Genomic DNA, 60336 nt, shown 5'->3' with positions numbered 1-60336 from the left:
ATAAGTATACTATTTACTACACTATTTCACTGTTTATTTAACCATTTAATTGTGCAATAATTTATACCTGTAGGACAATTCAACAGTGCAACACCCCTGTGTATGGTGTATATAGGTAGACTTTTTTCTACATATGCTCAATTTCTTATTTCTGTATTTATTGTTGGAATATTTTGTAGGATTAATGCACATATTTAGACATAATACACATACTTTTTTGAAGCACATATTTGCATATTTCTTATTTCTCTCTATTTGTTATAATTTAATTCCTCTCTTTGGAATTTGAGCAACTGCAAGTGACCCATTTTCAGTTAAGGGAAATAGTTCTTGGCAAGGATTTGTGATAAAACATATTTGTATGAACAAGATATAAGTATGTTGATATTAAACATGGACAGTGTATTGAGTCGTGAGCTTACAGCCCTCCTATAAACTTAGAAACTTTTATTTTACATACTGGCCACCAGAAGACCAGAGGAGGCCTGAGAGAAGGGCGGCAGCAATCTTGTAGTTCACCCTCCAGACCAGCGGGGGTCGCTAGCGGTGCAGTTAACTAAACACATTTTAACCCGGAACAGGAGGGGGCGAGCAAAACGACGACACACGGTGCAGCGGATAGTCGGACTATTCTTTGCGGTTTACTTTGTTATTGTGATAAAAATAGTCATCTGCATACCGACTGCCAACAAGGGCGCATTAGCAGGAGCATTGAAAGCGCTCGCGCAGACGTTAGCGATGTCGGTCGTGCCTCCCAGTCGCTCCTCCACCGGCTGGCCGCGCGGTGGCTCCGTGCAGTTTGGGAACAAATATATCAGCGGCCCCGCCAAGCCTCTCACCCTGGAGAGGACCATCAACCTGTGAGTGCTCAGTCTCTGTCAGAGTCCCCCCCCCTCTGTTTATCTTTAAACCAGCTCGCATCTTCGGCTCTATATGTGTTGTTGCTCCTCGCCGCGCGACTGTGGACAGAAAAGATGCACCAAATGCAAGATATATCACTAGCGAGCCCGGCCGTGCCACGGGCCTGCACGGGGTTTGCAGTTTCTTCCCAATTTCTTGCAGTAACTTTCACTGAAACAGAAAACATGACTCCCAGAGCTTTGATGTACAAGGGGAAGGGATGTGGGGGTGTATAGTCAACAAGACACATTAATTATCTGAGATATACTGTTGTAATAATTTTGGAGGTTTGAAGTACAAGGTGAAATTGTACCCAAGTGATTAAAAATGTTAGTAAATTTGAAGCAACAGGAGCATTAGTGTGTGTGTATGCGTTCCAGATACCCTCTCACCAACTACACATTTGGCACCAAGGAGCCTCTGTATGAGAAGGACAGCTCAGTGGCAGCCAGGTTCCAGCGGATGAGGGAGGAGTTTGACAAGATGGGTATGAGGAGGACGGTGGAGGGTGTCCTCATCGTCCACGAACACAGACTGCCTCATGTCTTACTGCTGCAGCTGGGCACCACATTCTTCAAACTGTGAGTGAACACACACGTGTGTGTGTTTTTGATCCAGACGTCAGTATAATCTAAGGTCCCAAGTCCTGTGTCTGTTTGTTGTACGTAAAGCAAGAAAAAAAAGGCATTCTGGGTTGTTGCCTCTGCTGCTTGGAATGACTTGCAAATAGAGTTAAAATTGAAGGACATGATATCTGTAGGGGGATTCATACTGATATTAAGGTCTAATGGCTGCTGTTGTTTTACTTCATTACTATCATTGCTGTAGTTTATTTTTGTCATGTTGTATTGCACTGCATCTTGCTGTTCTGCTGTTTTCTTAATGAGGTCACGCTTGAAAATGAGATGTCGAACCTTGGTGTGTTTTTTTTTTTTTTTTTTTTTTTACCTGGTTAAATAAAAATGATAAAGTGTAACGGTTGCTTTTCCCTGCAGGCCTGGTGGAGAGTTGAGTCCGGGAGAAGATGAGGTGGAGGGTCTGAAACGTTTGATGACAGAGGTAGGTGCATCTCGTCCGTTTTAATCTCCTTGTCGCTGTGGTGAAAGTATCGTTTATTATTCCTTTGTGTTTGCGCGGCAGATCCTTGGACGACAGGACGGTGTGAAGCAGGACTGGGTCATTGACGATTGCATTGGCAACTGGTGGCGTCCAAATTTCGAGCCTCCACAGGTGAGCACACTGTTGATCAAATATAGATTATGATTTCCCACTATGAAGTTGCCTCCTAACCCAGCTGAACACATAAAGCTGTCTTCGTGTAACTAACCCTACTACAGATATTCTCATGGTTTCAATAAAAACATGGAGAGAACAAGTAGATCAGATAAGTGAAATAAGCCTGACATTGGATTATGGGGACTTCCCCTGTGGAGGTTTTCTTCTTGCTTATTGTATTTACTTGTTTAACTGACATCGATATCAAACAGGAACGTCAGGAATTATGCTGGCTGATATTAGTGTTATGTATTCCCACATGACAGCGGTGGTTCAGGAAGTTTAGCGTATCGATCACCATCAGATATTCAGATTTTTTTCACATTGGCAATATTTATTGTTGTGAAATTTGTAATAGTCTCTTGTCTGCATTTGCTGTAAACGGGGTTTGACATGTGTCCCCGAGTCCACACGCAGTGTGTTATTTAGATTTGTGTGTCATTTGGAGAAACATTCTCTGTCCCGTTGACTTGCACTAGCATTGCTAACAAATGCAAATCGGTGGTTAATGTGAAATTCTCAAAACACTGAAGACTCTGAATGTCCAAAAGGGTGATGCAACAACTGAGAAAATAAGTGAAATCCAGAACTAATAGTCACTCCTAGTAATTGTGACTTTTTTCACCAGTAGCAGGTACTTGTATGTAAGTCATTTCAGCACACTGCTTACAAGCAACCAGGCACTGTGGTTGCTGTCGTATGAAAATCTGTAGTTTAGTTGATGTTCAGGTTTTTTTTTTTTCTTAAGTTGAAGAATTCCTTGATCTTCTCTGAGCTGAGAAATTTCTGTGAGCACCAAGCTTATGAAAATCTTTGAGAACAAATAGTGCAAAGTGAAAACACATGGCTGTCGAATTAAAAACAAAGCACTTCTAATTACTGAAAAGGTTGGAATTTTCCTATTCATAAATCAAGGCTGAAATTTTCAGTTATTTATGTAATTTACAGTGAATATCTATAGACGCTGAATGCAAGTTGGTTAATTAGAACATAAAGCATTTTGATGTCTTTATGTTCTCTGGTACATCTGTTTAAATGCTGGCATGGCCCACGTTATTCAGCCACAAGATATACAGATATGGGTAATTACACAGTCCATATAATTGTATAATGCTAATCAGAATTGATTTGAACTTGTCTGTCTTTTCAGTACCCTTACATTCCAGCCCACATCACCAAACCTAAGGAGCATAAGAAACTGTTCCTGGTTCAGCTGCAGGAAAAAGGTCAGTAATATCACAGTGTGAGTTTTGAAGTTTCAGTAGATGGAAAAATGTAGCCTTGAGCTGGAATCTGGGGTGGAGGGATGTCCTGCTGCATGGCATATCTTCTGTTCTTAAAATCTGCCATTTGTGCCACAGCTCTGTTCGCCGTCCCCAAGAACTACAAACTGGTGGCAGCACCGCTCTTTGAACTATATGACAATGCCCCCGGATATGGACCAATCATATCGAGTCTACCGCAGCTACTGAGCAGGTATTGTTTGTAGAGAAGTCAGTGTAAAAGTGTAAATTGAACAGACTATAACCGACTATAACTTGGGGAATTGTATTGGAAGTTCAATTTTGACTAATGTGAGAAAAGAAGAGTAAACAACATTACCTGCAAGTCGTATAAAAAAGAATATTAAAGAAACTGGCATGGAATCATAAAACTAAAGTGGTGTTAGTCATGTGTTACAACACAATAGTTGTGTTCATTTATTGAAAGTTTCTTCCCAGTAGATTGAAAATTGTTTCTCTCCACAGGTTCAACTTCATCTACAACTGAAGTGTGAGAAGGAGTGCGGCGCCCTGGCTGTCTCTGTGAGTGCAGCCACTTGGGGGTGACGGTCAGAGAGGAGACGACCATATGAATTATACTCCACTGTCACATGAAAGCTCATCGTGTCAACACCATGGACAGTGTACCGGGTAGTTTACTGTTAATAGAGGGATATGTCTTGTACATTTTTTTTTTTTAATCTGAAAAGAAAAAAAAGGTAGAATTTTGCAGAATACAAGTCCTGATACCAGTGTGGTGAAAATCTTCTTTATGCCCCCTCAGAAGAGGGCAGTGTTTAATTAAAAAAAATAATAAAATACACCATTCAGTTGTTTTGTTGTTTTAACCTGTATTGATATTGTATTTGTTTTTTGTTGATGTTTTTTAAAATAAAGCAGTACTTTGCATACAAGTCCAGCAAGTAAGTGAGCAAATGAATGACTGATATTTATTATCAAAAAGATCTTTGAAGGCTTTGAAAGTTTTTTTTTTCTTAAAGGGATTGAGTTTTGCTTACTGATACCCTACCCCTCTCTCTCTCAAAAAAAAAAAAAAAAAAAAAAAAAAAGTTATAATATCGCTGGTCCTTCTGTCTGCCTCTGCTGGAGAAAAGTGCCCTTACTGAAAGAGAAGCCTGTCGTAGTCTATCGCGCATAAGTATGGAGTTCCTACAAAAAAAAAAAAATGCATATGAATTTCACGAATCCTTCCGCCAAGCCCAAAATCTTATTCCTTCCCTTTTTTTTTTTAATAGTTTCATTTTTATTATTTATTTATTTATTTATTTTAAATTATTTATTAAATTTGAATACAGACATTTGTATACAATACAATAACAAGATAAAAAAAGTTCACAAGGTAAACGGCATCAGTTCCTGTTAGCATATGTATATATATATATATATATATATATATATATATATATATATATATATATATATATATATATATATATATATATATATATATATAAACAGAAATGGGAAAGAAAAAGAACTATCACAATAAAACAGAGACCGAATCATGGGATATCCATAATCTTTAGACTGAGGCTTCATAGAAAAAATCATCGTACACTCTCACTAATTTATTGCTTTTCTTGTTATTAATTATTCTCATAGTTCTGAGCACAGAGTTAAGTTCTAATTGAAAAGACAAGAATTTGGGGATAGATTTGGAAAACTTCTGTTTGTGAATGAAAAACTTAGCATATAGGGTAACAAAAAATCTTATTCCTTCCTGTCGCTGTGGTGGCGCATCGATAGCGTCATTTACCCGCGACAGACGCACGCCTCACTTGAATATAGTCAGATGTGTACGCACGTAATGTCTCCCCTGTGGTAGAGCCGCAGACACTTTTGCGATGAGCTCCAAGCGACAGCCAGGGCAAGGTGGCGACTCAGACACGGGGAAAAAGAGAAAGAAACGCGAGGAAGTGGCGGAACTGTCTGCGGTTGTAGATGACGAGGAGGTGAAGAGGGCGGTGAGGGAGGCATGGTCCCGGCGGGAGCACTACTCACATGGTCAGCTAAGTTCACAACCAAAGCAAAAGCTCCAGCACGGCTCGCTTTCATAAGCAGCTATGTAGGTCAGGAGGGGAGTGGGGAGGCCGGCGCAGGCTTCTTGTGCCGCTGGCATTTCTGCTAAGGTTACTGGCAAGCTGCTTGTGAAGTCTGGCCCTGTTTGTGCCCTTTTCACTGACGTAGTTGGAAAATTTTGCACAGTACTTGTTTCTCTGGTGGTAGGAAGCCATGGCACTGACTGATTATTTCGCCATTTCACCAAGCCTTCCTATATCTGTGTGCGATAGGTGTCACTAGGTCCAGATAACATGGTGTTGGAGTTGTTGGTTTTCTTAATGTGATTTTTTTTTTTTAAGTGTATATCTGACATGACACTGCTGACATGCACCGGAGTAATTTGACAACAGCACAGTAACACACACTTTATCCTTGGACTGGATTATTGTCCTGCAGGGAATCTGGAGCTGGACTGCCACCCGTTCCCACACTGTATCATCCAAAACTTCATCAGCAGCGAGGCCTTTGTAGAGAACTTGCAAAGAGAACTGCTAGACCTCAGCTTCCACGAAAAGTCCAACGATCTGTACAAATTCAGACAGGTAGCCGGCATGCAGATTGTTTGACTGCTCTCCTCCAGTGTGTGTTGTTCTCTGAGGTCACCCACCTTTACTTTGTTCCCGTTGCAGTCAGATGACTTGAAGAAGCGAACAGAGGCACACATCTCAGGCTTGAGGTAAAGAGCAGTTTAGTGTGTGCTTGTGTGTGCATCTGGGAGGAGAGGGTGTGTGTGTGCATAAAGGCCAGTCTCAGGTGATGTGTGCTGGTTTTGACAGACTGTCACAGAAGAGAGTCATTATGCTCTGTTGAATATTGCAGCCTCCTTATTCATCACAGGTCTTTGAGTTCCCAAGTTTAATTGCTGCACTGCTGTTACAATAATAAGTTCAAATTCAAGTTCATGTCTATTTACAGCCCGTACTCACAGTTATAGTCTCAAAGCGCATTACTAGCCCACAGGTTACAGACAACATAACCCTCTCAGCAGGGCCAAGAAAAAAACATGCACAAAGGCCAATAGGGGACAAAATGGAAGAAATCTTGGGAAGGACCACAGAGAGGGAGAGAAGGCCCTTACAGGCCGGCCAGGAGTGTAACATGTGCCGAGTGGGCAATCATTACCTCTAATCTAATACAGTCAGACAGTTAAGTTAAAACAAGTAACAAATCAAATCAAAACCAGAAGAAGACCGATATGGCAAAGCAATGACAGTTGTAATGTGGTCATAATTTTGATTTTACTACCAATAATATGTTCAGCATCTCACTATTTGATGCCACTGTGATACCGCAGCAAACAAGAAAAAATTAAGTGTTATTAACTGTTGCCGGTTTTGAAGCAGCCTTTGTGCGGGGGTTTTGATTTGATGTTGGTTGAGAAAAAAAAGTTTCATATTTTGATCATGGCACCAGTTTTGTGGGCCAGTTTAGGTGAACATTCTGGGACTCGGTCAGATCACCAGGCTCTTTTGGAAATTACTTTTTACACTTTGGAACTGAGTTAAACTGATTATACTGTGCTCTCTTCAGGAACACTCAGTTTCCACTTCATCAGGTCCATCTGTACGGTCTAATGCAGTTCAGTGCAACAGCTCTGACATAATTTCTACCTTTTATGAAAGTTTATAATGTTAATTTTTGGTTGACATTGTGGAGAATGTGTAGATTTAATTCTATGTTTATTACTGTGGTTGTAGTTTGCAGAAGGCTTGTACTGGACTACATTATATTGAGAGGTGTTTCTCATTTTTTGTCCTCCCTATTTATATACATGAAGGAGACAGAATAGTGGAAACAGCTGTCAGTAAAATGCAGTCCAGTCCAACAGCAGCACTAACTATTAGCTCAATGCCAAACATAGAAGTGAATGAACACCTCTATTACTGTGACTAAAAGAAAACCTGAGCATTATAGGCCTCAGGAAAGGAAACATGACAGCAGAACAGTTGGATTGGATTGGATTAGATTGTGCAGGTGGACCTGATAAAGTGTCCACTCGGTGTCCACTCTCTTATTTGCTTATTTTTCAATATTATACAAGTTTCACACTGACCAATCAGTCATGTTTGAAATATAATATTTAGCATATTTGGGAATAGTGTGGCCCTATCCTCAATTTGATATATATAAATTTTGAGATATTGAACTTTTATTTTAAAAATATTTTATATACTAATGGTGGAGTGTCAGATCTGATGAATCCATTTAGCTCTACATTTCACTGTAAATGGCCACCACGAGTGTCATCAGCGCTACTGTTAGTACTACTACTGAAAACATAAACAGGCACAACATCAATTAACATAATTAACATACATTAGCATGCACGTGCACCCACGTACACTCAAATATGCTCTAACACAAACACACATGTATATAGAAACATACAATACACACATTAATATGGACTCTCCTGTGATTGAAACAATTTGGCAACCACCTGATAATTTCCTAGCAACACCGTAGCCACCCACTGCTACAACAGAGCAACTACTTAGTGATCTCTGAAACACCCTCACACCTGCATAGTGCCCTCTGGCAACCACCTATTACACCCCAACTGCCTAGACCCGGACTAACCATCACCTAGTACATCAAAGCAACCATCCAGGAACACCTAGAGTTCTCATCGGGCCTGAAAATTAAGACCCGACCCGAACCGGGCCCGACTGGGCCAGCCCGAGGCCCTACCCGACCTGACTAATTAGCCGAACTTTAGGCCCGAAAGCCCGATAAACCCGGAAAAAAAAAAAAAAAAAAACGCCAAATTCGCCATTATTTAGCAGCGCCGGTCGGGCGCAGCACCGGGGCACCATCAGTCGGTATCAGGCGAGCCGGCCGCGGCACCGGCCGGCATCAGGCAGCTCACCTGTCAGATCCAGCAGACCTGACGGGTGGGCGCGGTATCGGACGGTGCCACGGCCGGCCCGCCTGATGCCGACTGATGGTGGCATGTGCGGGTCAATACGGTAGTCTAGAAAACTGGCGATTTTTTTTTTTTCTCGTGCGCCCCCAAGTAGATTGCGCCCTGGGCAGTTGCACTGCCCATAGCAGAAACCGTCCCTGCTGCTGAGTCTGCCAGCACAGCGGGATACTGCTGCAAATCTCTCTCACTTGTTTGCGCTGCGCTCGCTCAGCTGGTTGTCTGTCTGTCACTGAAAGTTTAGCCTCCAAATCCATTCCAAAAAAAAAAAATCGCCCACAGAACCCGAAGCCCGACCCGACCCGCCCAATTCCCGTAAATTTTAGGCCCGACCCGACCCGAACGGGCAGAATATGAGAACTCTAGTAACACCCTAGCAATTAGCACACAAAACCACACAGTAACCACATAGCAACTAGGAGAACACACCCTCACAAACACCAAGAAAGACCACATAGTGACTACATAGTAACCACTTATATCCACATGGGCTCTCTTTTGAGTGCAACAAGTTGGCAACCACCTTGAAACAATAGCCACCCTCTGTAATAATAGGTGACTGACCGTGGCAACCATCTCTTACCACCCTAGCAACCACCAAGAACCAGACTAACCACCACCTAATACAGCAAAGCAACCATCCAATAACACCCTAGCAACTAGTACAGTATACCCTCGCAAACACCATGAAAAATCACATAGTAACCACTTAACAACACCTTGTTAAGAACACCTTAACAATCAGCACATACTAGCAACCGCTTAGTCCACCTTAGTTACCGCATTACCAATATTGTTACTAATACTTTCACTACCTCTGCTGTCTATGCTGCTGCTGCTGCTGTTGTATGTATGTGTAAACTACTACAGATTTGACTGTAACTATTAGTGGAAAAATAATAGACCTTTTTCACAGGAGGCATTTTGACATGAAATAGCAGTGACACTGGCCTTACTAATGACACTAATGAAGGCTCTGTGCCTGCACAACACCAGGCCCTGGCTCTGTTACACTTAATGCAACAGAACTTTAATTAGGGCTATTAGTAACTCCTGTGTTCACTGCTGTTCATGTCAAAATGACTGCTGTTGTCCTGCAGTGACTAACACACCTGCTGTTACTACTGCTATAACTACTCGTTATTGATGTTACCACTGCTAATAGTGAAAGCACTAGGCATGCTTCCACTACCCTTACTACAGCTACTACTGCTACAAGTCTTAGTATACCTTCTACTATTAAAACTACTGCAGATACTACTACTATCAAATGGCTCAAGCTCTAAATAGTCAAATTCAAGACATTTAAATCCCCTCTAATTAATTCATCTTTTTAGGTTTTCAAACGAGAGCAAGTACACACATTACCTCCAGAAATTGTAACCTTTTATAGTAAAACTAATTAAATCTGTAGGCTAAACTCATCAGGCATTTTAATTTTTGAGCACAGGTATTCAAAAGGCTGAGTAGGTGAGGTTACTGCTGTGGCAGTGCAGCTGTGCATTTCTGAGCTCCACCAGGTGGAGCCAGAGATGGCATCTGGCAGAGCTGAGGAATTTCATAAGCTGCCAAGTGGATTTACTTCATTTGGTGCTGATTCTTCAGAAACCTTGCATTAAACATTGAGCATGGAAAGATTGCTTGGTGAAATTACATGTGGCTGAGGCAATCACCTGCATGTATGGTGTGGTGAATATAATCCTGGTTGAGGGACTTAACTCACAGTGGAAACTGGAGAGTCTGTTTATTCTACACAGTGGTTATAGTGCTGAACTTTGCAGTGGGTGGCTTTTATTAAAAGGCTTGTGTTAGCAAGGAAATGTATTGGTAGGGAATGTAAAAAAGGTACTGGCCACTAGGGCTTGAACAATTAATTGAAATATCAAAATCACAGTATGTCCAAATTACAGGAACTGCAATTTTTTGATAAGGGTAAAAAGTGTGAGGAAACATTGTTGTAAATAAGTATTCAGTATTAAGTATTATGGTGGTACAGAGATGACTTGGCCTACAAACTGTATTTTCCAAATGTAACAAAACATGTTTTATGGTCCAGACCACAGCAAAAATCACACCATCATCATTTTAATAGCTTCTTCAGTGACAGTGACAACTGAAAGGCAAAAATTAGCATTCCTGTTAAAATCGCACTACCAGCAACACAACAGATATTACAGGTTAATTGAACTAGGAAGAGCTGCCAAGAGCTGCAGTCCTCAACTTTCAGCACTGAATTTCAGTGCTGGAGCCAAGAAAAATGTAACAAAGTCCAAGACAAATAAATCATTCTGAGTCTGAATGACGTCCAACATCAATTGGGTGTCAAGTCTGACTCCAAGCCAGCACTGAGTCCCGAAGAAAGAGGCTCTTAAATATTCATAAATAGCTCAGATAGCATAATAATGTACAAATCCTAAAGGGGAATGGATATATTGAAACATAAATTTTCCCAAGCAGTACTATGTAATTATTTGTGGTTGCTCCAGCTCAAGCACCACAGCCAGGGTGTGTAAAAACATAATGAAGTGCACAGCAATGGCTCTCTCCTGTGACAGTCTGTATTTATGTCAACAGCCTGTCACAGTAGGTTGGGACAATACCCAACAGAGGATGCCAGCATTTCTCATGGCACAGATTTTCCCATATCATCAAATCTAGGGCAGCAGTGTTTGGAAGGTTTCGTTCCTGGATAGGAGAGGTACTGGGGGTTGAACTGGAGCCCACAGTGGACATTTCTTGTGCCAAATACCATCACACCGGTGAGTTTTGTCCTAACACTCAGTAACAGGACGAACCATTATTATTATTTTGGCTCTTATGATAACTGCTATCATCTTGGGCAAAATTATTTTCATGTTGTGCACTCTTCTTTCACTCTAGATGTTCTTTTATGTCATGATGATGAATTGGAGGGAAGGCGTGTTGCTTTTATTTTGTACCTCGTCCCTCCGTGGCAGAGCAGTGATGGAGGAACCCTGGATCTGTACTCCACAGACAGTGAGTGTCCCACTATGTGTGTGTGTGTGTGTTTGTGTGTTAGATATTGTTGTTTGATATGTTTCCACTCTGTCACCAGGCCATTTCCAGCCACAAAGTATCGTGAAGTCGCTCGTGCCTTCCTGGAACACACTTGTCCTCTTTGAAGTTTCTCCGGTCTCCTTCCACCAGGTAACCTTCTGCACTCCACAGAACTGCCCTTCCCTTTTCCATTTGTCTGTTTGAAGCACTTGTGACTGCAGATTGAGGTCACGCTTTCTGTCTTTCCAGGTGTCGGAGGTTTTGTCTGAGGACAAGTGTCGTCTGTCTCTAAGTGGTTGGTTTCATGGGCCGTCCTTAGAGCGTCCTCCTCGCCATGTCGAGCCCCCTATTCCAAGGAGCCCACACTTGCCAAGAGATGTGAGTTTGGGTAAAAGTCCACGGATGCCCACGTGTACATTTATTACTTTATCATTTTTAAAGGATTAATCCAAAATTTTGGGCAAAGTACTCTTTCTGACATTTTCACCTCTGTATGTCCAATGGTTGGGTTCCTGTGTTGGGTCCCACTGACTTCAAGTCTTTATGCTAAGCCACATGAAATGCTATCCAAAGGAGGTGAAGCACTGCACATACAGAGGTGAGAATGGCATCCAATATCTTGTCTCAGTCTGGGTAAATTGGGAAAAAGGTACTTTTCCCAAAATGTCAGAGTGTTCCTTTAAATGGTAAGGGGCAGCCCACTTTCTTGAAAATTGCTGACTGTGTTTGTGCATCGACACAGGAGACACTGTTGCTGGAGTGGGTGAATCCCATGTACCTGGACATTTCTTACCAGGAACAAATTCAGGAGGAATTTGAAGAGAGCTCTGAAATTCAGCTCAAAGATTTTCTCAAGGTAACTTCTGTGGTTGTTTTTTTTTTGTCTGTCTTTCCCCCCCCCCCCCTTTTCATCTGTGTCCATTCGTCTCTCCTCACTAACAGTGTTTTTTTTAACCAGGAGGAGAAGTTCAGGGAGGTGAATGAATCACTACGGCTCAGTCAAGTCCAGTGGACAAGGAGAGGTCCGCCCAATAAGAGGTGGGACGTGTTTCAGTTATCTTGTGCACTGCTAATGCGGTGTTTCATGTGTTCCTGTGTGTGAGGCTGTATTGAAGTATTTGAAGTAGATGTATTTGTGTGCATTTAGGTGCTATGAAGTGGCCTCACTGGAGACCGTGCCTCCATGTGTGAGCGCATGTTGGGAGCTGCTTCGTTCAGAAGCTTTCTTCCTGCTTCTCTCCAACTTCACCGGTCTCAGATTGCACTACCTTTGTCCCAATGATGAAGACGATGAAAATGAAGATGCAGAGAAAGAGAGGAAAGAGCACGACACCGCAAAGGATGGAGAAGCCACGGGGTCTTTAACAGAGACACCATCAGCAAATAAAAGCAGAGAGAAAGGTGTGTGTGTGTGTGTAAGCACAAGTCTTTTGCATCTGTTTATGCATGTGTTGACCTTTGTGCACATCCTCAGAGCTAAGCACACCGGAGTGTTTTGGGGAGCTGCGGCGCTGGTCTCATGGGGACTACACTCTGTTGCATGATGGAGATGCAGCAAGAGCAGAGTATGCGCTGGACCTTGTTCTGCCTTTTGGCTGCTCTGGTGAGTCTGCACATGCATACAAACGCACACTGATGCAAAACCATATAAAGTGTAGGGACATTTTGACATGACTCTTATTCTTACTCCCTCAGACTGGCAGCCGGAATTTGGGGGCTTCACTTCTTACATCGCTAATGAAGAGGATGAGGAGGTAAGCGCTGATGACAGCAGTGCACGTTCCAGCTGTAAATGAGTAAATATGTGATTGTGACCATTGTCATGGTTTTCTCCTCTTTGTAGCTCCTGACGGTGTATCCAGAGGAAAATTCTCTCGCCCTTGTCTACAGAGACAAGGAAACACTCAAATTTGTCAAACATATCAATCACAAAAGCTCCTCTCAACCAGCTGGTGCTTCTGCCTGTAGAACATTTTATGACTTCTCTTTTGTATACTATGAATAAATGTATTTGCCTGTCTTGAGGTTTTGTTGACTTCTCTTTTCGGTCAAAATTTTTAGCAGTGGATGCAAATGCATCTGTGGTTAATAAGGCAGTATTGACTGCAATTTCTGTAACAAAGCAGCTTTTATTCTTAGAAATGTTAAACTAAAAAGAGTTTATTTTTCAGTTTAAGACAAAGGTTTCCAAATTTTGCCTATTTGCAAAATTAAAGAGTCCACTGAAAGTCCACTCAGATTTTGTCTTTAGCTTGCTGCTTGTAATCCCATGGTCATGCCATACATTAGAAATGGGAATTTAGGTCAGATGTATGCCACAGTACACGATTTGAACGGTAGCTCTCAGGAACAGAAGGAAGAGTAGGTGGACTGAGTTGCCTCTGTATTCCACTTTTTACCTGGGCATTAACTTTATTCAAACAAAAAATAAATAAAAATAGGCTTGTGATATTTGTCTTAAACTAATCTTCTAAACATCCGCTGTTAAAGGGGCTGAAGAAAGGTGGATGTGCACTCAGAAATACATATTAATCTTTTTGAAAGACACTGGTATTGACCAGTGTCTTTCTGTGAATGCTGAGAGACAGGGGTTTATTTCTCTTGGCACTGGTCTTGGTCCATTTAGTTTGGCAGTGAGTTTGATACACTTACAAAGGACAGATGTTTCCACATCCTTAAGTGTGTCCTGGAAAAGTCCTGCTGCATCCTGCCCGATCAAAATGACCAACTTTGAGCTGGAAAACAGTGTTTACTGAAGCTACAGGGCTGATACCACTGGACTGTTCTCATGAGCCTGAGGCGTTTTATCCTTCTTCAGTCTCATCCCTCACAGTCGTAAACAAAGCGCTGTGCCCTCCCATTCTAAAGTGCATAGTCTGCCTTTAATCATGTGACATACAACCCATTAGCTCTGATCTGGCAAGGAACACTGATGAACATGTCTAGCGCCACCTGGTGGACTTGACAAATTAACAAATACTTCCCGCAGATGGGTCTTAATCAAGGTCACAGTGCAGATACTTGGGTTTTCTAAACAGCTCAAGTGCATATACACAACTATGCATATGCACCGATATAAATATGTATATGATGCAATACAATATGTAACATTCAGATTAAGCTTTTTTTTTTTTTTTTTTTTTTTTTTTTTACTTGGCCTACTATCGCAGGTTTGGAGTTTTGGCCACGGATTAGGCTTTTTTTGTTTTATTATTTATATTATTATTGTAGTCTATGTGTAGATGACCGGTTTGTTGAAATAATGACTTTACTATATATTATGTAGTTAGTCATTTCAGCAAAAGAAACTCCCAATAGTAACTCTGACTATCACCAAGGGAAAAACCAAACGATCTGACCTGCTGATTTTGTTTTGTAACTCTTATCGGTAATCTCTGCATGGGTGCGAACCGTAGCTAGAGTGCGTCTTCATATTACTTCCCGGTCAATGAAATCTGCTGCCTTTACTCTCTGAAAAATTGATTTGCTTTGTAAAAAAAAAAAAAAAAAAAAAATAGAAACAAAAAAACAACTTCCTTCCATGTTGATTTCCACCAATCACAGCGGTCCCTGGTGTCCCGTCAGCCAATGGGACGCCAGGAATTGATTTCTGTTGCGGTTGGTGTGATCCTCAGGAGGAAGTATCGCCGAACAATATAACAAAGTTTTTTGGTAAGTTTATGGCTGGCGCAAATGTTACCAAATAACTTTTCCTCCGCACAGACAGCAGGTTGGCGGTGTGAAGCGGGTGCCTCCGTGTCCTTTTGTCTAACTTAGCAACATTTAAAGGCTTGTGTGTTGAGTCGCGCCCCGGCCAAACTTTGTGGCAGACCGTGTGCATATGGTGAACATCCAGCAGCCTGCGTCCGACACCACTATACTGTGTTTTAGTCGACCTGAGCCGCACTGTTTGTCAAGCCGAATGCTTCCGGTATCAGGTTGTGATGGGTCAAATCACGTTATGACTGTGGAGATATCCGGTAACACTGTGGTTGAAGCTTTGAGTCTGTGAAACCGAGAGGTCGCGGCTGCGCTGCCGTGTCGCTCAGCTGCCACTCTGCTCACTTTCACTTCGACATGCCTGCCTGCTGCTGCTAGCTGCTTTTACAGGCTGGCAGGAATATAATGTTAGCATTCAGCACAGTTTCTGTCCTAAACTAAGGCCTAAAGAACCCGTTGTTTGAAATGTTTTTCTCTCCTTACAGTGGTATGCCTCCACAGCTGCTTTGTGTCTTGTCTAGGTACGACTCTGAATCTGAGCTGCTCTGAAAATGACTGGAGAGCATGGCGGCTTTTTGCTTTTTGCTTAACCCTCCCGTAACCTTCAAATTTACTAACATTTTTTTTTTTTTTTTTTTTTTTTTTAAATCAATTTTGGTCAATTTGATCCCAACAATTTAAACCCCCGGGATATGATTATCATATTAAAATTGTTACCCCAGTTTATGTGTATATGTATAGGTTTATATGGGTACTGACACCCCACCACCACCACCACCACCACACACACACACACACACACACACAAACATCAAAGTTGTTGTGGGAATCATGTTTTTCCCTCCCCGGTGTCACATTAACTATCAGTGGTTTTCACACTGCTACAGGTGTGGCTATGTTTTGTATATTATGTATGGTTAAGTTTTTTGAAGATTCTAAATATTATAAATGGCATTTTACAGTTTGTTCAGTGTCATCCAAAACAACTTAAACAAAGTTGTGTAAAATGTTGATATTTCGTATATGTTTTATAGAGCTAAAACAGCCTGGGGTCAAATAGACCCCCCCAAAACACTGATGCGTTCAAAATAGATAGATAGATAGATAGATATACTTTATTGATCCCAACCAGGGAAATTCTGGAAAAATGTGTCCAGGGCATTGAAGACACATGATCATGTTAATTTCATGCTTACCCACTTGTCCCCATTAAATTAGGAAAAAAGGGGAAAAAAATGTTAATCATGTATTTAGAGGCGTTTAACACTGTGGTCAAATTGACCCTGAAGATAATAGGAGGGTTAAATGGCTAATTTTTGAATCAATATTTCATTCAAATGACTGTCGAGCTGTCCAGGGAATACTAGAGGTTGCCTTTTGGCAGCTGAAGCTAAATTATATTTTAAGCTCCTGATGATCGCATAATCCTTACACAGCTGGTGAACTAATCTCGCCAGTCTACTTCTAGACTACCGCTAGATAGGATGGCATATGATTACATTCAGGCTAAGTTGTGGAGATTCCTGCGGGCGTAGTGGCCAAACACACTGTATTAGTGTGATATGAGGAGATGCATGTAATCCTGCGGAGATGATGCTCTTTTCATGCAGAGGCCCTGTGCATCCAGAGCACAGCGGCACAGAAGACAGAGGCCAAACTAGACAAAGTGTGAGCCAGTGGAGACGGCAGGAGTTGGTGGGTGGAGGGGGTTTAGGGGGATGAGATTAAACATGTATTTATGTAATGAGGGTTTCAAAGGGAGGTTGGGGTAAAAAGGTTAAGGTAGAGTAAGGCAACAACAATCAGGGACTACAAGGTGATGAGTGGTTTTAACTCTAGAAGACAAACTGTTGGATTTGTGTTCCCTACTAGGGAGCACAAATAGAAACTAGTGGTTTCGTGCTCTGCGTTTTTCAAGCTGCCTTTGTGCACCAGTAGTCAATACAGTACATCAGGATTTTATTCCTTTATCGTTGTGGGCAAATAATCGGAAATTATATGCTGTGCCCCAAACAATTGTAACAAATAAATACAGTCTACTCATCAAATTACATGGTATCATTTAGATCATGTTTATACCTGGAAGAAATCTAACTTAAGAAAACCATAAATAGCACAGTTGTCTTTTTACAGATACATACGTTTGTGTGTGTGTGTGTGTCTATTTATTCATTCATTTGGTGTCACACACATTCAGGTGTACATCCATGTTATATTGTTTTTGATGAGTTATTAAAATTGAATCACAATATTGCATCATTGTCAATTCTCCCAATAACTCTCCTTCATTCACATATGGTTGTTTACCAATATTGAACAAGAGCACTAAAGAGGGTGCCTACTTCCTACACATCACTGTGTCGGTCCAGAGGGGCAGATCTAGACCTGGTGTGAGGCAGGGATGGGCTACACTGGGAAATTTGTGGAGGACTATTCTGGATGTTAAGGAGTGGAGAAAGGTTTCTATGTTTCCGAAAAAAGAATAGGAGGGGCAACTCTGCCATCTGTGAGAGGAGACTGGAGGAAAATCTCAGCATTTATTAGTGTAAAGTGGAAAGCATCATGAAGATAATGAAAAGCAAAGAGGACTGCATGCTTTAAAGTCCTGAAGAGGAGGATCTGTTCTTATTAGAAATTTCTGCGGTGAATCCTTTTGCTTCTTGAGCAACTCTTAATGTTAAGTTGTTAACTTCCCTTTGAAGTTCTGAGTCTGGGGTCTTGACCTTTAAACTCCTCCTTGGTGAGGAGCAGTCTCCCCCCTTGGATGCACTTCATTGTTCATATAAATATTGCAGATATTATAATGAAGTGCTGCTGAATCATTAGTGAGAAGTCACCATCTTTTGCACAAATTTAAGTGTTACCTGTGATGTGATGAAGCGTAACAGCCAAATCCAGAAGCACATTGGATCTGGTGAATATGTCCTCCTGGATAGTTTTCAGCTGCTGTAAGCCTGGCTGCCAGAACTGTTGAGGACCACAAGTGCTTTCTTAGGCCTTAAGTCATTAGGTCTTGTATGTTTAGCTTTTTTGTGGACTGCCTGTTTTGTGTTGCCTCTGCATGCTCACCATTGAAATCATGTGCAAACCCGTGTCAAATTGTGTATTATATCAGAGAATGGCAGACAGGGCTGTGAAACATGGACCCTGGACAGGATGTGCGGTTCTGTTTCTGCAGTCCCTGTGTCCCCATGTGAACCTGCTCTCACTCTACAAAGACCAGAGCAGAAAGTTCATTGTCTTCAAAGTCATCAAGCTGACACTTATAGGTGAGTAAGCATTCCAGCTACGATCTGTTATGAAGGAATAGTGTACTGATTTGTTTTTTTTTTGTCTTTTTTGTGGATTCATTATTGATAAACCAGGGCATCTGTCCTATAAGACTGAGATAGAAAGAGGAAACATGTACTGTTTGTATTTCCTTGATCATCAGATTCACTAAACCATGTTTCCAATGGCCAGACTCTGCAGGAGGTCTTGGTGGTTATGAGATACTAAAACTACATGATGCTGATCCTCTGTTGGGTGTGGAGGTGAAGTTTGTGGACGTAGCAGCGTGTCAGCAGTTCCTCGAGAGCTACAGCTCTGGGGCGGTTCGGCAGTCGCTCTCCCAACACGCCTGCCGGCTTCTCACTGTTCCACAGGAGTTCAGCGTGGAAACCCAGCTCAAGGCCAGCACACAAACTTTGGATCTCTGTCTGGACAACCTGCAGCTTTGCTTACAGCACATTCAGCTTTCACAGGTAGGGGGATGATCTCAGAAAAATCCTCAGTATTCACATTTTCAAGCAGTTGGTACTCTCCTGATGTTGATAAATAAGATGTTAAGTTCCAAATTTACAGGTGCATGGACACAACCTTTGCACTGTCGTTGCTAATTCTGAAATCTTTAAGGACCATGACAGTGATTCTGCATGTTCAGTGTAATATCTACAAAATGTACATGCTTCATGTTTCTCCTTATCTTTTCCCCTAGCAAACAACTAGATTTTAGATATTATTTTGCTCCCTTTTATCCAGCCGTTGGTTTCCATTCATTGGGATTTTGATTATATGTTGTCAAATCGTTAGTGTAAATGGTTTGTTATAATGTGAAATGTGCCTACATTGTAGTAAATTGACCAAACATTCATATCACTGGTATTGACCTTTAATTACCTGTATCAACCACAGCAAATACTCACAGATTAATTATTGCAGCATAACCCATTCCACTTTACCATTTATACCATCTCAGTCTATGTGACCTTTTCAAAAACAGGCTACATGACATTATGTTTGGAATTGGATTCAGTATGTAGTGTAGCCCTGTAGATTTATAAAATCGAAGTACCCAGTACACTGTTAATTATCGAACCTTTGAAGATACATATGTGTGCTTGATTAGTTGCTGATGTATGGATTTAATGTTTTTTTTCTTATGCTACCATCACAGTTATATGACAAGTAAAGATATCAACTACATGATGTTCTGAAAAACTGGGAATGCATATTTCATCTTCATGACCTAAAAATTACTTGAGGGAATAATTTCTATAAAAATGCAATTAAATATTACTGGCTATATTAAACATTTTAACATAAGCCCATTGCATTGACTTTTACTCAAACATAAACATCATAATTCTTATCTCCAGTCTGTCAAATTTGTATCACTTTTGTGAGCTGGCTCAGACTCTTGTTGTGGAAACAAAAGTAAGATACATTTCTACAGTTTTGTCCAGTTAACTAACTGCAGTCTTGATTGTTCAAGACCCCCTGATGGATTAATGGAGTGGTAAACAAAGAGGGCTCAGCCCTCGAAATACTGAAATAGTTTTCAGCGAGTATTTCCTTTTGGCATATTTGGGTGAGACAGGGTTTTTCTCATCCTGAATAATTGCACTTTTGTGTTTGCTATAAAGCAGTTCTAGATAAGCTATTCACAGATGTATTGATTTCTCTATTGTTCAGAATGGGAGCCTGGGAGTCAGAGTGCATAACTGTGTAAAGACAGGCCAGAGGAGTCAGGCGAGGAGAGTCCAGTGTAGTGAGGGACAAGAGAGAGATGAGTAGTGACACCATACTGATGCTGACTCGTCACACACCAAAAAGTGAGAGTGCTGGCATGTTCTTGGGGGGCTTGGCCCACTCTTAAATATTCTCTTTGACTCATACCATCTACTTGATGTTGTCATTCTGTGTCAGCCGGAGCGCCTGCGTGATGATGAGATTGATAGTCTGGAGCAGCAGCTGCAGGATCAGGCCCTGGGTCACGCCCCGCAGTCAGCCGCCCTCACAAAGGAAGAGTCTCCTGTGCCCAGCAACTGCTTCAAGTTCCAAAGGAGGGTGTTTGGTGAGTTTGTTAAAGGTCAACATGAGCATTCTCACTATCGACAGTCAATGCTGTGGTAGACCTGTGGTAGGGCAATGTGAGTACCATAATGACTGCAGCTCCTTGTACAAAAAGGCTGCTGAATACATAGAACAATAATCTAAACTGGGCTATGATGAAAGTTAAACCTAATTAAGGAACATATCAGTTGTCAAGGGGAAGCTGGTAGGAAAAAGGTCTCCTATAGATGTTGAATAGGGCTCTGCCATATCATATTGTTCACAATAAGACTGGTATAAATGTGTATGCGCAAAAAAGTGTCCATATTATGATATCAACGATATAGCAGCCTGATGACGTGTTGACACATTTACATATCCTACATATCCTCAACCCGTTCAGAGTTTCCCCATTAGCCCCGCTAGCCCCCCCCCCCCCCCCCCCCCCCCCCCCCCCAGCTTCCAGTGCAACTTTAGTGATACTGTATGATTGGTGCAGCAAGTCTGTGAGGGGTTAGGTCTTGGAGGAGATGTCATTTGTGGAGCAAGGCAACTTCATGAGGGAAGAGAACGATGATTGCAGAAGAAATACATTGATGGGAGGAGGCAGCAAGGTGTGCTAAGTTGGTGTTGGTGTGCAAAGCAGGGCCGGGGAAAAGTGTGAAGAGAAAGAACTGCAGATAACTGCGGGGGATGGAGGTAAACCATATTAGATTCATCAAAAGTGAAACCTATCAGGGCACCAAAATCTTAGCCATTGGGAAGGTGTAGATGCTGTCTGTCCGCTGAGTTCAGGAATAGCTAAACTTACAGTCTGTCAGGCTGTAAAACGAGTCCATCTCAGGGAAAATACACCTGAACACATAATTAAATGATCAGGTGTCTAGCAACGGCATTTTAGAACAACCAATTAAAGATCATTTTTTTGCCAGATAGGAAAGAGGTTACTAAGTTTGTAGGTAAGGGTGCAAAGGAAGGAAGGTATTTTAGGATGGCATGTTGCAGGACAGCTAAGAACGGGACAAGATTGGCAGTTGGCAGTGGATTTAGGGAAGAGAGCTCTGAGGCCAGGCGTGGTACTGTGGTCAGAGTTGCAGCGGCTTGTTTTCTGTGTGGAGCTCACAGCTCCATGCGAAGATAACAGATACCTGTGGAAGTGGGATGTAGAGGATCTGTAGGTAGATCATTGTTAGCTCTGCGAGGTAAATTAGCCTTCTGTGGAAGCACCTTAAAAGAGGAAGATAAAGCTATGTTAAGCAATATTAGGTACGTTATTTTAAGAGGAAAATATAACTGGTACTAAATTTGTGTGTCAGCTCCTCCTCTGGTCTCCACGTCACCCCTTTGCCACTTCAGCTTCATTCAAAGCCTGTCTGAAACTGCAGATAATCTTATGCTCTAAATTTAAGATCCATTGCCTCTTTAGTGCCTCAAAATGAGCAAAGCAGCCTCAGAAAAAAGATTTATTCCAAGCTTACTTTGTAGCTTCACCACATTTTCAAAGTGAAGCTCAGAGAAACAGTCATCCACCAGGAGCTTTGCCAAGTAAAATATGCCCCCCATTTCCATTAAAAAAAAAAAAAAAAAAAAATCTTTGGTTTCCATTTCTACTAGCAATCTGCCCTGGACAAAAGGGCTGCTCCGGCTTTGTGTATTTACTACAGTGTTTGAGCTAGTGAATGGTTGTGGATGAGACAGAAACATGCCAACTGGGACATAAAGTAGCTTTGGTAGTTAGCCTAACTGAAATAGCCTTGTTAGGATTAACTTGGTAGCCTGTTTTAACAGTAGCATGCTGGTAGTGGCCTGAATCTGAATCTGAATCTTTATCTTTATTGTCATGATACAAGATGTACAGTGAAACTCCATTCAGCTTCTCTCGTTAAAAATAACGATTGTTAGTGTTTGCCAGACCAGTCAGACTTAATTCAGCCCAAGCAGATTCAGTGTGTATGAGGACTGCTGCGCTGGGAGTGTATCTGCTCTCTGCTTGGCAGAGTGACAGGGTCAAATGCAGTGTGCAGCTTGATAATGTGGAAGTGTATTTTCTGGAAGTTTATTGATGATAGTTTGTAAAGTAGGGTTGCTGGTAGCAAGGGTGCAAGTAACAGCAATGTAGTGGGCTGGTGAGACTGAAGTGGGGCGTATTTCCAGGACACTGGAATACATTGTTGAGCCTTCTTGAGGTGTTGTGGGCCTAACTCAGTGAAGGAAGATGCCCGCTTGATAACCGCAATGACTAACCTACTCTCACTCACCTCAGAAGTTAGTGTATGTACCCGATGAATGTTGCTGCCTATGTAGTCCTGTAGATTTATGATGGCATAGCCTGAGGTGCTCCATAGCACTCATTTGTATTGCAGTTTAACATTCAGTAAAATGCTGAATTGGGCTTCTGGGGTAAGGTTCACCCTGGATTATGGGACAAGGGACAGGAACATTATATCCTGTGTATTTCAGTCTACAACAGAGCTTTAACTGAGAACTTGATTGCTAGTTTATTAAAGAGATTAGTGCTTGCAGAGATTGCATTTGTTATGTGCATACTGAATGTAATTGTTATTGATTTTAGCTTTAGACTGTAATTTCTGTTTCAGTTAACCCAATTCAAACTCATGTCTTCTTAATTCAGTTTTTTTTTTGGCCATCCAGTATTTTTTTTTTTGGCCATCCAGTATCTGGGGATGAGGAATTTCTGTTCCTTGAGTGCTGATTGGAAGGGAGTGGTTGCTAACGGTGGTTTTACTGTTTCTGGGTCCAAAAACCCTGAAACCGAGTTTTAAAAAAATGAATTTCAGTTCAGCCCAAGTTTAAGCCGATTATGAACAAACAGAGGTTCAGTTATGTAATGTTTATTTAAAATATCATGAAATATCTCCAATTTTCAGCATTAATTGACGCAAATTTAGAGCCCCCATTCCACATAATCATGCCGAATTCTGGAAAATAGTATTTTCCAGTGGAACAGGTATTCAACAAAACATACCAAAAATCCTGTTGTACTTTTAAAGATAGGTGGATTGGAAGTCTGAAAGCTATCCTGGCAAATTTGGACTATTTATACACTCATGTGTTTTTAGACTCAGCCATGTTGAAGCACAATTAAGTACATCCCACATTAACAATTTCCCTTCCTTTATCCTTTGGCCTATCAGAGGACCGAATGCTGACAGCGGCAGATGTTCAGAGCTTTTCTAATGGCGTGGGCCGTCACTGGAAGCATGTCGGCAGAGTCCTGAGCAAGAGCTGCCGGGCTCTGAAAGGCCCGGCCATAGACAACCTTGCCTACGAGTACGAGAGAGAGGGGCTGTACGAGCAGGCCTATCAGCTGCTGAGCCGCTTCATCCAGGCCGAGGGGAGGGAAGCCAAGCTCAGCCGGCTGGTCAAAGCGCTCGAGGACTGCAAACTCACCAGCTTGGCCGAAAATATTCTAGACATAGAGCCACCAGAGTAAAACTCCACAACACTCACGCTCTGTGTGTCGCACATTATGTGTATGTGTGCAAAAATTTAGGAATCCAAAAAAAAACTGGGGGGGACATGTCCTCCTTCACTTGAGAAGGTTTTTAAAATGTCCTTTCAAATATACATATGTGTTTGATGATTGTTCTCCTCACATTCAGAATCATTCCTCTGTGTGTGTGTGTGTGTGTGTGTGTGTGTGTGTGTGTGTGTGTGTGTGTGTGTGTGTGTGTGTGTGTGTGTGTGTTAAACCGGATGTGTGAGCAAATGCTAACCTGTATGTGAGAAATGTTTGGATTAATATGTGGGCACTATTGTGTGTGGCTTTGCCTTTTTTATTAGTATGATTGACTGCTGTTTTCATTTAGATAAAAGGATCTGTCATTATTGCATAGCCACCTGGACATACTGCCTTGATTTTGTGCACTGTAGCTGAGGAGCAAATGATTTTCACCATGTGCCTTTTCTGTGTGAGTCTATTTACAATTGGAACCTGTTGGTTCTCATCAATAAGTAGTGCAAAAGTGAGGGTTATTGATTATTTTTTTTCTACAAAATGGGTGCATACAGTTATCAAATTAAATGTGTATCAAATTAAATTTCGTGTTTGTGTGTTGTGTTTGATGCATTAGTGTAATTGAAAGTGAAAACATAATTTTGGGAAAATTCCCTCAGGTATAATTTAGTGTTGCAATAATCCCCCCCATCTCCCTGTCTCTTTCCTCCCCCTCCCATCACTCACTCTCTCTCACGTGCACGTGCCCATATGATTAAACCGTGCTGATTACTGATTTTGTAGGTAATGCTGTATGTTTCCATGCGTGCGTGTGCACTATTGCACTCTCTGTTGCCACTGGAGCCGAGGAATGAGGTTTTATCTCATGCTGGTTGATTATTTCATGTTGATCTCACCAGCAAAGAGAAATTTCCTGATTAACACTGCAGGTTTAGCTCTTGTGGCTTCAATGCACCATCCATTGTAAGGGCCCAACCCCCTTATTCCACTTGGCTGTTCATCCAGATGTGATGTGTGGATTAGAAGCTTTTACCACACACACACAAAAACACACTCACACTCACTTACTGATATATGTTATGTCACCCCACACATACACAAACACATTTATGTATGATCTTGTGACCCCCAGTGACACCCACCATCAGACTTATCTCTCTTTGCTTGTAACTGTGAGACCTCGGCGATCACCCCCCCCCCCCCCCCCCCCACACACACACACACACACATATACACCCCACCACCACCACTTACAGCCTCCGTGCTAACAGTCTCACACACACACACACACACACACACACACACAAATCAATTCAAATCAAATATAGACATAGGCTGGATGCATATGATGTAGGTTTCAAGTGTATTTTCAAACATTAGTTTAAAGCTTTAACCACTGCGTCGCATGTGTGTGCTAGGCTTGTGTGTGTTGTTGACATGCTTCAATCCTCTCCACCGTGTTGACTCAGGCCGGCCTGGCTTTGCCTCGCCGCGACAGCGAGAATATCTATCGCGGTGCTATATTTTAATTTCTCAACAAACGGCGCATCATTCACTAATGCCACGGAGAGCAACATTTGCCTTTTAAACGGCCCCTTTCATTTGAATAATCTTTCATAGGACGTGATTAAAGCTCTTGCCTCGGCTGCTCCTCTGACGTAAGCGAGATTGTCTGCGCTAGGTGAGTCTCGCGCAGCCCTGTCCCCTCCTCTCGCGCCCCTGCCATTGTGAAAAGATTGAACGATGAAATCGCTCGCGCTTGCTGTCATCAGCGCCGCCCTGTAGAGACCCCCTCCAACCCCGCAGGCTCGAGCACAACGACCCCACCCCCTCTCCGAGAGGGACGGAGCGAGAGACAAGAGTCACGGAGAAAAAAGACCTTTTTCGGATCCCGGCTCTCTTTGCCCTCAATCCGGGCCTAATGCTGTAGCAGACAGTGCGGGAGAGAGAGTGAGAGATACGCACTGATTGAGTCGGCGAGGGACAGGGCGGACTAGAGAAGAAGGGATTGTTCATTCGCCTGGAAACATGGGATGTACACTCAGCGCCGAGGAGCGCGCTGCGCTGGACAGAAGCAAGGCCATCGAGAAAAACCTGAAGGAGGACGGGATCACCGCGGCCAAGGACGTCAAACTGCTGCTGCTCGGTAAGACAGCCTCAAGGTGCGGGGCTGCGCCTTCGCACGGCTCGTTGTGCTTGTGGGGCTGACTGGGGCGGAGGTGCTCTCCGTGGTGCTGATTTCACTGCCGACTCTCACTCTGCCCCTCCTGTTCTTTACAGGCGGCGGAGAATCGGGCAAAAGCACAATCGTCAAACAGATGAAGTAAGTGTCTTTTCTCTCATTCCAAGCCTCTTCGTCACAGCCAAGGTAGGTAAGGCCCGAGATTGCGCCTCCCCTGTCTGTGCCGAGGCTTGAGCCGCCATGTTTCGAGAGGCCGTAGCCCTGGAGGTCTGCCGGTGACTCGAGCACCTCCTGCAGACCGAGAATGAGGCTGTGAGGGCCGCCGGTGCTCCTCAGGGCGCTGTTCACTGCAAGGGTGCTGAAATTAAGTTACACGGCTTTTACGTGCATATAGATAGGGCGAGAGAGAATACGTGGGTGTTGTTCGTGTGTGTGTGTGTATGTGTGTGTGCGGATGTGTATGTCTGTGTATGTGTGTGCGTACGTGTGTATGTCTCTATGCATGTGTGTGTGTGTGTGTGTGTGTGTGTGTGTGTGTGTGTGTGTGTGTGTGTGTGTGTGTGCGCGTGTTTGTGTGTGAATTATAGTGAGGTCACTACAGCTCCATTAGCGAATACCTCTGCTTTAATCTTAATGGCTTTAAGTGCCTGATATCGCTGAGAGTACTTTGCCTATAAAGCGGATTTACGCAGAAATATGGCATCTAAAACCGCATCTAAACCTTCCCCTTTCTAATCTAAATCACTTTCATATTCTAAATCACTGTTATTATTTTTTCTCTCTCTAAACCTCTTAGTTAAGTTTCTAGAATTTCTTTTTTCAATCCGTAAAAAAAGGCGCAGTCCATTGTATATTTTACACTTTATTCACATGAGGCATCCTGTGGAACATCTCTCATTCTCTGTGTGGAATCGGTGTAGCCTCCATACAGCTCAACACACATCCTGGCCTGCATTGCATTGCCCCCTCCCTCCCTTCCTCCCTCACTGCTGCTTCCCTTCCTCCATCCACTCCATCACTCTTCCTAGATTCTCTGGTTGCCCGTAACCAGCGTTCACCGCTTTACTGTGAACTCAACGCATGGGCCAAATAGTATTTGCAAACACTGTTCACCTTGTGTTTTAGCCTGTGCAAGTGCCAGATGGATAGGTTTTACTACACAGGGAAATACATCGAGTCGCATAAAGTTTAAACAGTCACTGCGAAGTGGATTTTATGTGCTCTGCTATGATTTACACACTCATCTGATGTGGCATGCGGGGTAAAATAGTGGCCCAGATCTTTATTTGCCCCAGAATTGATGTACCTCGCATGGTGGTTGTTATTTGATGTAAGGATTAGGATGAGAAAGGAAATCTAGACTTTGACATAGTAACTGTGTCTGTCTGAAAAATAGCAAGCGAGAGAGAGAGAGGGCAATAGAAAATGCATTAAAGCCACATAATGTAACCTATGCAGTATCAAGAGGATATCCAGAGTTTGGTGTATGCTGCACACTCACTTTTCTCTTTAGCCCTATAATAGGAATCATACAACTAGCCACTTAATTGCTGGGTGATGTAACACAAACAGATAGGGGTAGATAGGGAGACAGTTGATTATGAGATTGTGCAAAAGGGACTGAAACTCAGCATCAAGAAGACATCCCCACTATTTGGTACTTTCAGTGTTTATAGGGAGGGGGGAGGGGGGAGGGGTCACACAATATAGTTAAGTATAGTTTCTTCATTATCACTACACCCGTGTGTGTGTGTCTGTGATTTCACATGCTTATGGATGCTCTACTGGTGACAACATAAGAGGGAGTTATACAGTGTTGGGCAAAAGTAGTGTCATGTAGTGTGATGGATTAATAGGCAGACTATGCAGTTTCTAATGGGAAGGGTACACCAATTTGTTTACTAATGTTATGGACGAGGAAAGATGAAACTCTTCAGGTTCACGCCAAGACTAATAACTCATGGACTTAACGTAGCACGTCTTGAATCCAATCTTTTGATGTCAAATGTACATAAAAACATAGGCAATGGAGCGAAGCACTCTTATATTCTGGGTTATGATGGGGGTCAGCGAACCCCTGAAGCATTTCTAAGTTACATTCTTTTGAGAACTGAGTGGCATCCATCATTCTTTGCCACATCATAATAAGGTGGGGTGCCCTCACCTTGGAAACGGCATGGTTTGACTTTAATTGCCACCTTAGTGTCTATTTACAAATCATAAAGTGAGAATACCATGTTTTTCCCATTAATTAGTAATATTCAGTAAACTATACTGTGTATTTTGGTTTAAATAAAAATTACAAGTCTCTTAGAGCAGGCATGAGGAGATGAAAAGGGGACACCGAACTGAATGTGGAGGCGGCCCAAACCACAGGAGTCACCTGGCACTTGCTTTGCAACATCACACTAGAGCACCCGCTCACACACACACACACACACACACACACACACACATGAAAAATTCAAGAATCCATCAGAACATGGGAATCTTTATGCGCAGAGATATAAGCAAGATTGTTTTTGAGTGCATTTTCATGAGCTTATGGGGATGTATGATTTTTTTTTGTGTGTGTGCGTGTATTTAGCCCGTGCCCGTGTGTCTCCACTAATATCTGTGTACACATGCAGGATTATCCATGAAGATGGCTTTTCTGGGGATGACGTGAAGCAGTATAAGCCCGTGGTCTACAGCAACACCATCCAGAGCTTGGCAGCTATCCTCCGAGCCATGGACTCACTGGGGATTGAGTTTGGAGACAAGGATAGAAAAGTTAGTTGCCTTTCGCCTCTACTGAGGACTCCTTCCGCCAAAGTGTTCACCTATCAATCAAAAACCTTCAAACTGCTTGGAAAATGAGACTTTATTTATGCATTTGTGAAACTCAACGTGTGAAATGTGAATGTGCCAGGGGGTTCAAACATTCATTTTTCCTCCTTTTTGATGATGTGGAATTTTCTTGTGTGTGTACCTCCAACCAGGCGGATGCTAAACTGGTGTGTGATGTGGTTAGTCGTATGGAGGACACAGAGCCCTACTCTGCAGAGCTTCTGACTGCTATGAAGCGTGTGTGGGCCGACGCCGGGACCCAGGAGTGCTTCAACCGAGCCCGGGAATACCAGCTCAACGACTCCGCCCAATAGTGAGTAGCACCCAAGTCCTAAGAATGTAACAGAATGAAACACAAAAGTCTTGTGATCCACATTCCTACTTGTCTCCCCCTCTCAGCTATCTGGACAGTCTAGACCGGATCGGGGCAGCAGACTACCAGCCCACAGAGCAAGACATCCTGAGGACCAGAGTGAAGACCACCGGTATCGTCGAAACCCACTTCACCTTTAAGAACCTACATTTCAGGTACCATGCATGCGTTTGTCGTAGCTCTTCACTGTTTGCCCTTATCATAGGATTAGATGCAGGGATTAGAATTGATTTCTCACTCTTGCATTTCCAGGCTGTTTGACGTGGGAGGTCAGAGGTCAGAGAGGAAGAAGTGGATCCACTGCTTTGAAGATGTGACAGCTATTATCTTCTGTGTTGCTCTGAGCGGCTATGACCAGGTGCTCCATGAAGATGAAACAACCGTAAGTGTGCCTCAAATACAGTCTTAAATCTCTCTGGCGTGCCTCTTGCCTTGGTTCTTCACATTGGAGAAGCCATGGCGAAGAAGGATTGAAGGTTGATACGGATGTTGCCAGTAATCAATATTTTGCATCAGTATTCAGTACCTTTTAATTCCAAGTATTTGGTGTTGAAACCCAGCATAGTAACATACTACTACCACTGCTAACAATAATAACATTATAGTGTGGAGTGCAAACAAGTTACACAGGTTGTAATAAAAGTCCAGTATATTGGCAAACGGGTGCATTACATGCATTGTTCTTTCTACCTCAGGCAGTGTTTCTCCTTGATGCAACGCCAACTTCATCGTCGTATTTGTTCTTTATTTCTGCAGAACCGCATGCATGAGTCACTCATGCTATTTGACTCTATCTGTAACAACAAGTTTTTCATCGACACCTCCATTATCCTCTTCCTCAACAAGAAGGATCTGTTTGGTGAGAAGATCAAGAAGTCGCCGCTGAGTATCTGTTTTCCTGAATACACAGGTCAGTTGAAGTCCACTTTTTTTTTCTTTCAAGTAGAGCTCCTTCACATTCAGATGAACAGATGTTTTTCATGCTCTCTGGTGTTTTCTTTCCTTCTCCCCTCCCCTCCTCCATCTTTAGGTGCTAATACTTATGATGATGCTACTGCGTATATCCAGGTTCAGTTTGAGAGTAAGAATCGCTCTCCCAATAAGGAGATCTACTGTCACCTGACCTGTGCCACAGACACAGGGAACATCCAGGTAGTGTTCGACGCTGTCACTGACATCATTATTGCAAACAACCTTAGAGGGTGTGGCTTATACTGAGGCCTGGCCAAGCACAGAGGTTGCCGTGGAGAGTATGAGGTGTTAATAATAATAATTTTGATGATACTAAAAACGCATAAATATGTAAATCTACACGTCCAAATGGACCCAAAGAGCTGCCGTCAGACACCACACCGGATTATTGCCATGATTTGTTCCCTTCCTCCTATTTTGTTATCAGTATACAACCCCAGTTTTGTCTTACAAAATGTGTTTTGAACTGAATGTTTCATGTTTTGTTGTTGATTGGGTCAACAACCGGGAAGGTCGGAGACCGCAGGCACCAGGGTTATATTCAGCCAGCCTTTGTTTTGCAAAGCTCAACCTAGAAATGCAATGCAAGGAGTGTGCAATGTACTGTTTCACCACGACATGGCATATTGTCCCATTCTTTCCATGACATTTCTATCTGCAAGACGGGAGACATTTATGTTCACTGAATATAACCACTGGTGCTCCTCTTGCAGAGCTGCTCTATTTCTGTCGGTGATGATGATGATGTTGGGGAGGTGCTGTGCTAGTGGCTGAGGGTCATGGCAGGGATGAAGGAGGCTATTTTAACTTGCAGAGGGACAAAGCTCCCCTCTTCTTTGGACCCACATGACTGCTCGATATGAGCAGCCTGCAGGCCTGTTCCACTCGTCTTTCTTTCACTGTAACATATAATGGAAGAGAGGCTGGCTCTGCTAAAAGTGGCTGTCCGCTGCCACTGGCCTCCTGTAGTGTGATGAAAACGCCTATGAGCCAATGATATCTGGAAAATGTCATATCGGTGCCAACCATCTGAGAATGACAGATAGGGGATTAAGATCAGAAATCACAGCTCACGTTCACAATACCGAGTAATATCATTTAAGTAACAGATGTTAACATTTTATTATCATCGAATGATTTATTTATTTAAGCCTCATGCCCTACATGCTTCCTCCTACCTCCTAAAATCCCGTGCCACATATTTATTTCCTACCATGTCAAACTGGGGTATACCAATACCTGTCTACATTTCAGAGGCTAGAAAGCAGCTCTCTAATGGCATCTTGTTCTCTGTGTGGTGCTGTTCCCTTCTATGTGAATCTGTTTAGAGATAGAGGACTGCACGAGAAGCAAGATATCATTTGAGGCATCCTCTGTTCGGGGAGCTTGGGTTAACCCCCGCTTTCCTCCCCCTCCCCCCTCCCGTCCTGATACGTAAACAGGGAACCATTATTCCCATTTGTCACATTTCTCTTTTCACGGAGAAAAAGTACAGCTCTCCATTTACTCACCTGTGCACCTGAAAAATTCATCTTCCCATTCCTGTATACTCTTTACCTATCACATATCATTCCTCATATCCTATCTCCATTTTCACCTTAAAAAACACCGTACTGTATATATATATTATGATTATACCAGATTTTTTTTTTACTGTGAATGTTTTTGTGCTGCACCCCCCATCCTATTCTGTAGTTTATTGGTTGCTCTCATGTGGAATGTTTGTGCTGAGCCAATCGAATGTTGTGTTTACATTAAAGCCACACTTTTCCTAACTATTCCTGCATTCATGCTATGTGTCTTGAGTCTGATTAAACCTGCAGGGTAATGGCGGGGTTTTGTACACCACAAAGCCCGCCATGCTACTCATAATGATAACAAATACTGTACAATTCCACCGCAAAACTTTTGACACACTGACCCACCTTAATCCATTCAGGTGCATGCAGAATTAAGGTTAGACTACAAAATTAGGCTGAGCGTTATGAGAATGGCCCACTTTAATGCTTCACTGCCTTCATTCATTGCTTTGTCACAAATATGTACAGTATATAAAAGACCGGGAACAGCTTTTACATGGCAATAGGGCAGCACTTCGTGAAATGTGGTGGATGGCAGGGATCAGAAAGTACGCCACAGCGGCTCTCAATTTATTAGGTTAAAAGTGTTCCATCATCACAGACAAGGAGCTATTCATATATTGAATGACTAGGCTGGATCAGCTGTCTGACCTGCTTCTGTCAGTTTAATGGAGATGATGTTCATTACTGCTCTGTTTCACTGACGGTCGCAGAGCTCCAGTCTTCAGTCCCAGTGTGCCCTCGTTTCATGGAGCCAGTTACAGGTTAAAAGGTTGGAACTCCCAGTATGACATAATTACACATGAAAGAAAATATTCTCATATATTCACCTCAAAATGATCACCATCATTGCCATATAACCACTGAATAATTGTCTCCCCCTAAAAACTCAGCTATAAACTGCAGTATAGACTGGCATCAGCAGAGCACAGAGACACCGTATATGGAGCAGAAGCTGAAATGTCCCGGGTGAGCACTGAGGCGGTTTCCACCAAAAAGAAATCCCCAGCCATTTGCCCGTGCCCAACCCACATCCATTTACAGATATATGGATTAAACCTGGATTTTGCAGAGCTGCTCTTTAGTGAAATGCATCACAAGGTGTGCGCTCCAGTCCCATCACTGACTATCAGCGTGCTAGATTTAGAGCCTCAGCCTCTTGATATCCTCACTTCTGAAGTCAATCCGCAGCGCCAGAACCTGACGCACCTCCGCTGGGGTCAGCCGCCATGTCAGCGGGCCCGAGTTTGGGCCCCAGTAATCCAAGATCTCAGTTACCTACATACACACAAATAGGTGCAGAGTGAGCCAATGCAGACATTCATGATGCTTAAGGGTTAAGGTAAAGACAGACAAATCTGTTATCACATGTACTCTCTGTGCATGTTTGTACTGAAGAATCGATGATGCAGCTTACCCGTTCCAAGTTGAGGATGGTGGCCATTTGTGTGAGGCGGGCAAACTTGTCCCTGATGGTCCAGGTTGTCACGGTGGTGAGGTAAGCCACGAGAGAGCGCAGCTCTTTGTCAAACTGCAGCCCTCCGAGCTGGGGAGCAAATCATCAGCAGAGAAAAGAAAAACTTAAAATAATACATAATAATGACAATTTATTCAGGATTTTAATCTGATTTTGTTTTTCTTGAAGCATATAGTGTATCTGATGCAACTGAATATGCCTTTCTTTCAGCGGTACACTGGTTCATAATTTCAGCAGGCAGACTGCTTAAAATAGGCTGGTGCAATCCTGCCAAAAGGAAACACCCTTCTCTGAACTCATTAATAAATCATAGCTTGGGGTGGTCTTCTCATCACGTCTGTCAGTGATGTCAGCAATGCACAGAGCACAGTGTGCTTGGTGCCACCTTGTGGTGAGGCCTGGCTCCTCACCCTGCTGAAAGAGCACTTCAGGACCGTCTTCTCCATTTCAATGGATACCAAGCTGGTCATCAGGCTGGTCAGAGTGTCGTAGATAACGGGAGAGAGGGCCGCCTGGTGAGGGGAGCCAAATAAAAGGGTAAGGTGTTTAGCTGACATTTTTGATTCTGTTGAAAAAAGTTCAGAGATGCTGTGCTGAAGTGGATACTGCTTGGTGCAGATACCTTGAACTCTGCCATCAGCTGCTCCAAATTAACAATGAGCTGCTGCACCCAGGGATCATTGGCTTCATACTCATTAAACTCCTCCTGCACAGAAGACAACCAGTTACACTTTGATGCCTTGTAACCTCTGACTGTGTTGGTGCGACTTTTGAGACCATTACCTCTTCAATGTTGTGTGAAATGGACAGGAAGCTGCTGATCCAGGGTTTCACCTGAGGCTTTATGGCAGTAGTGTTCAATTCAGTCAGGCCCTCCTGTAAAACAAAATCACAACATTACACACAGCATACACAGTTTCATCCAAAGCGACATACAGTTAAGTGTAGCACACTGACACATAAGAGCACAGCACCAAACCTCTGAATTTGAGTGGCTCATTTACAACAATTTACCCACATTTTACACCACAACAAACTATTTTGCAAACAGTGTGGAACACTAAAGATTTCACAACATGTGATCAAAATCCCTCCCTTTTTAAATGTGACTTTTTGGTTGAAACAGCCTTATAATGTTCTGCTTCTGCAGCGAACAAAGTCGTCAACATTCATCAACCACAGAACTGATAACGGACTGTGTAAAGCAAACTTTTCCTCTGGGACTCCTCTGGGACTATTTTCTGACTATTTTCATCAAAACACAAAACAAATAGTGCTGGTGCTTTTATTAAAACTAATGTGGAGGATTTCATTACGGCGATGACACTTCACTGGTGTGAAGAAAGTTTTAAGTCTCTGATAGTTCATTTTCATATCGTTGTGGAATGAATGAAAACCAATGGCTGGAGAAAAGGGAGGAAAAACTGAGTTCTACTCCAAATTGTAGTTCTAAAATATGATGTGGTGATGTAGATATCATGCTACTCATACAAAATCACTGATATTGACTTACCAGTAAATAATACTGAACTATCAATTTTCAAAACACACTGACAGAGACCTGTTCCCCACTGAATGGCACCTGAATGAAACAAGAGGAGTGTGTGTATATCCTGTAGTTCAGAACCAACCTGTAAGAGATCCTTAAACTTGCTGGATGTGTTGACAAGGTCTGACAAACAGCTGTCAATCTTGGCTTGCTCGCCAGAACCGCTGCCCTGCGTGAACAACTTGGAGCAGTCGTTCTGTGAAAAAAAAAAAAAGGCCAGTTTCCAGGCTGTGACAAACTATACAACGACATGACAAAGAGAAGAAGTGGAGCACCTCAAACATACAAAAATGATACCTCAGCATAACCTACCTCGAGGTTCCTCTTTAAAGTTGTGATATTCTCACTGCACACCTCAACATTATTTAGAGTCACCTGAGGGAGGAAGAAAGACAAAACAGAGTAGTGTATCTATTCAGTGGTATGTCACACTCAACAGCTGGCTGAAACACACCTGCTCTGCTACACGTTTGCAGATGACTGAGCATTTTGGCTTCAAACGTAAAACACACAACCTCTTGGGGTATTCTCTGGCCCCAGTTTAACTTTTTACACACAGGTTTAAAGGGCTGTGCAGTTGTGCTTTCTGTGGCTGTCAGTAATTAAACCTCTGCTATCCTCAGCTGACTGAAAGGAGGTCATTCATACATCTCTTTCCTTTTACTTAGATTACTACAGCTGTCTTTATTCCTGCCTTTAAGAAAAGTCTCTGTCACATCTGCAGCTTGATTCTACACCTATTTGCTAATTGAAGAATAATTTCAGTATTTTTCAACCTGGGCCACATTTTCCACCTTTTGGTGTTCAAATGACAGAAAAGGATAAAAAAAAAAAAAAAAAACAACAACTCTGGAACTGGTCCAGTATTGAGCAAGATCACTTCAGCAAAAAATCAAATAATGTCCTCTGACAGTGTTTGTTTTTGCCACTGACAAGCTCAGATTGTTATTATGGAAAGAATCCTTAGAATGATACAAGAAATGATGGAGGCAATAAAAAATATCTTAAATGTACCCTCTAGTTCTACTAGGTTTTAAGATTACGATCATTATTAAAAATATACTTGACTTTTCAAAAACTTCAGGAATATTTCTGTTGTGTTTCTCAAAGTCTTAAGAAAGGTTCATAATAAAGCATTATGTTGTGAGTGTGGTAGTATTTTAATTTTTTTCCTCTACAGTGAGCACCAGGACCTGAAAAGGAGAGCACATTTTGGTCGGTGCTCTGTTTTCCTGATTCTTACCAGAAAAGCAGCCTTGGCGTTCTCAGCGCTCTCAATGCCCAGAGTGTTGAACTTGCCCTGCTGTAAGCTGCTCTGCATCAGACTCACTGCACTGCTCACGCCGCGCTGGATATCCTGCAGCGTGGTCGCAGGGAAGCCCTGCCGCAGCTTATTATACAAAACCTCCCTGGGAGGCGGAGACAGGCGGGGCACAAGGAAGAGACGGGTAGATATGATACACAAGTGAGGATGAAGCGCCGGGAGCTTATGCATATTTCAAATGAGGCTGGGATAAAGTGCATGTGGACACCTGAAGTCAGACTCCAGCGCTGAGTTTGCGTGGTTGATCATGGCACACAGGCAGTCGATGCTGGAGCTGGACAAGGCTCTGCTGATGCACTTCTTCACGATGTAGAAACAGTCATCCACCATGCTGGAGGTCAGCTGACCTTTTTCATATGTATCCATTGCAACAGCCTGAGGGGGAAAAGCTCATATAATGACTTATAAACTAAAAGTTTAATTGCTATTGATATAGTTCATTTAATGAGAAAAAAAAAATCATCATTCTGAGCTGTCTAAATATTTCAAATCACAATGACATCAAAATTACTTTTTCACTTTTACATTTTCTTGTGGAAAACAGCCCTCCTATCTAATAAACTGCCTTCCTGTCCACAACTCAAGTTCCATTGTATTACTCTTTTGTATCCTTTCTACATCCTGAAACAGAAAAAAAACATCAGGAAATGCATCAAATTAAGGAAATAAGATGCTTTGAAAATGCTGTTTCACTGTGATTTTAACCTTTGTATTACTTACTGTACATATCCTTCATTACAACATTTACATCCTGCTCCTGTTATTTGTTTCCGGCACATTTTTCTAGCGTGAGTGATTTACCTTGTTGACAGTCTCCCTCATGTAGTACTCCTCCATTGGAATGTAATAGCCAATCAGCTCCTGCATCGTCCTGCTCAGCAAGCAATGCTTCAGGAGCTTCTCCACATTCTGCTGATGCTCTGTGTGGTAAAAAAAAAAAAAGAAGTCATCAAAACACAACAGTGCTGCTGCTTTTAGGAAAACTTTATAACAGTGATGGAATACTGGTGTGAAGAAAGTTTGAAGTCTTTGAAAGTTCATTTTCATATCGTAGTGGAATGAATGGAAACCAAAGGCTGGATAGAAGAGGGGAAAAATGATGTTGGATTTACATTTAGAAGATATTATGCTAAACCTTCAAAATCACTGAGATGGTCCTTCACATGCATTATCATTCTTTAATGTACTCTACCCTGTGTGACGCTCTGGGCGTCCCCAACTTCAAAGTCGGCCATCATGCGACGACGCAAAAAGCGCAAGTAGAGCTCGGCTCTTGCGTTCATCAGAGTCACCTCCATCAACACGGGGTCCAGCTCCCTGTTCACAAGAAATACACACGTGAAGAGAGACGGCAAACAGCCAAACCTCCTGAGGATTCAGGAATGTTGCTGAGACACACTCAGATACCTGGGCTCGATCCTCTCAGCTGGCACACTCTTCATCATGCTGCTCTGGACAATCTGAAACTGCACGAGGGACTCGGGGTTACAGTGGCCACAGAATTGAAAAAAAAAAAAAAAAAGGAAATGTGTCCTGCATTTGAGACCCTGTCCACACTTGGTTTTACCACAGGTGTGAAAAGGGTGGATGCATTCGATGTTAATCCCAGGAGTGAACAGAACTCTGAATGCTACACACCTTGTTGAGGTAGTCTCTCTGCTGGATGAACTTGTCAACTATTTTCTGGGCCTGCCGGTCGCACTCCTGCTGCAGGTGAGTGATGAGCGTGTACAGATGGCCGGGACCATAGTATGTTTCTACTATAGGCTGATGAGTCTCAACCACACGAGCAATGCCTGGAAACACACACAAACAAATAAGTGTCTGCAAACCGACAAATGGAGGCGCATGCACACTTGGGTATCGTGTCAGTTCTATCATCTCACCTTCGAGTAACAGCGTCAGAGTATCAGCAAATATCAGTGGTGCTCTCTTGTCACCCAAGTCTCCACCTGTAGCCAAGAGCAGGTTTTCCTCAGCTTTAGAGGCCAGCTGCGTGAGCATGCGTGAAAGAAAGATCCATAACAGAGTTAGAACTGGTGATTTTCCATAATATAACACTACTTCTGACCATTTAACACTAGCCTGAGTAAAAACGCCTTCTCTATGGTGGCTTGGAGTAGAGAATTATAAGGACAAAGGACATTTGACAGTTTTTGGCATCTAGTGCTATAACAGCAGAATAATCTCAAATTCCTAGATTACAGATATTACAAACAACCAATACTAAGGAGTGCAATGGTCAGGCTTATTTTGTTTTAAACATAAGAGCAAAATGCTAAGAAAATAAACAGAATAGAGCCAATGAGTGAGAAAATGTATTCTCCAGTCCAGGAATTCAAACTAGCAATCAAACGCTATCCTCCTCCACCTCAAACCGACACTTTACAGATTCTCTTGCACTTCAGTACCGACCTGGCTGCAGAGGTATTGACCAAAGCGGGCAAGGCCCTGCTGGTGGAGCCCCAGCAGAGGAAAGATTTTGAAAAACCTTTCCACCTGTGCCAGGTCAACCGCTGCCACGGCTTCATCCAGTTTCTCGGCGACAATGACCTTTAGTTTCTGTTCCGCCTCCTGCAGCATCGTCAGACTGGCGTCCACGGCGCTGCCTGGGCACACAGAGAGGCGGCGTCAGCGTTACACTTCCTGTCTCGTGAAGCCTGAGCACATGTCTCCTCTGTGGCGGCCGTATGTTGCTCTCTTACAGTGCTGAGAGTAAGTATTCACCATGTGTTCAGTGTTCTGCCTTAATGTGTATTTTTTTACATTAAACTTGATATGATCATTGTTCTCTCTCAGGCTTCCTTTATAAACGGCTAAAACTCAAAAGTTCTGACCAAATTCAATGTTAAAATCATCAAAAACAGAGAAAACTCAACAGGACCCCAATGTTTTTCCACACTCTGTCGTGGTGCCTGTTGAGCCTATCGGGCCTCTTACTTTCCTCTCCCTGCCTGCTCAGCTCAATGACCGACTGGTCCAGAGAAAGGTATCGATGGATGTGGGCAGCGGCCTGCTCGTAGTCTTCGTTCCGCAGCGCTGTCTGCACGCCGTCTGTGCAGAACTTCAGATCAAGGATGTCATCAGCACGCTGAATGACGTTATACAGCCGTGTCTGGGAAGAAAAAACACCAGAGATGAACTCACAGAATCTCTGAGTATGTGTGGGATTGCACTGTGTACAGTGACGACGTTAACTTTCAGCGAAGCTTTGTTTTTTTTTTTTTTTTGTAAAGACATTAAAGACACATTTACCAAAATATACCCTTTATCCAGTCTTCATATACAAGTACATAACACTGGTTTGACATTACTCAGTCAGTATTGTGTATATTGAATACAAAGCATGCAATCGACATTTAGCCTAATAAGTTTTTAAAGACCCCATGAAATGGACTCTTACTTTCTTGATTTGATGTATTTCCTGTTGAAAGAGGATGGGAGGGACTATTCACAAGTGCAAACCAATAGGAAATCCGTTTGAGAGAGAAACACATTTTATTTGTAGAGGTAGGTGGATGAGAGAGGATGCTTAAAGATTTGTGAAGGTTTTACTGGCCCAAATTTTAATTTACACCTACTACTGCAGAATGATGTCACTGTTTAAGGTTTTTTTTTTTTTTTTTACAGGAAGTAGATGTCATTTCATGGGGACTTGAATTTTTGGTGTGAATAAAAAAGGTATTCCCAAGTTAAGGTTCTCCTCCACATCCCCACATGAATTGAATTAATTCATGTGACTCCCAGATGTGAAGAGCTTGTGCGTGTGTGTGTGTGTGTGTATACATACCTTTGCCAGGTCCAGCTGTCGGACTTTGCGGCTGACGTTCTCAGCCAGGCTACAGGTAAAGGTGATCATGCCTGACAGCTGACTGGCATCTCCTCCAATCAGCTGCAGATTGGGCCTGAGGGGCAAAGTGACAGTGTTTTGTAGGACTCTGCACTTTCACACACCTGCATAACAAGTCCAGTGAAACACAAGCGGTGCTACCTGGCCTACTTTGAGCCATCTGCTCATTTTTTTTAGCAGGATCATATCAGTGATCATCAAGCGATCAGCTGTCATTCTTAAATGAGTTTGGGCTGTCATTTGTAATGTGTGCTCAGCTAATCCCTGGAGGATACAGGTTTGTTTTAGTCCACTCTCTACAGCCACAGCAAATATAAACACAATGAATACAGCATCCAAGAACAGATACATATTGTATTACAACTAAATACGACTCCCGTTGAGCTGTGCTGTTGGTCTGTGTGTTAACAGCTGAGACAAATGTCACACTGAAAATGAAGTAATAACCAGCAGCATAACCTGTACATGCCTTGTTAATAATGTATGTATGAAATAAGACATAGTGAGGTTTACAAGGTTGTTCCACTAGGCACCGACATCAGCTTGATGTACAATCTGTAACACTCTGCTCAAACCTTACCCCATCCTCTGCAGAGCCAGCATCTTGGTGTGAATGCTCCCCTGCTGCCCCACCAGTTTGTCCAGTTCAGCTTCCACTTCTTTCTGTATCAGAACAGACAACAGCACATGTCATACCAAACAAGAAAAAAGCTATACAATACAAATTTCACAGCTTCCAGGCCGTCTGGGCAATCATTCATGCCCTATTTTAGCTGATATGCTTACATGAATGAGCACGGCTAACCCACCATATGAACACGATCACTATGGATGTGGTCCACGGGCAGAATCCTTTACTTAAAAGCCCCATCTGGAATTTGGCATCCCCTGACACATTTTCTACTTGTCCTTAAATTCGGATTTAGTGAGAGCTGCAGCCAATATACAGACAGGTAATGAATTAAAAACCAAAATAAAGTGTCTTAGAAAAGTGTCGGGCCACCATGAGCCACCAGAACAGCTTCAATGCTCCTTGGCATAGATTCTACAAATCTCTGGAGCTCTTGGAGGGATGGAGCTCCGTTCTTCCAAAAGATATACCCTCATTTGGTGTTTTGATGATGGTGGTGGAAAGAGAGGTGTCTAACACGATGCAAAGGTGCTCAGCTGGGTTGATTTAACCTGCTTTTAATCCTCATCAAATCGGTCAGTGAGCCCTCATGCCCTGTAGATGAGGGGAACTGTCAAAGTTGATCACTCAGAATAACTTTGTGTTGATTTGCAGTGAGCCTTCTCTCTAGGGGGACAAGTGGAAAATGCCCCCCACAGCATAATAGAGCCAGCAGACCCCCTCACTGTAGGGGTCCAGTATTTCAGCCTGTAATGTTCACCTGGTGGACGCCACGAATGCACTCACCCACTTGTCCAGAATCTGGTGAAGGGTGTCTCATCTGACCACATCACTTTTTTCCACGACTTGAGAGTGACTGTGTTTTCTGCACCACTGAACTCTCGAATGAACATTTGTCTTTGTAATAAAATCCGTCTGAGTTTGTTGACAGACTGGTCTTACTGACATCCTCTGTAATCTGAGGAGAAGTTGCTCTTCTGGTTTTCCTCATATATCACACTAACGTACAAGCACCACGGTCATCAAATGTGCAATCACAATTGATCACGATTTCCGAGCGTCTTTACTGATATCTTTCCCATAAATCTTCAATGCAGATGCCCCTTTTAGTCAACTGTTCCTTTTCAAACAAGCCTTCATGACTGCCATCCCCGCCCCAACAACAAACCCTCTTTCAAAGTCTCTTAGATCTTTTCCTCGTACCATTCGGATCCAAACCTGAGGTCAACTGGCCCTGTGCAGCATTATTACACATGCCTCAGAGCATGACAGGATGCTGATCACTATACTGTGTCAAGCACAACTGTATGAAACCATCTGCACTCCTTTTTTCTGCATTCATTCCCTCAGGTTTTTCCTGTCACCCATCTACATTTAAAGCAGGACTACAAGGTGTGCTGTCAGCTGTGTTTTGTTCCCATGTATCATTCACACTTTGCTGCTGCCATTTGACACCACTGTAGGCAGCATCATGCAGCGGACCAGCAGGCCTTTTCATCACTTTGACAACTTTATCACACTGGTCAAGACATTTACACACGCCACTATTTGCACATCACCAACAGCACTCTTTAACAAGTCAGTTGTTTGACATTATTTTAACCTGCTGTTGGTTTTATGTTTGTTGGTTTTCTGTCATGCTTGTGACAGACAAGGTTTCCAGAAAGTGAATACCTCGACACTCCTAACCACAGCACAGAGGTGTCGTTGTTGTTGTTGTTGTTGTTGTGGGACGGTCAGGTGCAGCTCCTGACTTCCGCCTTGTCAAGACTGAAAACTTTCCTTGAACCTGGACGACCAGGTGCCAGTTTCACCACACTACAGCCGAGGCTGCAGCCTTTCACTGGGCTCTAGCAACATTTTTACACATCAAACAGGTTTAGCAACGTCACAGGTTTCCGAGTGCCGGCGGGGAGCCTAGCCATCCAGCCGGGCCGTGTGTGCGGACGGACAGCCTCACCTCCTCGGCACAGAGCTGCTGGTAAACCCGCTCCAGGTCCTCCAGCTCCGTCAGAGCCGAGATGGCCTCCATGCTCACACTGGACACACCGGCGGAGTCGCACCTCCTCGCTGCCAGGGAGCCGCTGTCAGCCATCTTCGTGTCCAGGATACAGCAGCTGACGTCACAGCTCCTCGCGACTGCATTTACGACACACTGAGCAAGTTTGCGACGTTTGCCGTAAAGAAAAATAAATAAATAAAACGTTCTCTTGCGCATGCGTGCTGCAATTTCATAGTCTGACGTGAATGTAACATGTTAAGAAGTCCATAATTAGTATAAGTCTAGATAATTAAGTTAATTTCGCTGTGTGCCTGGTCACGCAATGACAATAAAGTCCATTCCATTCCATTAAGCCTTTCAGATAATTGGACCAAATCTGTTATATAGAAAATGGATTTCAACTGCATATGCCTATTTTATGTCATCACTTCTATCTGTCCTTGAGTTATATCAGTTTTTTCTTGTGTACCCAGTATTTTATGTTCTTCATGTTGTTTCTTTGTTTGTTTTACTATTAATGTTGGGATAATGTGATGTTTTTGTTTTAAATCTTAATGTCTGATTCATTTGTTTTTACCTTTGTATTCTTTAATGCCCTGTGACATCTGAACTTTGAATATACTCCAAAAATTAAAAATAACATGAAAAAAAATCTTAAAAACCTGAGCTTTTACTGTGTGGCTTCCTACAGTATAGAGGAGGCTGTGACTGCACTGAGAAAACCACCAGGTCCAGCTGTTTCTTTGGTTTTTGGAGGTTCCATGAGGAAAAGCTCGGTCACTGCTGATTTGTTCAACAACAAACACGTTCCTCTTACGAGGGAGTCCCCCCCCCAAACTGTAGCACCCACTGGCAAATTGATCACACATAAAAATCTGACAGACGTCACTTATTTCAACATACAAACTCTGAGAGGAGACTTGCTGCTGACACCACTGTATATTTTGTTGGAGGAGGATGAGAGAAGTTATACATTTGCTTTTGAAGATCGAAATGTTTTAAAGCTATGACAAGAGAACTAGTAAAAAAAAAGTTTTTTTCCACTTGCCTGTTTTTGTTATGACATACCCTAGTCGTATGCTGTGGTGGGCTGTTATGATAATTAATCTCCTTGTATAGTATGAACTGGCAGAACTGAGGTAGTATGGCATCTATACAGAGACATGAATAATATATCTGATAGAATAATTCACAAACATTTTCAGGGATTATTTAGTTTACAATGCCCAAAGTTGAACAGTTAGCCCGCCCTGTGTGCTACTGCCTGGAGATGAAAAATATCAGAAAAACAGGGAGTGTATCTTCAGTCATATTCAAATAAGCATCGTTGCAAGCACCGTTACAAAATATATTTTACTAAGAGAGGGACTGACGTTTTCCCAATGTCTTTGAATCAGTCTCCATGCATTTGAACAAAATCTCAGTGATGACTATGTGTGTCAAAACCCGCTGAGTCCTGCTGGCCGTCACAGTCTCCCTGTGGGACAGCCGCCGGCTCTCGTCTCGTCCCTGTGGGACAGTTTTTTTTCAGTCAGGTGGTTTGCTGCTCTCGGGACAACAAGCAAAACTCGTCCCTCTCGTGCTGTAGCTGCCTCTGCTGCCTCTCCAGCTCCTCCCTGTCTCTCTGCAGTTCCTCCCTCTGCCTGCTCAAGTCTCTGGACTCCTCCTCTTGTGCTCTCCTCAAGAACTCGATCTTCTCTCTCTCTGCGGCTGCCTCCCTGGCGTTTGCCACGCGGAGCATCTCCAGCAGCTCCCTCTGATGCTCCAGAGCCCGCGCCTCCTCCTTCTGGGCGCTTCTCAGAGCCTCGATCAGCTCCCGCTCCCTCTCAAACACTCGGATTTCTGCTTCGTAAAGTCTTGTACCCTGAGGCACATCTGTAAACAGACGCAAAAACCAGAGGCGTTTTGGTTTTCCAGTCAAGGATGGAACTACAAAGTATTGTTTCTTCACACTCGATATATTTAGGTACAGCCAAAGTGTTGTAGAGTCTGCCACTTAGCTTAGATTTGGTTATTACTGTTGTGATACATAAAGGCTTTCTTAAAATAAATATGTACAAACAGTGAGCTCTGATCATTTCATTTAAAGTTTGAGTTTGAGGCAAATTTACTGGTGTGAAAAATCCACCCATCTTGAAACTGTGGATGAATCAAAGGTGGTTTTGACAAAACATGCACTTTCAAATTATTCCTTTGGTGTGACTAAAAGTGCCATCAGATTAAAGCTGACAATCTGCAGCCTAAATGATCACACCAGGTGATACAGCCCTTTTGCTACAATTTGCCCAAAAGCAAAAACGTCTTAGGCGAAAATATCTAATGAAAGAGCCATTAATCAACCTTTAAGTATTGTCCCAGTATCGATATCAACGTATTTTGTCAAAGATGTTTTATCTTATTTGATTTTATCCATAATCGCTCAGCCCTAATATCAACTTGCCCTTGACAAGAAGGTAAGATATATGTACTTTGCCTGAGTATGATTCACTCATGAAGATGCTTCTGAAAAACAACATGAATTTGTAACATCCATAAACCACGGCACACTGAAAAGACCTACCTGAGCAATTTTCTTCTACTACTGTTGCCTCTTTAGTTGTGTTCATTTCACTGCGCTGTAACATGCCGGGTGCTGTTTTCTTCATGGTGCCCCCCAGCTCTGAAAAGGCCACAGGGTGTTTTTTGGACAGGTGCCGGTGCAGGTTGCTAGTGTTGCTGTTGTGGTGGATCTTTTTCTTGCAAATCAGACACACGGCACGCCTCTGGTTTTCCATGCGCTCAAAGTGGATCCAAATCGAGCTCCGTTTGCGCGATGTACGTATGTCACCGTTAGCTTCTTTTTGTTTCTTCGGGTCTACCGTGGCATCTTCTGCAGCTTCGATGATTTCATTGATTGCGCAGGAAATCTCCGCTCCGTTCACTGTGGTGATGTCAGAGTCCTCGTCCTCAAGCGCCACCTCCACTAATGAAAAGGAAGACAAGCTTGTCACAACCTGCTTTATCTCTCTGTTCCCATTACTTTACATGTGACTGAGTGATTAGACTACTAACTGTAAGCTTTAAAAGTTATTTACCACTCCACAAAAAGCAAAACAATCAGGTTTATTACCTACATCCCCATATTGCAAGCTACACATATAGCTACATATGACAGCAATATTAATTTTTGTATGTACTTTGTCCCTTTATTTCAGACAGCTAAAAACAGCTGGGTAGGTTTAGTTGAAACGGTGCATGATGTGACAATACTTTAGTTTTTACAGGAACTCAGTAAATACTTTAGTGGCATTGGTGGTCTACATGCATTTATAGATTTAAATGTGTCATAATAATGCATTGATATTGAATAGAAATTCACAGGACCTGTTGTATCGAGTCACATGTGAGATGATCAGGGATGTATGACATGAAAATGGCTACTAACATATATTTCCGGGTAAAACATATCATTGGGAATCTGAATTTTGACATATTACTAACATCAATGACTTTTTGCGAGATGTGGCTGTGTATATGCTATTTATCCTTGAATGAATCTCTCACCCTTGATGCCGTTTGTTCATTTTTGTCACTTGTCTGTAAGGCACAGACCTAATCACAGTTCATTTACTTGAACTGTCATGTCATTTACATGTCAAATTCTCATTTCTCATTCATTTCTAAATAAAGGGACCATTTCTGTGCTTTTCCAGCAGCAGGACATTATCCCACTGAGGAAACATCTTGTCACTTGAGGGAATACAGCTGCTTCAAAGCGAACACCTGGAATCATGAGCTCAGGGCTCGTGTCTAGACGGTAACCCTAGATTCACACAACTCTAGCACACTCTTGCATGTGTGCACTTGATTCAGCACAGCACTAGCACTTTACTCTGCCTGCTTCAAATATTCTAGTCTCATTAAGTTTGACATTGCAATACTTGTAGTCAATTTTCTTTTACTTACAGAGGTTCATTACTTTGGAATTCATACATTCATTTAGCGCAAACATCTACATCTCTGATTAATTTTAAGTCTAGACTAAAGTCCTATCTAATACACCAAGACTCTACAGCTTGTACCTAATTTCATTTTCACTTTTACTCTTCATTTTATACTGTTTTTTGGTGTTATAATATGGTATTTGTACTTTTGTTGATGTTGTTTCTGTCGTTAATTGAATTTTGAGTATTTTATTTTATTTGTTATATTATCGTTTTTGGGGGGAGGTTTCTTTGAATAAGCCCATTTTGGGTTTTTTACCTCTCCAGCACTTTCTGTATTATTGTTTTTTTTTTTTTAATCTATGTAATTGTCTCTGTATTATGGTGCAAATAAAAAAAAAGGCAATAATTCAGAATCACAACACATATTGAATCAGCAGCCAAGTATCAAGACAGTATGGAATATAGAGTTAAACAAATTGCCCCAGCCCTGCTGTTAACATTAAAAAAAGGCTTTGACGAATGAATGCAAGTCAATTAGAAATTCCCTCACCTTGCTAGGAAACAAAACTCTGTACGTAAAGGAATGTGCCACATTTTGGGTGGTCACTATTTGGGCTGATTGCTTAAGCTTAAGGTTAACAACACAGTACACAAGAACAAACAACTATCATGTAAAAAATCTAGCTACAGTTTCACAAATGTAGGGTTACCATGTAGACACGACCCTGTTAATAAGGAGCTCAGCGTTATTGTTTGTTCATAACACCACTATACTGTAAACATCGTGTAAACACAAATCCACTGTGGGAGTTTCCCTTCACTGTCCACTGACGATGGAGGAGATTTTACTGCTTTGCTGTCAAGTTCAAATCATTCTGATTCAGCTGTGAATTTGGCAGCTGGTGTTCATGTTAACATATGAATGAAGTACGTTGATAAGCTTCTATAAAATGTGCAATATCACCACTAAATCCTTACTGTACATAGAACTACTTGATGTATATATAACTTATTTTTATCTATATTGTAATTTATCTTTTTTTATTTTTTTTGTTCTTCACTATTACATGTTTGCACTAAAAAGGAGCTGCTCTTAATCTCATTGTACATGTGTATAGTGACAATAAAGGCATTATTCTATTCTATTCATTTATCCAGCAGGAGCCAGGTCGCTCAGTGAAGTGAGTGTGTGTGACAGGCGGGTGGAAACATCCGTACCGGAGCAGTACTGCTCGCCGTCCGCCTCGGCTTGCTGCTCCCCGTGTGGCCCCGGCTCCGCCTCCGGCACCGCCAGCAGCTCGGCGCTGGCGAACTCTGCGGGGTGTTTGATCCGCAGGTGCCGCAGCATGCTGGTGGTGTGGCCCTTGTGGATGAGGTACAGCATGCAGAGCAGACACTCGACCCCTTCCTCGTCTTTCACTCGGAAAAAATTCCACACTACACTCCTCTTCCGAGGCGCCATCTTGAGCTCCGCGATACTTCCTGTGTTCCAAGTTTTTTCCTTTTTTTTGTGTATATCTTTATTTGAAGTCATAAAGGAAGATTATAACAACATTGTTACTACGACTACCACTACTACCACTACTACTACTACTACTACTACTATTACTACTAATACTACTACTGCTATTATAACCAATAATAATAATAATAATAATAATAATAATAATAATAATAATCACTGACCAAATGTTACAGTAAACTCACTTAAAGACATTGAAACCATAGACATAAATACGTAGACGCCGCATCGAGTGGGTTTGCCCGCTGCTGCGATACGTCAACGTCACCGCCATATTGGATGTGGCAAGGCTGTGCTGTAAACTAATACAAGTAAATGTACTTAATTTCATAAAGCGCCTTTCTACAAAGAAATTTAAGTTAATGCCTCTCGTTTATACATTCACACACACTAATATACTTGAGAAACAGTTAGGCACCAAAAACAATGTATGTGATCTTCTCAGATGGCTAAGATAAGAAATAACAAGGGAGTCTAAACAAAGACAGTAAAGTATAATGCAATTAAGTTTAGATTTTCTACAAATTTTTATTTTACCTGAGTATGAGTCAAGCTTGTCTTTCAGCTCTTCATTTATGAGTTTCTTCCCTCTGAGATCCTCCGGGAGACTGCACACAGTGTTCTTTGCCCTCCTTTCTCTATCCTTTGCATTCCTCTTCTCTCTTTCCAGACTCTCCACCCTAGCCAAGGCATCACTAAGTCTGGCCCTTAGATCATCAGGTGATGAAGGCAGGACATAGGAGTGGTCCTAGTAGAAACAAAGGATGAAAATATTATAATTCATGTTTATATTACACTATTACACTCAATCACCCAGTCACAGTCAGCCACATCTTTGCTAGTACAAAGTGATGTCAACTGTCCCAGATTCTTTATCTCATCACCCCACATTTGTTCTGCCAGCACTGTGTGTGTGTGTGTCAGGGATACACATTCATGACTGACATGTTTTCATGTATGTGCATATGTGTATGCGAGTACGTCTGAAAATAGTGACAGAGTGGGCATGTCTGTTTGGTACTCACAACACTGGGTACAGGTAGGGCTTCATCAGTGTCTTGGACAAGCTGGGAACAGTCCACTGCCAGAGTCTCTTGAGCCTTCTTTGAGCTCTCAGTTGTCCTGGTAGCAACAGGCTAAAGTGAAGGATACAATATTTTAATTTTATCACAGTGTATTACAAAATACATAATTGATTCCTTCACACTCAGTAAAGAAAAAAATCAGCATGGTATGGCATTCATTTATTTAAACCTTACAGCCTATGGTGATATTCATACCCTGTGGAGGTGAGCTGGGAAACTGAAGACAGAAGGGACAACTCCATCTCTGATCCTGACTGTCTGACCTGTTCTGTCAAAGTCCTCCGGCTTGAAATGCTCACTGCAGAGCATGGAGGACGAGCTGGCAGAAAACCCCTCCCTCCGGAGAGCTACCTCCCACTGTTTCCTCCGAGCAGCATCTTTGGGAAACCTTCATAGTATGACAAAAGTTAGTGAAGCAAATGACAGCAATCTAACAAAAAGTTAGCCAAACAAATAACAACAATCTTACTAAAATGCTCGGAGCAATTGATTAAAATAAGAATGTCGACTTCATTGTTTGAAGGCGGGTTTGACGGCGCTATTTCATTGTTTATGTTCTGGTAATGTAAGATTGTTCTTCCTCCTGTTCCTTTCCGACTGTGAATGTGTAAACTGAATTATTAAATTATTAGCTGTATATGTTTTGATGAAAATATATACTACCATGGGCATAATAAATTAAAATAAATGAATGAATGACTTGTGCGCGGGAATACAGTGTTTTCCACAATGTCGACAAATTATGCTCTCAAAACGATGTTATAATGGCGAAATCATGCAGTCTGTCGGCCAAATACTATCAAAGGTAACTGTTAAGTCTTACCTGTGAAAGGTTATTCCCTGGGATTTGGTTTGGACAGTAAAACGATTCGTACACTTCCATGCAGCACATGAATGAGGCATCTTCTTCGCTCCGATTCTTCCCACATCCAATATGGCGGCGACGTTGACGTACGGCTCAGATGCGATGCGGCGTCTACGTATATATGTCAGACATTAATTGTTATTCTTTAGTCATGGCACAACTAGGTCAGCAGGGGTCGCTGTACTACTACACAATTTCCCTAGGAAGGTCATAACCACTAAAAGGGATACATCTGGGCACTGGATAATTTGTGCTTTTGAAATAAATGATAGATTTCTAATCCTAGGTAATATATATGGATATAATAATCTTAGCCAAAATAAAACTTTGTTGATTGAAATAGTAAGGAATGTAAAAGCTTTATTACAGAAGTATCCCACTGTAGATCTTGTCTTTGGAGGCGATTATAATATGGTAAAGGTTGAATGGCTTGATAGAGCACCTTCAAAATACCAAAGTCACCATTATAATCCTGTTCTAGTTGACTTCTGTAATGCATTCAATTTAAAAGATGCCTGGCGCACTGAAAATCCTAGTATGTAGGCTTAATGTTGATGTTAGAAAAACTCGAACCTTCTGAAAAGTGAGCCGTTTTATCAGGAAATCAAAGCAATGATTAAGGATATAGCTGAAGATACAAACCTTACAAATTATAGGGAGAAATGGGAATTTATCAAATATAAAGCATGCCAGATTTCCATCTCAAACAGTAAATTATTAAGTAGGGCTAGTAGAGGGAAAGAATTAATGATCATTAAAGAAATAAATTCTATTTGTAACAAGCCTGTATTGAGTGAGAGTGATAAACAAAAACTGATTCCACTGCAATCATCTCTTGATGAAATCTACATAAATAAGGCTAAAGGAGCTCATATTAGATCCAGGGCGATTGGATAGAGGAAGGAGAAAGGAGTTCTGCCTATTTTTGTAGACTGGAAAAAAGGACACAAGAGCGGAATGCTATAAAGACTTTATTAATTGATAGTCTAGAATGCACTGATCCTGCCAAGATTTCTAAGGAAATATATCGATTTTACAGTAGTCTGTACTCTTCCTCCTATTCAGATGTAGATGCTGAAGCTTTCTTTATGTATATTAAGGATTGGGTCCCCAGAGTGGATGAAGATTTCAAGAATCTATGTGATGCAGCCATCACTATGGATGAAGTAGAAAAAGCAATGTCATGCCTGTCTTTAGACAAATCACCAGGCTCAGATGGTCTAACTAGTAACTTTTATAGGCATTTCTGGCAAGACATTAAAGACCTTGTTTTCCATGTGATAAAAGAAATTTCTGAAACCCACATTCTGCCAACTATGATGAAGCAAGGAATCATCACTCTCATTCATAAACCTGATAAAGACCCAAAAGTAATTGACAACCTTAGACCTATAACCCTGCTTAATAATGATTATAAAATGTTTACTTACATTTATGCCAATAGATTGAAAACATATATCACACAAATCATCTCAGAGACACAGTCAGGCTTTATTAAAGGGCGCTCAATTCATAATAACATACGGCTTGTGCTTGACCTACTGGATTACAGCTCTTTAATTGAAGATGAGGGTTTTATTTTATTTTTAGATTTTTTTCAAAGCTTTTGACACCATTGAACACAAGTTTATGTTTCGCACTTTAGAATTAATTGGGTTTGGGAAATCTTTTATAGATGTAGTTATAGACTCCTTTATAAGAACACTACTAGCACAGTTGTTCTACCACAAGGTATGTCTCCAAGATTCTCGATCAATAAAGGAATCAAACAATGGTGTCCAATTTCTTGCCTACTCTTCATAATTGCAGTAGAGATGCTCTCCATTCTTTTTAAAAAGACTGACTTTGAGAAACTAACAGTTTTAGGTCAGCAGCTGGTGATAAGCCAACTTGCGGACGACACAACAATTTTTATGAAAGATGGCAGTCAGCTTCCCGAAATCCTACAAACAATTGGTTTCTTTTCAAAGGCCTCTGGCTTAAAACGAAACCTTAAAAAAATGTGAATTATTGGCAATCCATGACTCCCCTCTGTCTACCAGAATTTCCAGAATTTCCCCGTTTGGGATCAATAAAGTATATCTATCTATCTATCTATCTACAATTCATAACATCCCTGTCAAATCGACTGTGAAATACTTAGGTATACACATTACTAAGGACAGTAGCGCTCTAACCACTCTTAACATCTGGAATAGTCTGGAATAAATGTAAGTCACTTTTGAATATGTGGTCTCAAAGAGGCATCTCTATTATCGGTCGGGTCTTTCTTACAAAAATGGAGAGCATCTCATGGTTCATTTACCCGGCTTATTCAATGTCACTTCCTGACAAGGTGATAAATGCTATAAACCAGTCTAACCTTAATTTTATCTGGAAAAGAAAGACACACTACATTAAAAAAGGTGTAATGGTGAAAGAGTATACTGAAGGTGGTCTCAAAGCCATTGATACTGAATGCATTAATGGCACAATTAAGATTAATTGGCTGCGTTCCTTTTTTCAAAAAATAGGAACGCATCCCCCTAACGCATATCCCTAAACTAATTTTTGAAAAACTAAGAGGTCACTGATTCTTGAGAATTTGGATAAATCATGTCCCAGTAAGAAAAATCCTATTTCTGCTGGAAATTTACAACATTTTAATGAATAAAAAGAATCAAGGGCATAATCAGGGGGTCCTTTGCACATTTGTAAGGTTTTTTCATAGGTTTATTTTTAATTTGTATTAATTTAATGATTATATGTTGGCCCATGGCCTACAAAACCAGTTGTCCTCGGATAGGAGATAATCATTTCAACTTGATTAAAACAACAAAAAGTAATAATTTCATTGAATGATATCTTTACCACATGAAAGAGTACATCATAATATGTATTAAAAACTTCAAACAATGGGTTTTGAACAATATTTACTATTATTTTGTGGTTGCTCACAATGTGTCCCAGATATTCGTCACCACCGTCAGATATATATTTAAAAAATAATAATAAAAAAACTACAAGGTCAATTACATTCCTGAGGAGCCCTTTTCAAACCTTCAGCTCTACTGCATGCTTCAAGACCGCTCAGGCTCCTGGAAGTTTTCTATTTTCTCTTAAATCTCTTCATATTTTTGGACACTGCTACTGTCACAACCATAAATTGTCAACACCGTCACTTCTGTATAAAAAATATAAAATTAGATTATGGAATAAATGTATACTTTTTAAGAAGAGGTCTGATGCAGATAGCAACAGGGTGAAAACAAGCTGGCTAATGTGAACAACTCATGCTTATCATGTGAAAGAGCAGGTTTTTGTCACCACCGTCAGACGTCACCACCGTCAGGTTTTCTGTGTGACGGTGATGACTGAAGTCTGGAAAATGCTTATAACAGTGCTCAGGATTCTTATTTTTTGTACCAAATAGTTAAATAAAGTTGTTCCATGTTGTTCCAGAAGCCATTGACTTGAGTGGTATAAATTTTGGAAATGTATGTTTTAATGAGGCGACTGTCACCACCGTCAGATTAGTGTCACCACCGTCAGAGGCAGTTATATTGGTTTTAAATGAATATGCTTACAATATGTTTCTTTGGTGCTGTTGAGTTATTAAAGTAATAGTCTCTTTAATACAAAAATATGTTTTTCAAATTAAAAAAAAAAAAACATTGCGGTGACGGTATGTTGACAAAATCAAAGTAGCCTAATAACTGGAAAAACCTATTTTATAAAAAAAATGCAAAATGAGGAGGTTGCACCGGTACATTGCTGAACAGCCAAGACCTTAGCCTATAATGATATATCTTCAGATTTTGTAATTTAACGCACTTTTTTTTTTTTTTTTTTTCAAAATTAAAACCCGTTTTATCCAAATTACCAGAATCAGTGAGGTATCAGTCTCCCTCTGAGATGTGATTATGACTCCAGAAAACTCCCCATCAAACTCTCTACATTCTATCAACAGGTTTTACTTTACTGGAAAATGATTTGTAGCCATAACTTTAGTCCCCATGTCATCCCACACTGGAACTGCAGATTTATAGCCTCTAGAAATAAGTCTTTGTTTAACCAAAAGTGGCTAGAAAAAGGTATATGGTCTGTAATACATTTATTGGAAGATCACAGAATGTTTATTATGACTTATGAACATTTTTATGGCAAATTTCACTTGAATGACCGCAGACAGTTTGACGTTGTTGTCAAAGCAATTCCACAAGCAACTATTGTGTCTGCTTGTAATCTTTATCAAAGTAAGGTAATTCCTTGCCTTCTCAATCTTTTGATAAATGGATATGATCTCATTAGCTCAAACTTGTGTATTTCCACACTTAGGAAATTCTTTGTTGAGAAATTTTATCCTTTCCTGTCAAATAGAAATTCTATTTTACTGTGTTTCTCCAAAGTGGAAGCTGAGCAGTTGAAAAACAAATTCTTTACCTTTCCAATAGCGCCAAAGACAAAGGAGGTTCACTTTAAGATAATTAATAATATTTACCCTTCTGGAGAACTTCTTAGTCATTGGTTTGGTTTGGAGAGCAGGAACTGCACGTTTTGCGATGAATGCTGTGAATCTACTGAACACATATTTTATGACTGTAAATTTGTTAAAGCTCTGTGGGAAGATGTGCATTACTGGCTGTATCCTAAATTTGACAGTTTCTATGAATTAACTAAAGAAAATGTGATGTATGGTTTAATTAGAATAGACAGAACGCAAGACCTAGCAATTAATGTTATTATAGGGAAATTCTTTGTGCATAAGAATAGAATCCTGAAGACTATACCTAGATTCTGTGCTTTCCAGAAAGAACTTTGTCATTAGTTCTTATCTCTGAAATGTATGACGAAAAGGAATGCATTGAAACTTTCTAACTTAGTGAATGAACTGAAGCTCAGTGAGGATCTCTTGTAGTTGTACCTGTGTTTCGCTTTTTGTTTTCTTTTCTGTCTGTCTTTATGTTATCCCCCCAATAATTATTTCTGATGTTTGCTCTATTCCTTGTATGAATCCTTGAAAAGCTTGTGTGCTTTGTAAAGGAACAATTGTTTAATAATAATAATAAAAAACATAACAAAAACAAACATTCATTGTTTTCCTGTTTCCGAGGTCACGTGCTACAAACAGTAAAGCGTGACGTCACATTAGAAAACTAGAGACAGGCAGAAAGTTTAGGACAATTTCTTTGCTTTTTTAATGGGAATTTAAAGAATATATATAAAGTCTATCAAACTTTTAAACATTAGATAAAGTAATAAAACTGTCAGCCTGTGCTGTGAACTCTTTACAGAGGAATGACTGATGTCTTTTATTCTCTAATGATTTTATATTAATGGAGGCTATTTTTTCCCAATGATATCTTTTATTCGTTTTTTTTTTTTAATGCATAGCCCTGGTTCTTTGTACATTATATTTAACGCGTCTGAAATGTTTGTATATTTGAATGTATTTTCAAAAAATCTCATTTTTTTTGCTCCCCATAAAATAACAGAATTCTACCAGAAAATATATACCCCAGAGCAACATAAAAACATTAAGAAAATACTGATTGCATTGTGGGTCTTTAAGACGATACATCTCCTGGCAACAATGTTGTTTAAGACTTTAAATCAATCAACCAATCTTTATTTATATAGTGTCAAATCACAACAAAGGTTATCTCATGATGCTTTACAGGAAGAGCAGGTAAAGACCACGCTCTACAAATGACAGAAGAAAACAAACAAAGAAAGCCAACAGATTCCCTCCTGAGCATGCTCTTGGAGACAGTGGCAAGGTAAAACTCCCCTTTAACAGGAAGAACCCTCCGGTAGAACCAGACTCAGGGCGGGCGGTCATCTACCTCGACCGGTTGGGTGGAGAGGTGAGAGAGAGAGACAAAGAGAGAGAGACAGGGAAATAAGGGCAAACTGGGACAAATGACAACAACAGAAGACCAGAGTATCCTGACAGGTAATCTAGATGGTAGTGACACGCAGCATCCAGCCTTCTGGTCTGCAGCTGGATGACCTTCCAGGATGAGCAGGACAATATGACCTAGACAAGACACAGAAAGCACAACGAAAGCAAAGGGGCCGAGGACAACAATAACATGCACCGAGTAAAAAGGAGAGGAGTTGGAATCGGAGGGGTGGGGGTGGGGATGGAGGGGTATAGAGGGGGAGAGGAAGAGAAAAGAAGAAAAGAGAAGAAGAGGGAAGAAGAAGATGGGGACAGAGGAAAGTGCTCAGATCATGATATGAAGTCCCCCGACAGTCCAGGCCTATAGCAGCATAACTAAGGGCTGGTCCAGGGCAACCTGGGCCGACCCTAACTATACGCTTTGTCAAAGAGGAAGGTTTTAAGTCTACTCTTAAAGGCAGAGAGAGAATCTGCCCTCCAAACCGAGACCGGAAGTTTGTTCCACAAACGTGGAGCCTGGAATTGGAAGGATCTGCCTCCTGTTCCAGTCTTAGAAATTTGGGGAACCACCAGTAAACCTGTTTTTTGAGAGCGCAGTGCCCTGGCAGAGATCAGTTAACTCCTTTTTTCAGTTCTTATGTTTGAAGAAGTCCTAGATAATATACCACTACCTGCAAGCCTCTGCCACGGACAATAATACCAAAACCAAATGAGGACAGTTTGTAGACTGAGAATTGGATGCCAGTCTCTCTCTCTCTCTCTCTCTCTCTCTCTCTCTCTCTCTCTCTCTCTCTCTCTCTGTATATCTATATCTATATCTATATAGACCTATAGATACAGATATAGACATATGTATATACATATACATACATATGTATGTACATGTATATGTACACAGGGTACACCTGGATGCAGCTGTACCCTGTACAGAGATTTGTCCACCAGCCAGGCTCAGCTGGACCAGTCTAACCTGATCTCAGAGCAGTGAAAGACCAGGTCCAGCGTGAACCTCAGCTGATGGAACTGACCTCAGGTCCCGTCTCCGTATCAAGGAGCAGGCGCAGGCGGTATGGCTGTAACGGCAACGACCCGTGGTCCAAAATACGGTATTCATCCCCTGTTGAGAAGCCACGGAGCAGTCATTGGCGCATCTTGGCGGCGCAGTTCGGACAGCAGCACGGTCCTTGCGACCAGATGTTCAGCAGGCCAATGCCACGTCTCCATGACATCCGTGACGCAGGCGCCGTCTCCTCGTAGCAGCAGAGAGCGCCTGCATCACTCAGGATCACCAGTCTGTGGCCTCTAGTCTCTGCGCAGGCTGCACCGACCACCGGAGACCGGCCTGAGGACACACCTGCTGTGCAGCTGGCAGAGCCAGCTGGAGAGCACGCATGGGAAAGACGAGACTCGCTTGGTCTTTGCTCAGTCTAAGACCGGACTGAAGAGAGTGAAACACTCAACAGCTGAACTTGGAGACTCTCCTATGTGTAAGCTCTCCAATGGAGAGTTTACACATGTGTATGTGTAGGTTCTCCAATGGAGAGCTTACACATACTATGTTGGGCCACACTTTGACAAGGCGACCCAAACCGGTTGTTAGACCAGTCAAAGACCAACACCAGCATGTGTGCTGGACACACACCTGCTGACCAGCAACAGGTATGTGACACACACCTGCTGCCGACCTGGCCTTTTAAAGACTCCGACTGACGTCACAGTCAACCAAATGATGACATCGCACGCGCAGCACAGACAACACCTGGAACACTGCTCAATATTTTACAATCACCTGCACTGGTTTGTGACGGACGGCATGACGTCACAGTGGCTACAGCTCCACATTCTGCATTGTTGAATTTTGTGTGTGTGTGTGTGTGTGTGTGTGTGTGTGTGTGTGTGTGTGTGTGTGTGTGTGTGTGTGCGGGGGTGGGGGTGGTGGTGGATGGTTAACACCATAAGAGATTCTCAGCGTAAATGAGGAACGACCAAGTGGAAACCGAGAGCAAATACAACTGAATTCAATGAAATTAACATCGCATAATCCTATATTTTGCACAAGAGGTGGGGAGAGATTCTCTGATTGGCTTTAAACTGCTGATGAAGAATCGGCAGTTTTTGCAGAATTAGTTTGTGCAAAGTCAGCTTTCATTTTGGAATGATCCTCTCAAGTGGAGAGAGCTGCGAGCTGGTCTCGGATCATTTGACACCAGTGTTAAATGGCGCGCAGGTCCGCAGCTCCGCAGCACACCATGAGAGCATGGAAAAGAAGTTCCCAGCTCTGTGTTCTGGGAGGTGTGGCTCATCCAGGTTAAAAGGCCCACTGAACTTCATTTACTACTCAGCGAATGGCCGCACGTCATTTTGCGCGTAAATGTTTGGCACCGCTGGACGAGGTTATTTGGAGAGGCGCCCGCCATGTTCGCCGATCAGTTCAGTCAAGCAGCCCCTCCTGAAACATCCCGGTGTCTCTGCTCTGCAAACATGGGGACTGTGTGCGTCCAAGAACACAGCCTGATCCGCAGATCTCCACCAGTCTCGTGGAGCTTGGATGCCTGCAGTTGTCCTGCGCAGCGCTTCTCCATCGGGTTGTCTTGGCAAGCACGCTCGCTCAGCACACAGAGACAATGAACAAAGTTTATGTTTATGAACCGAAGAGAACTGTTTGGTCTTATCAACGTCAACGGCCATCCGTATTTACCAATCTTGTCTAATATTGTCTGTCACCTAACCAGTGAAATTATGAGCAGCAGTCCTCTTCTGTTGGGCTGTTTGCACTTTCCAGTTAGGACGATGGATTATGAGCTGCTTGACTATCCTGCCTCAATTATCTGCAGCATAACTTTGATTGGTGATCACATCATACATTCATTCTGTTATTGTCCGTCATTGATTTATTTATGGAGCTGGAGTGATGCATTGCTTATTTCTGTTTCCTCTGTTCAGAACAGCTGGACCATTCAGTACAACGCCACCCAGTGGTCAGACTCCGTCCTGTCTCCGCCTCATCCTTCACTGGGCAGCCTGACCCGTGGCCGTCACCTGCTCCTCTCCTCAATCACCTATTGATCCATAACTCACTAGCCCTTTTTCAGTCTGGGTGAACTGAACATTGAACTGGGAGCACGGGACCCTTTATCATGTTCCCATTATTACCATATAAATCTGGAGAACTTAGGAGCCGGGGAACATGGGAAGACTCCTGAATGTGGATGTGAATGTAGACTGACAACATGCTGAGGTGTACAGTTTGAGCTCTAAGAACAGCACAACGTCATGTGAATATGTTGGGATGAATCATTTACGAGGAATAGATGATGTTGATGGATAATATCCAAGGAGTAAAGTGGAAGAGAAGCTGAAGAGGGGAGGGGGACATCATTACAGTGATAACCAAGTAGATACTTCAGCCATGTTCAACTAGCAACCAGGATGTGGAAAGTGGTGCCAAGCTGAAAGTAAAACAGGTAAAGCAGGCTGCTTGCTGAAATGAGGGTAAGGCACCACTCCCAGATTTCTGCTGAGCTGTGGGATACCACAGGGCTGCCCAATAAGTGCCTTCTCATTTTTTAGTCATGATCCAAATGATTATCTTACAAAATGAGCTCATTTTCAAGGCGTACTGGTTCTAGAAAAAGAGTTCACATTGTGCCAACTGGCAGATGACACAACATGCATAAGAGAGATTGCTAAAGCAGTGTAATGTGTGAATGAACTGTCATTGGTGTCCATGGTGGAAAAAAAGTGTGAACACAACTGTATTACTGTTTCTTAAGAAATGTTGATTATTAAAAAGAATGGCGTCTGTATAGAAAAAAAAAAAAAAAGTTACATATTTAGGTGTTGTTGTTGCCAAGAGTAAAAAGGAATGGCGTGACATGCCCGTTAAACCTATAATAGATAAAATAAAGAAGAAATTTAGTATCCTCAGCATGATGTTGACTTGTTCATCTTACTTCAGTTTTTGCCATTTTACTTGTAGTTAAGAGACTGCTAAACCAGTTGACAGGCGGATCTCATGTGATTGTCATGAAATTACAGGAAGTGTAGAGGATTAACTAATTATATGTAATTAACTCACAAATTAATTGCAATTGTAATATGTTTCAGTTAGTGAGAAAAAGTAATTAAACTACAGTTACAAATCAAACTGTTGGTGATTACAAATGGGTTACCTCTGATTAAATGTTATTTTTGGCAAAAAGCTTATATGTGGAATATAATAACACAGGTCAGCAAAGCTGTAGCGACAAATCTGAGTGCAACACCATCAAGTGTAGCCACTGACTTGTACATAAACTGGAATTCTTTAGCAAA

At 42.0% G+C, this 60336-nt stretch overlaps 6 protein-coding genes across 7 annotated transcripts; 4 read left to right on the top strand and 2 right to left on the bottom strand.

Annotated features, from left to right (window-relative positions):
- Window positions 1–554: 554 nt before the first annotated feature.
- On the top strand, window positions 555–4298 carry nudt21 (nudix hydrolase 21). Its single transcript, XM_030048598.1, has 7 exons — window positions 555–860; window positions 1281–1481; window positions 1896–1959; window positions 2041–2130; window positions 3326–3401; window positions 3537–3651; window positions 3924–4298. Exons 1-7 carry the CDS (start codon window positions 739–741, stop codon window positions 3943–3945), a joined length of 690 nt encoding a protein of 229 aa, XP_029904458.1. The 5' UTR covers window positions 555–738; the 3' UTR covers window positions 3946–4298.
- Window positions 4299–5204: 906 nt separating this feature from the next.
- Window positions 5205–13484, top strand: ogfod1 (2-oxoglutarate and iron-dependent oxygenase domain containing 1). Its single transcript, XM_030048509.1, has 13 exons — window positions 5205–5462; window positions 5916–6061; window positions 6149–6195; window positions 11101–11201; window positions 11323–11439; window positions 11519–11610; window positions 11710–11838; window positions 12203–12316; window positions 12419–12498; window positions 12608–12861; window positions 12935–13063; window positions 13156–13214; window positions 13304–13484. The coding sequence occupies exons 1-13, from the start codon at window positions 5303–5305 to the stop codon at window positions 13463–13465; spliced, it is 1590 nt and encodes a 529-aa protein (XP_029904369.1). The 5' UTR covers window positions 5205–5302; the 3' UTR covers window positions 13466–13484.
- Window positions 13485–14986: 1502 nt separating this feature from the next.
- Window positions 14987–24554, top strand: tradd (tnfrsf1a-associated via death domain). 2 transcript variants are annotated; one of them, XM_030048730.1, is made up of 6 exons: window positions 14987–15132; window positions 18296–18449; window positions 18643–18923; window positions 20368–20515; window positions 23649–23989; window positions 24024–24554. In XM_030048730.1, the coding sequence occupies exons 2-5, from the start codon at window positions 18299–18301 to the stop codon at window positions 23945–23947; spliced, it is 879 nt and encodes a 292-aa protein (XP_029904590.1). In that variant the 5' UTR covers window positions 14987–15132; window positions 18296–18298; the 3' UTR covers window positions 23948–23989; window positions 24024–24554. The 2 variants fall into 2 exon arrangements, with proteins under 2 accessions (XP_029904590.1, XP_029904589.1); XM_030048729.1 differs by having other exon boundaries at window positions 23649–24554.
- A 1143-nt stretch (window positions 24555–25697) lies between these two features.
- gnao1b (guanine nucleotide binding protein (G protein), alpha activating activity polypeptide O, b) lies at window positions 25698–32105 on the top strand. Its single transcript, XM_030077405.1, has 8 exons — window positions 25698–26117; window positions 26252–26294; window positions 28784–28925; window positions 29135–29295; window positions 29382–29510; window positions 29608–29737; window positions 30112–30265; window positions 30386–32105. Exons 1-8 carry the CDS (start codon window positions 26000–26002, stop codon window positions 30571–30573), a joined length of 1065 nt encoding a protein of 354 aa, XP_029933265.1. The 5' UTR covers window positions 25698–25999; the 3' UTR covers window positions 30574–32105.
- A 204-nt stretch (window positions 32106–32309) lies between these two features.
- Window positions 32310–42877, bottom strand: cog4 (component of oligomeric golgi complex 4). The gene is made up of 19 exons (XM_030077391.1): window positions 42699–42877; window positions 40688–40770; window positions 40048–40162; window positions 39198–39372; window positions 38673–38866; window positions 38144–38249; window positions 37896–38053; window positions 37665–37723; window positions 37450–37574; window positions 37059–37177; window positions 36466–36632; window positions 36177–36342; window positions 35246–35308; window positions 35016–35129; window positions 34168–34260; window positions 34007–34090; window positions 33795–33896; window positions 33325–33453; window positions 32310–33185 (listed from the first exon to the last, which is right to left on the bottom strand). The coding sequence occupies exons 1-19, from the start codon at window positions 42831–42833 to the stop codon at window positions 33051–33053; spliced, it is 2322 nt and encodes a 773-aa protein (XP_029933251.1). The 5' UTR covers window positions 42834–42877; the 3' UTR covers window positions 32310–33050.
- Window positions 42878–43664: 787 nt separating this feature from the next.
- On the bottom strand, window positions 43665–50218 carry LOC115379049 (myosin-14). The gene is made up of 7 exons (XM_030079720.1): window positions 50097–50218; window positions 49469–49661; window positions 49214–49324; window positions 48726–48936; window positions 47885–48184; window positions 45301–45702; window positions 43665–44615 (listed from the first exon to the last, which is right to left on the bottom strand). The coding sequence occupies exons 1-7, from the start codon at window positions 50174–50176 to the stop codon at window positions 44272–44274; spliced, it is 1641 nt and encodes a 546-aa protein (XP_029935580.1). The 5' UTR covers window positions 50177–50218; the 3' UTR covers window positions 43665–44271.
- Window positions 50219–60336: the final 10118 nt, after the last annotated feature.

The sequence above is a fragment of the Myripristis murdjan genome, chromosome 3 (assembly GCF_902150065.1).
Source record: "Myripristis murdjan chromosome 3, fMyrMur1.1, whole genome shotgun sequence".
Classification (NCBI taxonomy): domain Eukaryota; kingdom Metazoa; phylum Chordata; class Actinopteri; order Holocentriformes; family Holocentridae; genus Myripristis; species Myripristis murdjan.
This window is presented reverse-complemented; position numbering and strand designations above follow the sequence as displayed.

Excerpts from the sequence above, each read along its gene's own strand:
- tradd (XM_030048730.1), top strand. The coding sequence starts at position 18,299 with ATGGCAGACAGGGCTGTGAAACATGGACCCTGGACAGGATGTGCGGTT. Across the intron at positions 18,450-18,642 it reads CATCAAGCTGACACTTATAG|ACTCTGCAGGAGGTCTTGGT; the intron begins GTGAGTAAGCAT and ends TCCAATGGCCAG. Across the intron at positions 18,924-20,367 it reads AGCACATTCAGCTTTCACAG|CCGGAGCGCCTGCGTGATGA; the intron begins GTAGGGGGATGA and ends ATTCTGTGTCAG.
- ogfod1 (XM_030048509.1), top strand. The coding sequence starts at position 5,303 with ATGAGCTCCAAGCGACAGCCAGGGCAAGGTGGCGACTCAGACACGGGG. Across the intron at positions 12,499-12,607 it reads AGAGGTCCGCCCAATAAGAG|GTGCTATGAAGTGGCCTCAC; the intron begins GTGGGACGTGTT and ends GTGTGCATTTAG. Across the intron at positions 13,064-13,155 it reads TCTGCCTTTTGGCTGCTCTG|ACTGGCAGCCGGAATTTGGG; the intron begins GTGAGTCTGCAC and ends TTACTCCCTCAG.
- LOC115379049 (XM_030079720.1), bottom strand. The coding sequence starts at position 50,176 with ATGCCTCATTCATGTGCTGCATGGAAGTGTACGAATCGTTTTACTGTC. Across the intron at positions 48,937-49,213 it reads CCCTACCTGTACCCAGTGTT|GACCACTCCTATGTCCTGCC; the intron begins GTGAGTACCAAA and ends TGTTTCTACTAG. Across the intron at positions 44,616-45,300 it reads AGTAGAAGAAAATTGCTCAG|ATGTGCCTCAGGGTACAAGA; the intron begins GTAGGTCTTTTC and ends GTCTGTTTACAG.
- gnao1b (XM_030077405.1), top strand. The coding sequence starts at position 26,000 with ATGGGATGTACACTCAGCGCCGAGGAGCGCGCTGCGCTGGACAGAAGC. Across the intron at positions 29,296-29,381 it reads CTCAACGACTCCGCCCAATA|CTATCTGGACAGTCTAGACC; the intron begins GTGAGTAGCACC and ends TCCCCCTCTCAG. Across the intron at positions 30,266-30,385 it reads CTGTTTTCCTGAATACACAG|GTGCTAATACTTATGATGAT; the intron begins GTCAGTTGAAGT and ends CTCCATCTTTAG.
- nudt21 (XM_030048598.1), top strand. The coding sequence starts at position 739 with ATGTCGGTCGTGCCTCCCAGTCGCTCCTCCACCGGCTGGCCGCGCGGT. Across the intron at positions 1,960-2,040 it reads TGAAACGTTTGATGACAGAG|ATCCTTGGACGACAGGACGG; the intron begins GTAGGTGCATCT and ends TTTGCGCGGCAG. Across the intron at positions 3,652-3,923 it reads CTACCGCAGCTACTGAGCAG|GTTCAACTTCATCTACAACT; the intron begins GTATTGTTTGTA and ends TTCTCTCCACAG.
- cog4 (XM_030077391.1), bottom strand. The coding sequence starts at position 42,833 with ATGGCTGACAGCGGCTCCCTGGCAGCGAGGAGGTGCGACTCCGCCGGT. Across the intron at positions 37,724-37,895 it reads AGAGAGACTACCTCAACAAG|TTTCAGATTGTCCAGAGCAG; the intron begins GTGTGTAGCATT and ends TCCCTCGTGCAG. Across the intron at positions 33,454-33,794 it reads TGAAGTGCTCTTTCAGCAGG|CTCGGAGGGCTGCAGTTTGA; the intron begins GTGAGGAGCCAG and ends TTTGCTCCCCAG.